The sequence below is a fragment of the Wyeomyia smithii genome, chromosome 3 (genome assembly GCF_029784165.1).
Source record: "Wyeomyia smithii strain HCP4-BCI-WySm-NY-G18 chromosome 3, ASM2978416v1, whole genome shotgun sequence".
NCBI classification, from domain to species: domain Eukaryota; kingdom Metazoa; phylum Arthropoda; class Insecta; order Diptera; family Culicidae; genus Wyeomyia; species Wyeomyia smithii.
This window is the reverse complement of record NC_073696.1, coordinates 12,164,442-12,236,530: the sequence shown is the minus strand read 5'-3', so window position 1 is coordinate 12,236,530 and position 72,089 is coordinate 12,164,442. Positions and strand designations below refer to the sequence as shown.

The following is a 72,089-nucleotide window of genomic DNA, read 5'->3' as shown; positions in this document are numbered from 1 at the left end:
CGATGCAAATTGCCGCAGCTCTGTTTACTGCTGGTTGATCCAATTCCCAATTAATCACCTCTTGCAACAGTGATCGGATGGACAACGAAGATAAAATTTCTGATTTTTAGGTTTTTTTACGTTGCTACTGAGAGTTATACTTCCGGTGGGCATGTCGTTGTGCACTCAAGCGAGCAAAACAGTAACAACAAATCATTTGAACAGTCAAATCGTTTGTATACTTGAGTGTCGACTGTGCTGGGGAACAAAGGTAGTGATCAGTTACTTTTTCGATTCAGACTGACACTGATGTTTTGCTTGATACTGGGCCTTGTTTTCAGATCTGGTTGGTCAAATCATGCGTTTAATAAGTCTCTATAAGACCACCATATTTTTCTCCCGAAAAAATATCCGAAATAGGAATTTCGATTCAAGACTTCGATGCATAATTGAGTACTCGAAATATTGTTTATGGAATGCAAATACAGTTGAAAAAAAAAATATTTTTTACTCAAAACATTAGGTGTCCAGTTGCTATGAGACCATTCGAAAATTCAGTTTAAATTATTGAACAGAAGTAACCAAATCATCTAAATATCGAAATTAGTATCCGTTACCTCACTACCGTGGTTAATAACCTTGAAATGCGATTTGGTAAACCAAATTTCGAAGCGCAGGTTTCTCGAAATTTTCTCGAGCCTTCAGAATGGCTGTTTTTAACCCGTTAACTTGAAAATACTGCTAGTCCTTAGCGTAAATCTTACGAACCATTATCCTCCAGATGTTTTCGACAGGGAATAAATCTGGACTCCTAAGTTAAAATCTGTGCTTCTTGAGCCGGTTTTTGCGTAGAAAACGGTGGCAGGGAGCCTTCTAGAACTTTGATTTAGTTCCTGCTATTTATTTTGTAGGATATAGAAGCAATCTTAAGAATTTCTTTTCATCACTTCTACTAACCTGGATAAACCAATTGAAGAATTTTTGAAACGGCTTCTAACAAAAATAGCTATGTTGAATGAACTTGTTTTTAATTTCAATTGTTCATGTTGATTTTAGCAAAGACCCGAATCGTTTTTCGATGTGAGGAGGTGTAAGATTGGGTGCCTTCATCTTATTCAACCGTTTTATGTGAAGACTGTTGACGAAGACTTGATGAATTGTCTCTTGGGAAACGTTCAAATTAAAAGTTCACAAGCCAACCATTTCAATGAATTGGAAACTGGATTGGAAACCTTTGATTACGGTAAACTCCTTTTTGTTTTTCCGTATTCTTTGGGATTTGCTACGAGGTTCAGTACAATTTGATGAGTGCGACCAATACGACAAGCGATCTCCTTTATTCCGACTTCCCCTGATTGAAACGCTTTTCTGGTCTGTCAGCACTATTCGCTTCGGCATTTTGTGAATGAAGCCTAAAAAAATTCAAAAAGACTAAAAAACCAACCGCTTTTACAATGCAACATTGTATCAAACGCGAATTACACAACTAAAAGTCCACTCTTCATCGCGTTCTAAGTTGTTCACTGGCCATAAAAAGACCTTGGTTTACCCTACCGAAATCAGATATTGGGAAAAGTTCGCGTTAGAATCCGGCCCCCAAAGCCAGCGCCCCCGAATCAATGACTAGTTAACCGTACATTCAACAAACAAATCATCAACAAAAAGGTAACAAATGAACGGTCCACACTGGCACAGCCAGCAGCCAGGCAATGGTCGTGACTGAACTTGGGACTCAATTGACCACAAATATTCAACCTGGTGTTAAACCGGTACTTCTTTTGCTTATTATCGCGCGTTGTCCCGTTTTGCAGCAAGTGGGACACGTATAATTTGCTGAAGGGATACTTTAAATGGAAACAAAGCACGTAAGGGTTAAGCTGAACGTACAAAAAAAAAACTGCCCATGATTAATATTACTTCGCAGCACAAATATTGCCCAACATTCTTCGGCAACTGGGGTCCGAATCACTGAACAACATTGTTGCGCAGTCTAAAAAACGTACCCACGATTAAAAAAAACGCTTTGTCATTATCGATTCTTGTGGTCCGCTTACCAGCGTCTCCAGCACACCGTGAAAATCCTTCATCATCAAACAAGCGACCGAAAAAATCACCTGTTTAAAAAGCGTCCGACAGGCTCCAGCTGATTCGAGCCGTGAGATACGGCCCACAAAACGTCAACGTGATAATGCTAATGTTAATATTAGATTAAAATCAAAATGGGCACACCGCGGACGAAATTTTCCCTTCCGCGGGCCACGGCGGCACTCTTTGCGATCACTTTTCGTCAAGGTGTCCGCTCGATATTAGTCGGATTCGATCTGATTTTAAAACAATAACTCACGCCGACGGCGGCGGCGGGCGATGATTTCCATAAGCGCAAAAATGGCTCGTGCTTTCAAGCGGCACACCACTAATTACTGTGAGGCCATATAGATCACAATTTGCTTTCAAATCAATCAAATTAATCGCACCGGAATGATCGAATCTAGTCCTGGTGCACGCGTCTGACATGCATTCCACGTATGTGTGTATCTTTCGCAGAATTTTTAACCCTAGTCCAGAATAATAAGTCTAGTGTGACTAGCTCCGAAAATATCTAAGGCATATTGTTTGTCACGGCACTACCCTGGTTGGAAGGTTGACCATGGATTTTGCATTGATAACTGCCTCAACATTTTGCAGCGGAATTCATTCTCTGCTGCACTCCTCTACCTTCGAGCTCGAGGGTACAGCAAAAAAAAATTCGTTTATCATTACAATGTTTTACGTAATTCCAGTCCATTTTATGTTGCTCCCAAAAGCCCAACACCACACTTGACACGAAAGTCGTGCTATCCGTCGGCGGGAGGTAATCGAACAAAAGAGGAGCATTACAGAGAAGAAAAAAAGCCGACTCCGGCGCTTTACCTAGATCCCGACACAACCGAAAGCCTGCCTGCCTCGCGTGGAAGCACAAAAGCTTTCATAAAATCTAATAATAACTTGGCACTTGCTCGAACATCGAACACAGCGGGACATCTGCCCTTCACTGTGAAACCCAATCTAATAACATGTCGTAATCGAACAATCGTTCAAAACGTACTCTAACTGCACAACTGAAGCGTGTGCTAGATTGGTACAGTGCGCTAAATCAGGTGAAACAATCTCTTTCTTCGAAAACATGGCGACTTCCTAATGGGAAACGGATTAACAATAAGCACCCGCGTCAGTGCGTCTTGAACTGTCCTACAGATCAGACCTTTTTTCGGTTGCTTGTGGACTGGTCTTTGACTGCCTATAGCTTCAAAGTTTGTGTTTTGTCAGTGTGTCTTTTAAAGACTACCTGAAAGTTATTTCCCATCAGTCTTTCTCAAGACTACCTAATTTTGAATTTAACATTTGTTTTAACTTTTTTCGTATCACCTGAAATGGCTGGACGGAAAAAGAAACCTCGCATCGCTGCGGGGAGGAAAAGAGAGGCATCTCTTTCTGACACTTCGAGTGTCTGTAGTGACAATCCTTTTGATATTTTGCCTGAGCAAGAAGCTGGTGAAATGGAAGTTACCAATAATGAAACTATACAAAATATAAAATCTTTAAAAAAGGAGAAAGTTCCACCTATTGTGGTAACTATTTCTTCTGAATTTAATATATTCAAAAAGGAACTTTCAACGTTTGTTTCTGACGTTAAAGTTACCTATCAAATTGGCCGTAGAGGTGAATGCCGCTTATTAGCCGACTCAGTAAAGGGTCGTGATAGTCTTGTTCAGTATTTAACTGACAAGATGTACAAATTTTTTACATATGACACCAAGAACGCCAAGCCGTTCAAGGTTGTCTTGAAAGGTCTCACCAACGATCAAACCGTTGATGAGATCAAACTTACTTTAACAGAATTACTTGGCATAGCCCCTACCCAAGTAATTCTAATGAAACAAAAATCACGAGGCGAAAACAGTCAGAGAACTGGAATTTCCCTTGTTAATTATTTAATTCATTTTAACCGCAATGAGGTTAACAACTTAAAATTTTTTGAAAAAGCACATGCATTGTATAATGTGCGTGTAAAGTGGGAAATTTATAGGAAGTATGGCGGAGGTGAAAAGCATATCACCCAATGCCGTACTTGCCAACGTTATGGCCATGGTTCCAAATTCTGTAACATGGACCAAAAATGTCTTAATTGTGGAGACTCTTCTCACAAAAAGGACACATGTCCTGTGAAAGAGAGTAAAAATTTTCGCTGTGTGAATTGTAACGGCAGCCATATGTCAAATTTTTATCAATGCCCAGTCCGTTTAGCAATTGTTAAGGCAAGGCAAGGTAAACAAAATTCAATTTCTCAATTAAAACCAACTTCAAAACAAAATTCTCCAAGCGTACCAGTGACGCATAGTTTACCTACTCCTTTGCATACCCGTTTAACTTATGCACAGGTTACAGGTAGTTCGAACATTATACCGCCTAGTGTTGGTAGTTCGAAAATGACCGTTAATATGGGTAAGCAAAACACGCTAGAAAATAATTGTACACCTATCACTCCAGCTAATATTGCTGCCGAAAATATTTTTTCTAATGTCAACTGCCTGGGGCCTATTACGGCAGGTAAACTTTCTTTTTTGCAACAGGCAATGTTCGATCTTATGAACGCCATGTTGCAGGCAAAATCAATGTTTGAAGCCATTCAAATAGGCACAAATTTTACTATTAAAATTGTTTCTAATTTAAAATTTAGCAATGATTTTAAATAAAACAATTAAAATATTAAATTGGAATGCTCGCTCATTGAAGGCCAATGAGAATGAGCTTTTTAACTTTTTAACAGTAAATAATGTGCATATTGCAATTATTACTGAAACATTTTTGAAACCTAACATAAAATTAAAATATGATCCCAATTACGTGGTTCATAGATATGATAGGATTCAGGGTTCCGGCGGTGGAGTTGCAATTGTTATTCATCGCCGAATCAAACATCGTGCTCTTCCCCATCTTGAGACGAAAGTTATTGAAACTTTGGGAATTGAAGTTCAAACTGAACTTGGGATTTTATTTATTGCCGCAGCATATTTACCATTTCAATGCACACGCGAGCACAAAAATTATTTTAAAGGTGATTTACAAAAACTCACCAGAAATCGTTCGAAATTTTTCATAATCGGCGATTTTAACGCTAAACATCGTTCATGGAATAATTCTCAAAGTAATTCCAATGGCAAAATTTTATTCAATGATTGTTCTTCAGGATACTATTCTATTTTGTCTCCGAATAGTCCTACATGCTTTTCTTCTGTAAGAAACCCTTCAACAATTGATTTGGTGCTAACAGATCAAAGTCATGTATGTAGTGATTTGATCACACATGCTGACTTTGATTCTGACCATCTTCCAATAACTTTTTCTTTATCACATAAATCAGTTTTAAACCCTATGAGCTCTGTTTTTAATTATAACAAGGCTAATTGGGAAAGATACAAAACTCATATTGAGAGAAATTTCAATAATGAGCTTGATTTGCAAAACGAAGTGAGTATTGATTCCGCTTTGGAAGCATTGAAATGTGCAATTGTTGATGCCAGGAATTATTCTGTTCCAAAGGCTCAAGTGAAATTTGATTCATTAATAATTGACGAAAATCTTCAACTTCTAATTCGTTTGAAAAATGTCCGGAGACGTCAATATCAACGTTCTCGTGACCCTGTTTTTAAAACTATTTATAAAGATTTACAGAAAGAGATTAAACATAGATTTACTCTTCTGAGAAATCAAAATTTTGAGACTAAAGTTGAAAAATTGAAAACATATTCAAAACCATTTTGGAAGTTGTCGAAGATTCTTAAGAAACCTTCAAAGCCTATTCCAGTTTTAAAAGATGGTGAACGTTTTCTTGTATCCAATGAACAAAAGGCTCAAAGACTTGCTCAGCAGTTTGAGAGTGTTCATAACTCAAATTTGAATTTTGTGAGTCCAATTGAAAATGAAGTCACACGTCAATTTGATTTAATTTCTTCCCAGAATTTTTTACCTGCAGAAATAATTGAAACTAACTTGAATGAGATTAAATCAATTATTAAAAATTTCAAAAATATGAAAGCACCTGGTGACGATGAAATCTTTATTATACTAATCAAACATCTCCCTGAGAGCACAATGGAATTTTTAGTGAAAATTTTCAATTGCTGCTTCAAAATTGCATATTTTCCCAAATTATGGAAAAATGCAAAAATTACTCCCATTTTAAAACCGGATAAGAACCCAGCTGAAGTTTCAAGTTATCGACCAATCAGTTTGCTTTCTTCAATAAGTAAACTGTTTGAGAGAATTATTCTTAACAGAATGATGTCACACATCAACGAAAATTCAATTTTTGCAAATGAACAGTTTGGATTTCGCCATGGGCATTCCACAACTCATCAATTGCTCAGAGTTACTAATATGATACGAGCTAACAAATCTGAAGGTTATTCCACTAGAGCTGCTCTTTTAGACATAGAAAAAGCATTCGACAGTGTTTGACATAAAGGTTTGATTGCGAAATTGCAAACTTTTAATTTTCCAATTTTCCTAATCAAAATTTTAAAAAATTATCTTACTGATCGAACTCTGCAGGTTGTCTATCAGAATTCAAAATCTGATAGATTTCCTGTCAGAGCAGGTGTACCTCAAGGTTCAGTCTTGGGTCCAGTCCTGTACAACATATTCACTTCAGATCTTCCTGATTTGCCTCCAGGATGCACAAAGTCATTGTTCTGCGATGACACAAGCATTTCCGTAAAAGGAAAAAGTCTTCGTGTCATATGCAGTCGATTGCAGAAAAGTTTAGGTATTTTTTCTTCCTACTTGCAAAAGTGGAAAATCTCTCCCAATGCTTCTAAAACTCAAATGATAATTTTTCCGCATAAGCCTAGGGCTTCTTTCCTCAAGCCAAACAATAGTCACGTTGTCAAGATGAATGGGGTTATTTTAAGTTGGTCCGACAAGGTTAAGTACTTGGGACTAATTTATGATAAAAAAACTTATTTTCAAAGAGCACATTGAGAGTATACAAGCCAAGTGCATCAAATATACGAGATGTTTATATCCTCTCATTAACAGGAATTCTAAACTTTGTTTAAAGAACAAACTTTTGATTTACAAACAAATTTTTAGACCAGCAATGCTTTATGCTGTACCGATCTGGTCAAGTTGCTGTTCAACAAGGAAGAAAACGCTCCAAAGGATTCAGAATAAAATTCTGAAAATGATTTTGAAGCGTCCTCCTTGGTTTGGTACACTCGAATTACATAGACTTACTGGTGTTGAACCATTAGAAGTTATGTCAAATGAAATTATTAACAATTTTCGACAAAAATCGTTGCAATCCTCAATTGCTACGATAAGCTCTCTTTATAGCCAATAAGTTAGCAATTAAGTTTACTTCCCCTTTTCTGACAAGTAGGTTCAAATCCCTACGAATGATAAGTCCTAATTGCGAAAGCAAACAAATCCTAACAATTAAAATTACAAATTTCTAACAGTGTTGAGAAGTCACCATTTGTGACATTTGTGATTGGACACACATACTCATTATTTACTAATATTTATCATAAATACTTAAGCTACTAACAAATCCCCCCTTAAAAAAAAAAAAAAAAAAAAGCACCCGCGTTATTTCCGAAGCAATGAGAGAAAATGGATCATGTTAATTATGCGTTTGAGATGAATTAATTCGGTTTTTCCTTGAGTGATTATAGTACTAACAAATTTTAAAGAAAAATAGTTGTTCATATATGTTGGGGGAGCGGGGGGTTTAATATTAAAACAAAAAGAATCTTAAATGGTCAAGAACTAATTGGAAAGATTGAAACAGAGAAATTTTTAATTCAAATAATTAAAATTTCAAGAATAAGAAACAATACGAAAACAATACATGTGATAATCGAAGGTAACGATAGCTACGTATTTAACATTGTTACAATTTAAACAAACGTAAGAAAGCAGAAATAAAAAAATGCTAAAACTTTGAGTAAGCAGAATGGATTTTCCTGAATATTGGCATGCTTATTCTACTCCAAGAAGGAAACAAAATAACGGTTACTAAAAGTAGCTGTTGAGGTTACGTTGTTTCGCATATATCTTTAAAACATTGGTATATTTTAGAGCTCTTACCGACAGATCGAGGTTAAAAAATACGAATCAATACGTTTCGTTAAACAACTCAAGAGCTTGTAAAAAAAAATACACGTTGTAAAAAAAATACGTCGTGATGGAAATGAGCGAAAAAGTTTTATTTTTCTATTCCATATTTTGGACCATTATTTTGAACTTTTTGCACAGTATAAAAAAATTTAACGAAATTTCCTATTCATTTTTAATACAATTCACGCAGATTTTTTTATTTATTTATAATACCACATTTTAGAACGATGCCGGATTCACACCATACGAATTAGTGTTAGGACGAAAAGCGAAATTAAAACAACTAACGAATTGAATCAAGCTATAAACCAAAAAACGTGTGCAATAGGGGTTAACTAATGAAACAGAAAAAATAGAACCTTAATATTCAGAAACATTTAGAATAACGAGGATGAAAACACAAGTCGTATAATCGTAAATATGACAAAGAGAAAATAAAAAAATCATAATAAACGTATAATTAAAATGTAAGCCGAATTACAAGCGAGGATAATCAAAATCGTATCAGAGAATTCTAGTAAGAAAATCTTATTGGGTTTTAATCACGCGTAATACGCGATGTTTTGTATCGTATTTCGAGAAAAAATGTGATGCGACAAATGAATGGGCAATTTCATACGCTATTTTGATTTTCTCATCTGCTTCAATTGCTTCAATTCAATATCGTCTACCGATTCGATTCAGCCGCGAAAATCTTTGGATTGAATCACCTTGTAAGTGAGAGTGTCCCGATAATCATAAAATTGTATTACAAACCGAAAACTCAGAGAAAAAAACTGCAAGCGTTAGAACCACTAAAAGGCAATTTTCAATTTTCGAATATTTGTTGTAACTTTGTGTGCAAATTTTGAGTTTAAACACAATTTTCGACATCGGCCAACATACATCGGTGAACAAAACTTTGATGCTAATAAAACCGCCGAGCAAAGGTACATTGAGTTATTTATGACGAGGGCAAGCAACATTGCTCTCCTCCGATAGTTATCTTTTCGTGATTTTTCTCTTTTGTATTCACACTTCGCTTCTGTCAGAACAACTTATCTCTGCGAATCTTCGAATTCGTTAACCCGGATTGGCATCGTACAATAATTGTCATAATCGACTGAGAGACTAGGTTGACTCACATGCTGATCGAATGTTGATCGTCGATCACTATCATTGGTTGCAAGACATTCTTGGAGTATCACAAAAAGTGGTTACACCATTCTTCCAAAAGGGGGCAAAGGTGTGGTACACTTATCAAAAAACGCGCCTATACGAATAACCCGATTGATCGGTGCGTCGATAGAACCTTTAAAATTACGCGCCCAACATAAAGTTTACGTTCATGCGTGCTGGGCGTAGCGTGGTGTAGCGCCAGAAAGTTACTTCAGGGGTCTTGATAGAATTTAATATTGCATACCAAGGAAATTCCTAAGCAAATCTATAATCCATAAATACCTAAACAAATAAATCAACAAACAATTACAAACGAACGACTTCTTCCCATTGACCGTCATAACCCAAATTTCGAACCAGTGAATGAATTTAGAGACAAATTTAGATTTAGGGATGGATAGCAATATTCTATAAAAAAAATCTGCAAAGGTGTTACTTATAAACGCTTTTGTGATTTTTGTGGTTGAAAAGTTTAGGGTGACCAAAATTTTCGATGAAATCAATAATCTAGTTGTCTTTGTTGATAAAAATAAAAATTTGTAGATAAAAATAAAAATAAACATCTACAAAGTGGTAAATTATGTTCATCTATGCAATAATTTTTTAGTTTACAAAATATGAAGTTTTTAGTAAACAGGGTAGTGGGGGTACAAAGTGTGGTTCCCGTGGCTCTGTGGTTAGCGATGTCGGTCGGCTAGCTCTCCCACACGGTTGTGATATCGGGTTCGATTCCCGATCGAGTCGAGGATCTTTTCGAGCTGGAAATTTTCTCGACTCAGCACTGAGGCCCGGTGTGTCGTTGTACTTATCCTACACATACAAAATGTGCCAAAAACAATGTCGATAACGAATTCTCTCAACTAATCTAGTTGATCGAGACCGCTTTTAGCCCCAAGGCTAAGCGTGCGATATTGTTTGTTTTTGTTTTTTTTTGGGGTGCAAAGGCTCTTCAAATCTAGTGCTCAAAAAAGGCTAAATCCATAAAACTACTATAGCATTGAGTAGAGTACATCGATGCTGAAATTGGACATAATTTATACCATTTAAAAGTTTTAAAAGTTGGCTAACTATCACTTTTTACCCAATATAAAAATACCAACGGCATTCGTGGTGTTTCTGCTTCTGCTTCGCATCAAACACACATTTGATCAAACTGGAGCGAATACAGTATCGTTGTTTGTGTATCGCCTTAGTTTGCTTGCAATCGACCCATACGATGAGTTTGTAGGTCCTCGTTGGAGTTCTACCATTAAAAAACTGCTTCTGGAGCCTGTCTTCTCGTATTCTCATCAAATGTGAGATTTTTCGGATAAAGCTTTCAAATGTGAGATTTTTTGGATAAAGGATTTTAAGGTTAATCGAACTTAATTCTCAAATCTGACTTTGTATTTCAATCATATGTCACTAAATATTGACCCTTTTTTGAATATTTCGAATCGTGCCAGCTTATCTAATACTTCTGATTCTACTGTGTTTTTCGACACTTCCATGATAGAAGAAGCTCGTGAAACCCCGGATCATTTATGCGTGCAGCAGATCCCCAAAATATTTTTTTAACAAATATAAAAACATCAACTGCGACAATGCGGATCACTTCTTAACGTGTCCACTGGATTCGGTATCTTCAACAATAATTTTATAGTCTCCCATAAGCTCGATAATTCTGCGTCTGTTTACGTCGCAGAATTAGCTGCAATCCCGTATACCCTAGAGATTATTGAAAAAAAAAACACAAAAGGGTTGTGTGCAAAGCCACGACCGCAAGGTCGAAGTAGAATATTTTTACAAGAAAGATAACCCGGCTGCTCAAGTGTCAGTCATTTTGAAATCAGTAAATCGTAATAAACATCACACTGCTGTGAATTTGCAGCAGCATCGAACCTCAGTTGCAGTTTATTGATAACCATCCATTATGCTTTTCCAAAAACATTTAGTAGCCTTGAAAAAGGACGGATGGCTGCAATTGCAATTTTTATTCAATTATTGCTTAAATGCTTCATGGTCAGATATACCCGCTGCAACTGCTACGCTATCCGTAGCCATGCCACAGTTGTGGCCGCTATACGCTGCCTTTGGTAATTTAGAGTAAATCTACAATTACAATTGCAAAATTGTTGAGCAAATGATAATATGGCAGGTAAAATAATTAATTTTGAGAATTGTCAGAATTGAGAATTGGTTGAGAGAATGCAACATAAATCAATGACTGTCATCACTCGCAATACTGAATGCGTTGTAGTAGCGGTATGAGAATATTATTTGTGAGACCAACGTAAAATATTAAGTGTTTTCCTGCTATCAATCGCTTACCGTGCAACGCACGCGATGTTCCAATAAATCGTTACGTAGTTTAGTAAATACGAGTATGTTCAAAATTGAAAATGTTTGTATTCCTGAAAAAAACACCCCTTGCAAAATGTCCGCCTAATCGTGCAGCGAACTTTTTTCCAGAATTCGAAATAGTCACAAATTTCCATTCTCACGCACCGATATGAAATTATATATTTTCCCGGCATCGCTGAAATGAAATTATGATACTAGACACCTTGCTTCCCATGGGAAACGATGACAGCCGCAGGGCAGTGAAATAAGTAGGCAATACAAAAAAGGGTAAATAGAGTTTAAAATACTTTATGTTTTGTGATTGAAAATAAATTCGATTGCTAAAACGTTTGAGGTGCGTAGGGTGTCGAACGTCTTCGGCAGTGGTTTTTTTCGGCCGCAGTCTTATGCAAAAGCCCGCTGAAGACATTCAATATACTATTCAAAATAAAAATAAAAATAAACAACTTGCTTCTAATGAAATAAATTCAGATCAATTGGACTTAATAGAAAAAAAAAGCAAAGCCTTGGTGCTACATTCCGATTCGAAACTTGACCTTCTGTTTACTATACACAGACTTCGCAGCCAACTGTTGAGTGTACAGGACAATTGCGGGGCTAGCGCTACGATCCTACTGACACTAACAGTCTCTCCCGAGCCGAGACTCGAACCTACGACAACTGGCTTGTTAGGCTACCATCGTACCTCGAGACCAGCTGGGGAGACTTAATATAAAATATAGTTACATAGTTGGACTTAATATAAAAACAAAAAATGCTATGTTCTGTAAATCCAGTATATTTTTTTCCACTATTGAAAATATATTATATGTAGTATTTTTTCGAGGGATTTTTTTTATAAATCAAGATATCACCTGACTTGGTGTCTGGTTCGACTCTAAGGGCACCTGGGGTTACCATGTTAGGTATCTGTTGAAGAAAAGTCAGCAGAGAGTAAATTTTCTTCGTACAATAACCGGATCATGGTGGGGAGCCCACCCAGGAGACCTTATAAGGCTTTACCAAACAACGATATTGTCTGTAATTGAGTACGGGTGTTTCTGCTTCCGCTCCGCAGCAAACACACATTTGATCAAACTGGAGCGAATACAATATCGTTGTTTGCGTATCGCCTTAGGTTGCATGCAATCGACCCATACGATGAGTTTGGAGGTCTTAGCCGGAGTTCTACCGTTGAAAAACCGCTTCTGGAGCCTGTCTTCTCGTATTCTTATCAAATGTGAGGTCTTGAACCGTCCTGTGATTGAAAATTTTGAAAGGTTAATCGAACTCAATTCTCAAACCCGTTTTATGACATTGTATTTCAATCACATGTCCCAAAATATTCACCCTTCTTTGAATATTCCAAATCGTGTCGACTTATCAAATACTTCTGATTCTACTGTGTTTTTCGATACATCCATGATAGAAGAAACTCGTGGAATCCCGGATCATTTACGCGTGCAGCAGATCCCCAAAATTTTTTCCAATAAATATCGAAACATCAACTGCGACAATATGTACTACACTGACGGATCACTTCTTGATGGGTCCACTGGCTTCGGTATTTTCAATAACAATTTAACCGTCTCCCATAAGCTCGATAATCCTGCTTCTGTTTACGTCGCAGAATTAGCTGCTATTCAGTACACCCTAGGGATTATCGAAAAAATGCCCACGGATCATTATTTTATCTTTACGGACAGTCTCAGTTCCATTGAGGCTCTCCGATCGATGAAAGATGTTAAGCACTCTCCGTATTTCCTGGGGAAAATACGGGAACATCTGAGTGCTTTATCCGAAAAATCTACTCAGATTACCTTAGCGTGGGTCCCTTCTCACTGCTCGATACCGGGTAATGAGAAAGCGGACTCTTTGGCTAAGGTGGGCGCAACAAACGGTGATATTTATGTAAGACCAATTGCCTTTAATGAATTTTTCGCATTTGTACGTCAGAATACGATCATCAGTTGGCAAAATTCTTGGACCAAGGGGGAACTGGGAAGGTGGTTACATTCCATAATCCCCAAGGTATCGACGAACCCGTGGTTCAAGGGGTTGGATGTAGGTCGGGATTTCATTTGCGTGATGTCCCGGCTTATGTCCAATCACTATAGATTTGATGCGCATCTCCGTCGTATTGGGCTCGGGGAAAGTGGTATCTGTGCCTGTGGTGAAGGTTATCACGACATAGAGCACGTTGTTTGGTCATGCCCTGTACACCGTGACGCCAGGTCTAAATTAATAGCTTCTCCCGGGCCGAGGGTAGAGAACCAGCTGTCCCTGTTCGTGATGTCTTGGCGAGTCGCGACCTACCCTACATGTCCCTTATATACATTTTCCTGAAATCCATCCATGCCCAAGTCTAGTCCCATTCCTTTCCACCCACATTCAACAAAACGGCAAGAACACGTCGTAGACCTCGATTTTGGAACCAGCAATCGAACCCCACACAAACTCGCCAGGAAAACCCGAGGCCTTTCTTTGTATCTTGGCTCAGCGGCACACACCATATGGCAACTTGAACACCAGCGAACAACAACAACGAACCAAAACCAGCAACTAGACCCCGCACAATACCCTCAGAACCCGAGGATTACAAGCCCCTGTCCCAGCTAATGACATCGTGGCTTAGCAGAACAAATCCATACATGCTGCATATTCATTCGATGATCATCAGACGACCATTCAACTACAAAACACTGATGGAATAATACATGCTAGTTTTAAGATAGACTTAATTTCAGCTCGTAGTCGGCAGCGAGGATAAAAAATTTGCTTATAGATTTTAAGTCATCCGATATAATTGGCTTCGTTAAACATTGAATTGTATTTGTGCCGTGTCAAATAAATGATTTGTGAAGAAAAAAAAAAAGATATTACCCGAATATTTTCCGTGGGCTGAAAATTTTTTGTGACTCAAGAGTAATTTTTTATACGGACATATGTATTTTGGCACTGGTTCTATTCAAAGCATCTCAGACACCTTTGCACAGTGGTCCAATAAGGCAAAAAGTGGAACTTAATTCCATAGCGGCTTTTACCTTCATCGTAGCTTAAAAAAGTCTTCAGATCAATTGTTTGTATGAATGACCCGCATAATTGCAAATTGTCAAAAAGTATGAAAAGTTTACTATATTAAAAATAAAAAAAATAACTTTTTTGTGTTAAGAGATAGAAGAATAGTTTGTTCAGCAAAGTTGTAGAAGATTCCAAAACATGAAACTATGTTGAACAAATAAAAATCCTATCTTCTTGCAGTACGAAGTTATAAAGTATATTACATGGAACTTACTTAAAAGTTAGTTTTTTGTACTTAACTTTTGTTAGTTGCATTTTACGTGAAAAATTTGTTCGGAGGAATTGTTAGGGCACACAAAACACACATTTTTGCCAAAGGTCATATATCTCCAGGACTTTTACTTACAAAGTTATATCATATTTTAGCTTATTTTTTTCATAACTTCAAGAAAGTATAGGTTAAAAAGGGGCAAGTGGAATCATGATGTCAATACTTTTCCTTGAAGTTGAGCTTAAGTACTATAAACTCTCGTAGGTTTCATTTGTCCCAATCCATCCATATTAGAGTATGGCGAGCATATGTTACAGTAGGTTTTCATATATCGAAAATACTAACTTTTTTGTGTTAGGAGATAGAATAATAGTTGATTCGGCAAAGTTTTAGAACGTGCAAAAATATGAATATTTGCTGAACAAACTAAATTCCTATCTTCATTGGGTACAGAGTTAAAGAGTATTTTCTGCAAAAGTTACTTAGAAGTTAATTTTTTGCACTTAACTTTTGTTAGCTACATTTTACAAGAAAACGTTCAATCAAAGAAATAGTTATCGGTTTCCGTTATACTCTACTAAATTTTTTGGAAATAAATATTGAAATTTAGACCAGTCCACATAAGCACTGAGGAAGACTGTACGTCACAGTCGAAATATATATTTGCGGACTGAATTTCAATATTTATTTCCAAAAAATTTAGTAGAGTATAACGGAAACCGATAACTATTTCTTTGATTGATCTCAATCACTCTGCTAAGACGCTCGTTATAGATTTTCTAGATTTGAAGAAAACGTTGTTCTAAAGAAGCATTTGGGCATACAAAACACACGTTTTTGTCGAAGACCACATAACTCCAGGACTTTTCCTTACAAAGTTATAGCATGTTTTGGCTTATGTTTTCGATAACTTTAAGACCGTATAAAGTAAAAAGGGGCAAGTAGAATCATGATGTTAATACTTTTTCTCAAAGTTCAGCTCAAGTGCTCAGAATAGTTATAAGTTCCATCTGTCCCAATCCACCTAATCTTTATTTTATACGTTGTTAAAGTTAGCGAAAAAAATGCTGAAATGTGCTATAACTTTGTAAGAAAAAGTCCTGGAGAAGTGTGGTCTTCAACAAAAACGTGTGTTTTGTATGTCCAAATGTTTCTTTAGAACAACATTTTCTTGCAAAATGTAGCAAACGAAAGTTAAGTGCAAACAATTAACTTTTAAGTAACTTTTACAGAAAATACTCTGTAACTTTGTACCCAATGAAGATAGGAACTTTGTTTGTTCAGCAAAGATTCATATTTTTGTACGTTCTAAAACTTTGCCGAATCAACCATTCATCTATCTCTTAACACAAAAAAGTTAGTATTTTCGATATATGAAAACCTACTGTAACATATGCTCGCCGTACTCTAATATGGGTGGATTGGGACAAATGGAACCTAAAGGAGTTTATAGTACTTCAACTTAACTTCAAGGAAAAATATTGACATCATGATTCCACTTGCCCCTTTTTAACCAATACGTTCTTGAAGTTATCGAAAAAATAAGCTAAAATATAATATAACTTTGTAACGAAAAGTCCTAGATATATATAACCTTTGGCAAAAATGTGTGTTTTGTATGCCCTTACAATTCCTTTAAACAATCTTTTCGTGTAAAATGCAATTAACAAAAGTTAAGTACAAAAAACTAACTTTTAAGTAAGTTCCATGTAATATACTTTATAACTTTGTACCGAAAGAAGATAGGATTTTCATTTGTTCAACAAAGTTTCATATTTAGAATCTTCTACAACTTTGCTGAACAAACTATTCTTCTATCTTTTCACAAAAAAAGTTAATTTTTTTATTTTTAGTATAGTAAACTTTTCATACTTTGTGACAATTTGCAATTATGCGGGTCATTCATACAAACAATTGTTACGAAGACACTTTTAAGCTAGGATGGAGGTGAAAGGCGCTGTGGAATAGAGTTCCACTTTTTGCCTTATTGGACCACTGTGCAGTGGTTGTACAGAAAACTGTCTGAAATGAATTGTAGGGAATAAATGCTGCCTTGTAGAAAAATATACAACATAAAAACGAATTAGGTGTTCGGATTACCAATTATCCACAGGTTTAAACGAGAATTTGTTTATTGTTTCCGGCGTTTTGATTTTTTTATAAAAAAAAAAATACATTTAAAAATGACGTACAGAAAAATAATTTTCGTACTAATTAGCGGGTGACCGGAAAACCGAAATCCCAATTTTGCCTTCTGCATTGAGTAACACTAGCACGCAATATTTTGTTAAAACTGCGTGCTTGATTCGATAAAATGTTGACCCTTGTGTTTTCCCTTCTCCCGTACATAACCGCACGCTTTCATCATCTCTGGTTTCATCAGAAAATCTCCCCGCCTGCATCAGCCGGTTAGCTAGCCACAGCGGCGGTGGTCACTTGGTAGACCGATGCTTTTGTACTTCAAGGTGGCTTCACACTGTTCAATTGTAGTCCAAATGTGTCGAACTTCGACGCGTGGTCGAGTTATTGTTTACGCGTGTTAGATCTAATCGTTGGCTGCACGATCATTGCGCCCTCGCTGCTCCAATTCAATCACAGTCCAACCGGTTGAAACCTACGAATTGCACCCGTGTTCCCTGGCGCACTATGAAGAGTTATACAATGCACCCCTTCTTGATGCCAGATAATCATCATGGCCGTCAACTGGAAACACGTGGGGTGTTCTTCAATCTCGCAGTACACCGAAAGTAACAACGAGACAACAACAGCGCACCAGTAACCATCATCAACGCAACACATTGTTACGATTTGTGCCCACAGAGCCACTTACTGCAGGCGGACCGGTGCTGGTGTGGTGATAAATAATTCTCTATGAATCTGGAACAGATTGTATACCGAGCAAGAAGTCTCGGAAATTAACGACTATCATCGAGCTCAGACGATTCCATCCCCCTTAGCTCCCTCCCTATCCAGACCACCATCCTTGTGCGAAACAATTGATTCCGAAACTGTGCCGGCTTGTGCGACTTCTGATATTGCATAATTCACCGAGATTGGCCTCCTGGCGAAGGTGTGAGGTCTTTGCCTCCGGTACGTACCACCGCGACGGTGGCGACGAGTTTGAACTGGCTGAGCGACGCGCCAAACACCGTTAGGAGTGAAAATAAATCTCCGACATGTATAACTTTTCACTTCTGTACCGGCAGCGCGGCCCCGGCACTTTTCTGCGGCATAGGTGGCAACTGAAATCAACCGGGGAAGATCGGCCGCGAAATGGTTGCCATCGTAAATTTTAGAAGGGAAAATAGTCTGTTGCAGCTAGCTAGTCGCCGGTTCTAGGTGGCAGGCAACACTTACAAACTAGCAGAGGAAGTATGCACTCCATTCTCGAGCGCCCGGATCACCCACGACGAGAGGAGATGGATGGAGGAGGCGGACAGGCAGGTCGCCGGCAGATGTGTACATGGAAATCGTGACTTCTCCGGTAGTAGAATTGATTTTGCTGCTGTTTGTTATTTTGCTATTCACCGTCGTCATCATCACGAGAAACAGCAGCAGCCAGCAGAACGCTCGACTGCAACCCCGGGAAGGTGTCGAGAGGTAGCATTTTCCGCACTTCATCGTGCCGGGGCGCGAGCGCGATATGCATCCGAATCCGTCTCGACGAGGAAAAAGAATTAGGCTCGGTGATTTACTATTGACAGCTGCGGGAAATTGGAAAACCCAGCCGGCAGTAGAAAGATCCCCTCTTATCGCTTGGCAGGGTTAATGGAGTTTGGAGATATTTGGAATAATGATGGCAGTATTGATCCTACGCTTGAACCCGACCGTAAGTGAGGTTAGCCTCGAACGGAAGGATTGTCTCGATTCGGTGGAGTAATTTATGTGTGAATTGTTTTCTCGTTTCGAAGCTGATTTCGTACGCTTCGAAGTATTTATTCTTATTACAAATACTTACACATGAAATTGTTGTTTTTTTACCAAAAATACAAGAAAAAATGCTTTTAATATAATTAATTTCATTTCTATTTCAAGCAGTAAATGTGGAGCTGACGATTGAAAAATGTACTAACTAAGGAAATAGTTAATTAGAAATTTACGAAAAATATAGTCCAGCAGGTGGGGCTAGAACCCACAACTTCTAAGCTCTGGTCAGCGAGGCCGACTTATACGGTGGTGTAATCGGAAACGCATCTAACCGGAGATTTGAAGTTGTGGGTTCGAGTCCCACCTGCTGGACTATATTTTTCGTAAATTTCTTATTAACTATTTCCCCAGTTAGTACATTTTTCAATCGTCAGCTCCACATTTACCGCTTGAAATAGAAATAAAAATAGCTTGACTTGCATTATAGTCATTAAAAATGAGAAGGATAATTAATTTCAGAATATAAACCGAAGATTGAAGTCACAAAATTAATAGAATAATAGTGAACCAATCTTAAACCATCAAAAACGAAAATCAAAATAAAATTGAGAGGAGAAAAGCATATCACATTTGATTGTAATTTATTCTTTCTTTCTTTTTTTTTTCTCCAAAACTTATTTTCTAATGATCAGCCAATACACTATATTTGTGTTCCTGAATCGCATCCGGCGAATAAAATTTCCATTTGGAACGAATCGTCACGCTCCCAGCAGCAATCTTACAAATCGCCTCGCTTCATGTCGACAGTAATGTGGCACATAAGTGTTCAAATGAGTCGCTACAAATTCCTGCGTCAAGTTCAACAGGTTGTTTTTCCAGAGTGTGGCTGCAATGGCAAGCCTCGTCGGCCACCAGCCGCCGCATGTCTGATCAGAACGGAACGAAACGAAACGCCACCGCGCCACTACTGTGTGTGCCCTAGCGCAGGCGGATCGGCATTCGGCATTTCGGTGACTCATGCGCTTTGGAATGCCAATCGACGATGTTTGCCTCGCAACCCGTTAGGCTGACACAGGCCGGTTCAGTCGACTGGAACCTAGAGCTATCGAAAAACAATACGTAAATGGTAACAATTAGATCACCACAGCTGAGCTGCTCCCGGATGGAGAAACTCGGCCTCGGAGTGTAACGCCAGATAACGAGGACGCACTTTGACTGACAGGTCAATCGGCTGCGCAACTCTTGATGACATGGTCGTGAAAAGCGCAATCACTGTAATTACTGCGTGGTCAAATTATTCGGAAACCGTTTTCTCTTATTTCACCACAATGCCAGGAAAACATGCGTGGATGGATTCGAGTTTTTTGTACTCTTCAAGTGGAAGGTTGGAATTCATTTCAATGGACCCCTGGTGGTAACAGGCTTGTGACGATTTGATTGTACGCTTTGTTGCCATTGAAGGGAATTTAATTCACGTAGTTTGTTATGGAGTGTAGGATGTAAGGATGTTTGTAAGTATGAGTGTAAACTACGGAAATAGTGATTTTAATTGGATGTAACGAAATGAAAAAGTAAAAAAAAATGTGTAGCTGAGCGAACGTTCAAAGTAACAAAAATTAGCCCATACCATGACCGTCCAAAGCCTGGCTGCAACTGTTTGTTGACTTTACAGATTATCATCTCGCCAAGGGGCACCCAATCCGGTCAGCTTTCAATCATCTGCGACCATATTTTGATAACTTTCCATAAACTCACCCGTACGGCAAAGTGGTCCCATTCGTCCCCTTGTCCGAATTCGCTTTCATTCAGGCCTAGTTTTTGTGGATAGACGCGTTCAATCAAAACATTTTGTTTCCCTAAGAGGGTCATGCACCTTGTACAACGGACCCGTGAGTTAGTGGCGTACAGTGTACACCTAGAAACGCCTGGCAGCTTATGTGGTGAGACCCCCGTTCTCTCTCTTTCACCCTCACAGGGGCGCGCGCACGTTTGCTATCGCTGCCAATTCAAAAAATCGTGCACTTGAACCAGAAAGCAAACCAACATCCAAAGATCATGCTCACGTATGAGCACTCGAGTCCGTTGTCGACGTACGCGGATTAAAAGTCTTCCATCTGCCTTATAAACATTATCTTCACTTCACAGCGTACTTTTAGCTCCCTTCTACCTCCCCCAAGTAAGCCAAGAAATTCGAAGCTGACCGCTCGCTTGCTGTCAAAAATATGAATATCTCAGAGGAGAGAGTGGTAAGATGGTCATTGTTAATAACAATTAACAATACTCGTCTACTTTTTTATTTTTTAGGTTCTTAGCAATTTTATTAAAAGCAACATCAAACGTTTTACCCTGCCTTCCTCAAAATACACTTTGCCGTACACACGCAACGAGCTAACGTCGAGAGGGTAAATATTTTCCAACCACCAGCACCGTCAACATCGTCACTGACTCGCGTGCGTTATTCGGGACCTAAAAGGCAGCTTAAATCGGAATCAAAACACATCACGGACGGCACTGCCGGTACCCGCATAACTGTCCCATACTGATTTTGGTCACTTTTGAGTTATCATCGGGAATCGACTTGATTGATATCATATTTTCTGGAAAAATATTAAATAATAAAATTAAATACTTTTGTATGGAAAAACATGGAAAAAATACCAAGCTGCTTTTGTCCCATACTGAAAGTACTCGCATTACAGTCCCACTGCATAGTGGTACAAACTGCAAACATATAATTTTGCTCCAGATTAGTGTATATCGGATTATTTTAGGCATGTAGAAGTATGTCATTTAATTAACTAGACTAATGTTGTTTTTCTGTAGTACAATCTACGTTGCCAATGATACTGCCGGTTGCTGGTTGAATTTATATGTGAAAAGACAAAATATGCGAGTGCTTTTCAAATGTACCCGCATATTTTGTCCCATTTTGTCTTTTTTTTTCAAGTTATATAACGTAAAATCAATTCCATCCATGTTTTATTGTTCTCAACGATATTAAATCGCCGTTTACACACACAGCCGTCCGGCAGAGAAAATGTTCGAAAAATGTAGTTGAAATGCTCAAAATCTTTGTTGTCAATAGAAGACTTAGGGCTGCATTTCAACCTATATTTTTTGCGAACTTTTGAACATCATTTATAACAAATTAAAATTTCACTTATAAAAAACCTAAATTAATCCACCTAGCGGTCAGACCCAGTCTATCTCATTCAAACTTTTATTTGTAAAAATAGATCTACATGAACGCTTCAATCCAATAAATGTATATTCACTCTTTAGGTTCTAAAATATTGATGTTGCAATCTATACATATAAAAATGCAGTCCGGTCTGTCTGTCTGTCTGATCCATATAGGCTCGAAAACTACCGAACCGATCGACGTCAAAATTTGTATGTAGGGGTTTTTGGTGCCGATAAAGGTTCTGGAAGGGAGGAGTCCCATACAAATGAAACATAAATTTCTGCACAACTCAAGAACAAACCAAGCAAATAACACCGAATTTGGCATGTGGATGTTTTAAGGGGTAACAAATATGTCCATAATCCATAGTTGGACGCCCTTCTTTTTTCTGGAAGCTAGGGGTTCCATACAAATGAAACACAAATTTCTGCACATCTCGAGAGCTAACCAACTAAATGGAACCAAATTTGGCAGGTGAATGTTTTTAGAGGTAACAAATATGTTCCATAATCGAACTCAGGCAACATTTTGGATAGTAAGATGGGAACTTCCGGTTCCTGGAAAACAGCCAAAAATAGCCGATTTTCACCCAATATAACAATATCCAGATCTAAAATGATACATAAGAGCTAAAATCGACCACAGATACCATTTTGAATTCTAAGATGGCGACTTCCGTTATTGGGTGTTATTCGATAATTATCGGCTGTTTCCAGGAACTTGTTCTTCCAAAAGAGGGAAGGGAGTCGAACCATTATGGACAAATTTGTTACCTCTAATAACATTCAAGCAGAATGACGCTCAGAGGCCAGAAATTATCAAAAATACTATTGTAAAATCAAAGATGGCGACTTCCGGTTGGTGAAAAATAGCCTAAAATAACTAAATACTATCCAATATGAGTATCTCTGGAACCAGAATGATGCAATGAACCAACAATTGACCTCAGGCACCATTTTGAATTGCTAAATGCCAGGAAACAGTCGAAAATGACCGAATAATACTCAATATGGATATTTCCGTAATCGAGATGATGCATAGAAACCAAATATTGACCCTGGACACCAAAATAACTAAATACCTCCCAATATGGGTATTTCCGGGGTCAGATTGATGCCAGAAAATCTGCTGAAAATGACCGAATACCACCCAATATGAATATAATCAGAATTAAGGTGATGTACAGAAGCCAAAAGTCTAGGAAGTTGTTATTTCGATAAAACCAATCATTTCAAACGATTTGTTATTTGACTTTGATCATATCCTATGGCCGATTCGTCGTGCATTTGCAGACTTTGAACACATCGCAAGGAATCAATGAATTTGGAACGTTCAAATAGTACGATACCACATTTAAATTATGTTGTGGCCAAATATAACGATCAAAGCAGGTATAGTTTTAAATAGTCTTTGAATTTCTTCTCTTTCCATAACTTTTGAGCCACATATCAAATTGTTATGAAGTTTGTTATTTGTAAGTTCGAGAGATGACTCGTTCGTATGACACTAGTTATGTTCAAATAAGTCATGTAATCTTTGAGATAATAGACTTTCGTTGTTTTATTAACAATTTAATACATAACGGTGGCTTAATTTCGATTATAATCAAATGAAATGGGAACGTTTAGGGCAACCAAACTTTAAAACCAAGTGTTCAATCAGATTTCATCAGTTAACCCTTAACTAGCCCGCTTATCTGATAATAATGTTGATCAAATCGGTTGTGTAGTTTCTGAGATAATGAAGTTTCGTGATTTTCACATTTCGATACATTACAGACGAAGTTACAGTTCGATTACAGTAAAATTCAGTAGGGTGTTATGAGGCAGCTAGACTTATTAAGTGAACTAATTTTGTGAAAATCGGGTCAGCCATCTCTGAGAAAAGTGAGTGAGTCCAAGTAGTCTTCGGAATATGTTCCTTTTTATAGCTGGATTTCACATTTTTGAACATAACAGGCAAAGTAATAGTCCGATTGCAAAAAAAATCAATAGGGTCTTATGGGGCAACTAGACCATCCATTTGAAGCTGATTTTAAAAAAAATCGGTCCAGCCATCTCTGAGAAACATGAGTGAGATTAAATAGTCTTCAGAACGCGTTTCTTCTCATAACTTTTGAACCGCAACTTCAATCTTTATAAAATTCAAAAGTTAGTGGTTTTTTGGGTATCCTGTTCATTTGAAATCAATTTTGTCCAAATCAATTGTGTAGTTTCTGAGATAGTGATGTTTCATGATTTTTACATTTTGATATATAACCTCTAAACTATAAATCCTATTACAATAAAATTGAATAGGGTCTTATGGGACAACAAGACCTTTCATTTGCAATTAATTTCATGAAAATCGGTCCAGCCATCTCTGAGAAAAGTGAGTGAGAATAAAAATCTGCACATACACACACACACACACACACACACACACACATACAGAAAATGCTCAGCTCGTCGAGCTGAGCCGAGTGATATATGCCATTCGGCCCTTTGGAGCACTTTTATACTTTCGGTTTTGCAAGTGATTGCTATTCCTTTCTAGGAGAAAGGCAAAAAGAGTCACCTCTTATTTCTTTTCAGCGTTTCATATCATCAGAATATAATAAAACATAAGGATTACCCACTTACAATTGACTGAAAAATACCACTAATATATAAAATTTTAAGAAGTGATTTCAAGAGCTAGCCTAGATAGTGGCCGGTTAACCACAACTTAACCCAGTTCCGGAGATTTATTTCAATTCCCTTCTTATCACTCCGCAAAATCAATGTTTGAATGTCAAATTCATCGAATAATTGCTGAAGTCATTCTAGGGAGCTTGTACATTGTAAAATGGTGGTTCTAATTTTTTCGAATTGCAATTAGCTTCGGAGGGCGCGGAAATAGAGAAAATACGTGATTATCATACCAAATTATTCATGGAAACTGGAAAAAATTCATCTATGCTCGTCTGCAAACAGGTAGAATCTACTATAAACAGGTTCGAATATCTTTTCAAATTAAATTTTATCTGGTTGGTTTGTTTTTGTGGTTTTAGCGCGGATTCCGCGGATTGCCCAGTTTTTTTTTCACGCGGCATGTTTTTTATTGATTTTTTATTACTGAAAATCGTTTATTGACAGTGTCAGTTTAGTTACTTCACCAAATTACCGAATTCCTACGAACACTAGTGTTGGTATTCAGGAGCCATCATAAAATTACCTGATCGAATTATTATTCGAATCAATTGAACGATTTTCATCAAACAAGTTCAGATGGGGCGATATGCGCCATGAGAAGCACGAATTCACAAAACATAACGCTTGCAGTGCAAACAATATAATTCCAATTTCTGTTATTGTATACTATACAACATTTTCGAGTTTTAGATTTTTCATAGATCATTCTAAAAAAACAGATGACCAAAAGGGATTTTCAACGACAAAACTACCGAAAAAATAATATAATAACAAGGTATGTCAGACATATTGGGAAGGTGTAATGGAATTCTGGCAAGCTGAAAAAGGGTGTCAAACAGAAGACACATTTTATAGTCAATCAAGTGTGAATGTAATTGATAGAAAAATGGCGTTGAACAAGGCTAACTGATAATACGTGCCCCGAAGGCTATCCGTTAAAGTCATTGATTTATAAGTGATTTTAGGGGCCAAACTTGTTAAAAAGTGTAAAGTTGTGATCTGTGATGCTTCGTCTAAGTGAGAAAAGTGAAGGTTTTGTGAAAAACACAGTGTTTCTTGAGTGGAAGTTATAATTTATCCACGAAATCAAATTGAAAATTGTAAGGCAAGTTAGGTTGCGTGAGTGTGAGTGCCAACTTCGTGCGTCGCGCTAACTAGCGGTTCATTATTAACGTGCGAAAATGGAGTGCATGGTGGTGTGATCGAAGAGAATTGCACTACCTGAAGAGCGGAGAGAGTAGCGTTGCGCTGTGCTAGTCGGCGTTTGTTTCGCTGGCATAGGCATAACCAAAATAAAACAGATGAGTATATGTTTTTTTTTGTATCAAGAATGCATAGGCTCTGTGTGTAGTGGTTTTTAGCGGGCTTTGGACTTTGGCAGAAGTGTGAATGTGTGATCTGTTGGGTGCACGAGGTGTGGTAGCTTTTCGGCTGCGAGTAGTTTTTTTTTTTTTTGTTTGCAAACCAGATTGTGCGATGATGTTTTACTGTTTTACTTTTTTCTCCCACAAGGAAAAGCACTAAGAATTGTCAGGTGAGTTAACTTATCAATGGGCTCGATACGACAAACATGATTTGCGTTTGGTATTATATTTATTTTCCTAAATGGTCCGCGTTCGAATATGGTCCACATCATGTGATGATCCACCGATTACCACGTAGTTGCCAGTTTGCGGAACGACGTAGCACGCCGTTTTGATTGTGCTCGTCATGAATGTTTAACTGTTACAGTTTTGAATGTCCAAATTGAAAACAGAGTGCAATTAAGGTGTTTTTCTGGAGCCTTTTTCTCGTGTAGTTTTGTGTAATAGTATTGTTTATTAGAATTTATGGTGGAATAGATTAATTGATATGTATTCACTGATATTTCGTGTGCAATGAATTTTTGAACGCACTGACTCTCGCATGACAGGTAATAGAAAACTCAATAAAGTTGAGTTTGACATCTGATGACTATTTAGTCAGCCTGAAATAATCATGATTGGTTTGGTCTTATCAATAATTTTAAGACTTTGGATTAGTATGTACATCTACACCTGATGTTTGCACTTAATGTTTTAGATACACCAAGCTTTGCCATTTTTCTATCTTTCCAACAGGATCACACCCAAGGTAATGAGTAGCTCAACTTAGTAATGAGCCAACATGACGCATAGTATGCCTCGAATCCGTCATCTACCACGTTTTTGCACGGTCAGGCTTCAAGTAGGGTTCTATCAGCCAAACATGTGTTCACCTCGAAAGCAATGGTTGTGGATTATACATGAAATCTTATGCTTCACTTTTTCGATTTTTCTAGCTTTTGGGCTGCTTATGTTTTGTATACTATGTTCCAATAATGACAAGGTCGGCATTTTGTTAACAAACTTAAGACTATATTAGCTCGATGGATGGTCAATATGGAAATTTTCATTTTTAAATTATTAAGGCTTTGTATGCATGAAACTTTGCCAATTTTTCTATTTAATAGGCAACATTCGCATCGACAACTAAGAGAGAATCGGCGTGAAATGTCGTAGTGTTTCGATGTAAACCGCGTTTCCGGCTCGGGAGAATTTTACTTATATTAACGTTTTCGGAATATAATGATTTCGAGGGGTATACCCAGATACTTGTTCATGTCTCACTGTGACTGTTCAACCGAAGATTTCGTCCGGTCGATAAATATCGCGATTAACGAAAACGCGATGTATACCTTCCCAAGAATCGCGACGGCCGACGTGTGTTCGTTTCTTCTCGGGATTGGGATTGACTCGGGATCGACAAATAGCTGATTGCTACGAGTAGCATGGGCTACATCGCGTGCGTCGTACGCAGAGGATCGCGACGTTTGGCTAGAAATATACTCATGGTTATTTTCGTAATAAGCGTTTTTCGCGGTATCTTATCGTTTTCTTAGAGCAGACAAAGTATATACGAGAAACGTCGTTGGTCGATCTGTTAGGTAGAAAATGTCCGGTTGACCGAACCCCTAGAGACTCCTCGTCGGTACCTCCATGAGGTCGAATTATCTACATATAGATCAACAACGCGCAACTGGTTTCGGTGTAAAGAGGATCACCTTACGAGGAGATATCATGTTATTTGAAGTTGTCCCAATTTGATCAAAGGTCCAGTATCCTTGCGTACGATTTATTGTTGCGGTGTTACATTGTCAAACTGAATGACTTCGAATCGCATTATGAATATCGTGACGGATATAATGAACTTGTTCGCGCGATACTTGTTCTAAAGAACCCGACACTCGAAATCAGCGCATCGTTTACCAAAACGAACCCTGCTGTGTACCTTGCCCTTTCTCCAACATCCCAGTGATTTCTCGTGGAAGTGCAGAGGTGTTCTCGGCTTCCAATAAGCGAGTATCACGTCAACATTTTCCTATACAAATTCCTTCTTTGACCTGCATTCGGATGCGGCCGGCGCTGGTATTGCCTAATATAAAGATTAAGGTCACCGGTTTTTACACATTGAGGATGCATGTTGGTCCCAAGCATCATCTGTTGGTTCTCTGTGTAATTACAGCTGATCTGGCAATAACGGAGTAGCAACCGCGGGCGGTCAATCGTGCTCATGCTCACTATACAACATTTTCGAGTTTTGTTAGCATTTATGTGTAGACAGAGTTGAAACTATGCGAAAACAATTTGAATTTTCAAAAGAATAAAACAGTTCATTTTGAAAGGTTGAGGATTGTTTATTATCATCGATTTAATGATAAATCAAATTGGCACTAATAAAAAATATTGTCAATCTAGTTGCACTGCGCATAGCAGCACATTCGCGCATGCGCTGGTCAACAATTGTCAAAACTTTTGTGAAACGTAGTGTTGTTTTGATTTTGCATCGCTCCGGAAAAACCTTCTAAGATGCTCTAGATCCGAGAAAAACCGAATTAAAGACTTTCCAGGTGATTCCGGATCATTATGCTTGTATGGTTATCTAAAAAAGGGCAGCGTATTTTACCTCTTCATTGTGGCGCTGCTGACCCTTTGTTGAGGGGCGTTTTGTACACGCATTGGCGCATTTTGCCCAATGGAACTGAAAACAAAATTCCGATGACCTTTTTTAAATTCACGATCACGACGTATTTCAATGATTTTTAAGACTGAATAAACGTATTTGTTAGAAAACGGGCTTATCTTCAATCTCGTGTATTTTGCGAATTACAATCTGCATTGACGAGTTCCTAATGCAGCAATCTTTTTACCGTGGTCATATTGCCCCCAGTTCCCCTACAATTTGAAAATTAGTTGGAAACAGGCTTGTAAATGGTTACGGTAGACATTAGTTCACAACGATAATTGGCTTCTTTTGATTCTGACATTGGCAAGGCTCGCTGTCTAAATAGATTCTGAACATACATATCAAATGAGTGCTTGCCACCATAACGTTATTCCTTCAGCTTATTTCAACATTGTGTTTTTAGGAATAGGTATAAGTACTTTATTGATCTTGTAAAAATATTTCTCAACCAAAATAAAATACCATGCCGGAGGCAGGGAGATTGCGGGTTCAAGTCCCGTCGGGATGCGGTATTTTTTTCCAAATTTGTATCATATTTCCAGCTCGCTTATTTTTCGCTTTCCCTACTGCACACATTATCTGCTTAATGAACTTGAATGTTAACGGGTGTAAACCGTTGTTCAAAAAATAGAAATTTAATTCGCAAAATAGAATCTATAAAAATAAAAACAAGTTGCTGTCTGTATTTCACGATTAAAACTCAATAACGGATCAGCGGACTTTTAGGACCAGGGAAGGTTATTATGATGACCCAGGACATACAAATGAAACACAAATTTCTGCATAACTCAAGAAATAATTAAGCAAATGAAATCATATTTGACATGTGAAGGTTTTAGGACGTTTTTTCCTTCATCGTTTTTTTTTTATAATTCTACTAGAAATGAACATTACGTACGTTGTGTGCGGAGATTTTGGAAAGTACTTAAATCGCTTTTAGGCAGGCTTTGGTAAAATCAGTATAAATGTATATATCTATAAATGCGAATGTCTGTATGTCTGTCTGTCTGTCTGTTTGTCTGTTCCCTATAGGCTCAAAAACTACTGAACCGGTTACCGTGAAAATTTGTACATTGGGGTTTTCGAGCATGGAGAGTAACACTAAAATATTAGTTTTGCTCTATCTCATAAGCGTAGGCAAGGGGACGTAGATTGGTGGTTTATGCCCCTAAAAACATCCTCCCCAATAACCGTGCAAACTTACACTCTATGTATGTTTTTAGTCTGAGATGTACTTTTGCAAAGTTACTGTATGATGTTAGACCTCCTTCATCGCAGAACGTTGTAAAGATAAGGCGGGAAGGGGGTGTTAGCGTTGTTAACCTTTGATGATTTTAAATCTGCTGAATCGATCAGCAATAATTCCGGTATTAGAGTCTGTAGCTGTTGTATTTCAACGACTTTGAATTTCATACATTCCATTAGCGTGGCAAGGGGGGGGGGAGAAGAAATTAACTATTTGTAAGCTCCTTAACACCTAACTTGCTCACCGTGGCAATTCCGATTGGTGGGTGTGTTTCTTTAACATTGATTATTTCTATATCCCAGTGACGTAGTAAGGGGGGGTATACTAACTTTATTATTTGTAAATTATTGAAATGAACATCGTGAAAATTTATATACAGATGGTTTCGAATATGAGACGTGGTTCTGAGACACTCTGTCATCTGAGACTTTGTAATATTTCAGTGGCGTGCTTAGGGGAAAGAGAGGGGGGTAGATGAATGTCGTCAATCTTTATTAATTTTTAAACCGCTCATCCGATTGTTATTTAATTTGGTAATCACAGGCCGTAAAGTAGCGTATATGTTCCAAAAACTTAAAATTATGTTTATCTGATACAGGAAGGGATAAAGTGGATATGAGGGGGTAGCAACTACAAATTTGTTCATTGTAAACTTTTAAACGCCAAACATGAACACTTCTAAACACCAAGGATGATCATTGTGTTGTTCTCTACAAATACGAATCCCCTGATATTGACTTTTCTGTATCTCGGTGGCGTGGTTGAAGGAATTTGGTTGGATGTGGTTATTGCAACCACCTTCATTATCGTCTAATAGTTCATCAATTTGAATTTTTCGTATTGCAAAGCAGAGATCGTTAATGTTCATCATCATTTAATTTGCAGGGTGTTTCAAGTTTCAAGGGTGTTTTCATGATGTTGGGTTCCATCAAATTATCTTCGGTTTCGCAACAGTGGATTGGGAAACTACTTACGCCTCCATCGATATGCAGCAAAGTTGTAATGTCATGGCGGGAACTATTGAGCTATTAAAAATGTCGAGACATGTTTTGAACTCAGATTTCGACCAATTAGAACTGAAAAAAGGCCAATGAGAGTATTTTCGAAACCGAGGTAATATCTAGAGGCCGGAAATCGACCCAAGATGTCAAGATGCCATTCTCCGGTTTCTGGAAAACGTTTCATGATGGCCCAATACCACCCAATATAAATATTTCTTAAGCCAGAACAGTGGTGACATCCGGTTTCAGAAAATTATCAAAAACTGACTATTATGGTTTGTCATGAAACCAAAATAATACCCAGAGATCGAAACGGTTACAGACACCATTTTGAAATTCATAGAGTCGATTTCCAGTTTACAACAAAAACGGCCGGGAACGACCGAATACCACCCAAAATGGGTATTTTTGGGATCGAGATAATGTCCAGAGACCTGAAATCAACTCTAGATACTATTTTTAAATCCAAGATGGTGACTTCCCGTTTTTAAAAATGTTCAAATACCACCCAAAATTGGCATTTCTGTAATCGAGATGATAGACCATGAATCGTCCCAGACGCCATTTTTAAGTTTTGAGTGGCAACTTCCGGTTGTTGAAAAACGGTTAAAAATGTGATTCCATAACCGAGATGATGCCAGAGACCGGAAATCATATGTATACGCAATTTAGATATACAAGCCGGCGTGGCTTCCGGTTATCGAAAAGACCAATTACCACACAGTATGGTTATTTTTGTAGTTAAATAATAGCCAGTTGCCGAACATCGACTCCATAGACCATTCTGAAATCCACGATGACTACTTCCGGTTTCCTCAAAATAAGCTATATTGACCGAGCACAACCCAATATGGGTATTTACGGAATCGAAATGATGCCAAGGGACCAGGAATCAACTCAAGACGTTCTTTTGAAAACCAAGATGGTGACTTCCGGTTGCCAGAAATCGAAAAGATCGTCATAAGCAAAAAATCGACCCCTGACGACATTTTTCAATCCGCAGTGACAACTTAAAATCTGGAATCGGAAATCAAATCAAGGCACCTTTTTCAAATCCATCGGTATTTATTGGTTGTTTTTGACGCCAAATCCAAGGTGGCAATTTCCGGTTACTAGATAACAGCCAACAATAATTAGCGGCAGTTATTGACATAACGTGTTGATACAAGATAATCCATCATAATCTTATCGACTATCATTCAAAGAATAATTGAAAAGGAGCAGTTTACTTCGAATTTATCCCTTGCGATCGTTCTAACATGCAATAATGCAAGCTATGTAACAAACAGTCATAATAAGTTATACGGCAGATTTGCGGTCGTGACTTTGCAAACAAAATTACGAGATAATACCTCATTTAAATTAAAATTAATGACTTTTACGGATACTATTGATTTAGCTGAATCTGAAATAAAGGTTTCATCATTAATTTTACTAGGCCTTTCAAAGTTTATTTTTCAATGTTAAATATAGTTATTTACCACCCAACATAAACAGGTAAAGGTAGTTATTAAAATGACTTTTTTTTTATTAATTTAAGACACTTTACATTATAAATGCATTCGTGTCTAAATTAAAATGATTAAAATTAAATTATTTGTAAAACAAAAATATTTTTTAAATTATCTTGAATCGAAAGAATCGATTTCTATCTGTTTATATTTGGCACCTAATTCCTTTTGCACGTGCTGCTTGATTAAAGACTAAGACAATGCTGAATCCATCCCTGGCCAAACAAATATGCCAGAATTTCCGAAAAATTCTATTACAAAAGAAAACACATAATGGTTTCTACCACATAACGGTTTGGTTTTCAATGTTCTCTTTATGTGCATGTAAAGAAGTATAAATTTAAACGCGTTTTTGTACTGCATAGTAATGTTTTTGTATGTTCGAAATTTTGACACTTCTGAGAGACCACATAAATGTGATCATAGGCTAAGAGGCGAAGCAACGCGGGCCGGGTGTCAGCTAGTCTTTAACAAATATTTAAAAAATGTTTCGAAAAGTGTAACCGGAGCCCGTTTAAAGGCGGGCTTCGTCACTAGAGGGTCAAATGGTATCCGATAGAGCTGAAATTTTGCATAGGCCTTTTTTGTGTGCCAATACACTAAATGTACATAAACGGGATTCTTTAAATTCGATGATGATCTTTATTCTAATACATCCCATTGACACCCTAATGTATATGATATGCACTTTAAATTGTAAGATCTGTGCTAACGTAAAAACTAATTGTTCTGTACCAATCTGGTCAAGTTGCTGTTCAACAAGGAAGGAAACGCTCCAAAGAATTCGGAATAAAATTCTGAAAATGATTTTGGAGTTGGTTCGGTACACTCGAATTATATAGATACTTACTGGTGTTGAACCATTAGAAGCTATGTCGAATAAAATTAATAACAATAATAATAATAATGCATTAATAACAATAATAATAATAACAATAATAAAATTAATAACAATTAACAATTGCAATTACAAATTTCTAACAGTGTTGAGAAGTCACCATTTATTATTATTATTATTAATATTTGTTTATTAGGGAGTGATTTTAACCCTTTGGTCATTCATCACTCCTAAAAAGAGATCTTACAATTTTAAGAATCTACTATATACTAGAACTGATATATACTAGAGCTGATTCTAATCTTATATCTCAATAATATTGTTCGTAACTGACTAATTTTGTTTCGGTGAGAATCGTTGATCGGAGCCAGCAGATGATTCCGTACTGTTTTCTGTGGTTTTTCTTGACTTGTTTAAACCTGGAAGTATGAGTAAAAAGACCCCTACCACACTGGTGGGGAAAGCGATTAGTTCTAAATTTGGTCTAGCGTCTTTGAGGAAGCAAAATATTTGCCCCTCCCTTGTTCTATCATTTGATAGAATATCCCGGATAGAGGATCCTTGTAGATAAGTTTCTCTTACCATTTGGTATTTAGGACAGTCTGTCAACACGTGCTCGACCGTTAGAATAACAGAGCAGATTTCGCAGATAGGCCTGCCTTTTCCTTCGAACAGCGAACCGTGCGTGAGCAAAGTGTGCCTTGTTCGCAAGCGCGATAGAATAATTTGTTCCCTTCTACTTGATCTATCCTCCCATCTCACAAAGTCGCCCTTCACTTTACCAAGGAATAAGCTGCGATTGTGTCTCCACTCCGTCGTTACGCTTATAGCAATGTCGTTTTTTACCCCTTTAATAATGTCAGCACCTGGCACTTCACGGGTGAGAAGCCTACCTCGTCGGCCTAGGCAAGCTAATTGGTCGGCTTCTTCGTTTCCTGTAATCCCTACATGGCCAGGGACCCAACAGAGCACAGTATCGCCAAGGCAATCTTCAATTGCTTGTACCCATGGATGTGTAGATTTACCACTTTCAACTGCAGACAACACACTTGCTGAGTCAGTGAAAACAACACGTGGGTTTTCATTGCATTCGTCAGTAATGGCAATTGCCGTGTGAATTGCTGCTGCTTCGGCTGAGAACACTGAATACGTTTTGGGTAGACGATAAAAGTAATCGCAGCTGTTTGTGGTTATCCCAATTCCAACCCTGTCTTCGTTCTTAGACCCATCGGTGAAAATAACCTTATAATGTTGGTATTTAATCTGGAGAAGATGATTGAAGATTGCTTTGGCTTTCTCGGGGGGCTCACCAACGTTGTATGCTTTTTTGACGGACCAATCGGCGGTTGGGACCTGGGAATGCCACTCTCTGTCCCAAACACGGTATACTCGTAATGTAGTTGGGGTAGAAGTATTGGGGTATCTTTGGATTACTGGTTGGACACTGACTGCTGTGGGATCAGAATGGCCGGTGGTTTTGCCCAAAAATCCCACTGCCGATCGAACAATAGCGACTGCTATCGTGGCGTGGAATGGTAGAGCTGCTGCTTCGATACAGGCACTCGCAGCAGGCGTAGAAGGGAGGAGACCTGAGCAGAGCCTGATCATTCCATGATATGAGGGCCCTAGCATATTATTCAATGAATCAAAGTTTCTACTGGTAAGTTCTATTCCGTATAGTAACTTCGAGGTGATTATGCTATTGCCTACTTGGAGTAACGTTCGACGGTTGCCATGCTGGTGTCTCCTACTAATAACTTCAATTAGTTTAGATCTAGTTTCAACCTCTTTTTTAAGTATTTTAAAGTACGGTTCGAAGTTGAACTTTCTGTCCAAAGTGATTCCCAAGATTTTAATATTTTTGCGGTAGGTAAGTTCGGTATCTCTAATGGTGATAGTTCGCCTCCACGGATGGTGGCTTTTCAGGCAAATATGACTAAAGCAGCATTTTTCAAGGCTTAATTGGAATCCGACGCTTGAGGCCCATTTGTCGATAGCTTTAATGCTGGTCTGAAGTTTTTTCCGAATTCTGTAGGTACTTTTTCCTGTTACCACAAGGACAATGTCATCGGCATAAACCAACGGGTAAATTCCAGCAGGGAGAATGTCGAATACATCGTTGTGGCAACAAGAAAGAGTGTGACAGCTAGTACAACACCCTGAGGCACTCCATTTTTTTTTTGATTTTGGTAGGAGACAGTGACCCTCCCACAGCAACTTCGAAAGTTCTATCTCCTAGAAACCCCTGGATAAACTTTCCCATGTTTCCCCTCAGCCCATGGTTATAGAGTTTTTCGAGAACCCGATGTTTCCAAACCCTGTTATATGCTTTGTTCAAGTCTAGAGCAGCAATGTCGACGTGATCTCCGTCTTGTAGTGCTTGATCAATAATACTGCCAAGAGCTGTGAAATATGTACCAGTACCCTTTCTCCGACGGAAAGCAAACTGGCGGTGATCAAGAAGCTCGTTACTTTCCAAGAATGATACAAGTCGCCTGTTGATCATTTTTCCTGCTATTTTAGCCATGCAACTGGTCAGGCTGATAGGACGATAGTCGGAGGCGATGTGGGAAGATTTCCCCGGTTTAGGTAAGGGGACAATTATGCTACGGCGCCATTCAGCGGGGTACACCCCATTGGACCATATTTCGTTAATAGTTTGTAGCAAAGCAACTTTGCCTTTCAGTGATAGATTGCGTAACATCGGGTAACCAATGTTATCTGGCCCAGCGGATTTCCCTTTCACGCTGCTTAGCGCGTATAGAAGTTCCATCATTGAGAATTGTTTGTTGTAATCTCTATCATTGTTATCATTCTCATTGAAATCAATAATATGAGCTTCTGTGGAAGCTTTTTTCCTTAAAAAGTTAAAGGAATAATTATCGTCAGAGGATAAATCTTCGAAATAATTCGCTAAGATATCGGCAACTTCAACTGGCGAACTAGTGAAAGTTCCATCTTCTCTAGTAAGGGACATCCCTTGCTGTCGCCTTTTACCAGCTAGCGAGTTAATACGACGCCAAGTGTCAGAAATTGAAACACTTGTGTCGATGCCATCGAGAAAATTTTCCCAGCTTGTGATTTTGGCATTTTTAATTACAGATCTACACTCATTACGAGCATTTTTGAATGCTGTTACTCTCTCAGTCAAAAGTGGATGATTGGAGGGGGTTTTCTTGAATTTGCGTAACTTTTTCCTCCTGTTTCGAATAGCTTTTTCTACTTGAGGGTTCCACCAATGAACAGCTTTTTTACCTGGTATTTTCGAGGTACGGGGTATGTGTTCGTTGGCAGCTTGCAATATTATTGCCGTTAACTTTTCAAGAGATAAGACTTCGCCTGGTGTGATGACATTGTCAATGCTGATTGCAAAAATTATCCCAATCAGCATTTTCATACCTCCATCGTTGACGGCGCGTTGTTGTGGGAGGGGGACTTTTGAGTTTCAAGATTATGAGAAAATGGTCACTACCGTAAGTGTCATTGTTAGATTCCCAGGTGATTTTTGATATAATTTCAGCGGATGAAATCGATAGGTCAATGGCGGACCTTTTCGACCCCCTGAGAAAAGTATTGGATCCATCATTAAGAATGACGCAACCGTTGTCCTCAACGAACTCTTTAATTATGATTCCTCTCCCATTGTCCCTGTTAGAACCCCAAATACTATGGTGTGCGTTAAAGTCACCGAGAATCACATAAGGTTTGGGAAGCTGTTTAATCAGATCGGTTAGTTGCCTTTGAAGATTTTTGATACCTCTATTGGGTAGGTAGATACTTACAACGGTAACAGTAAAAGAGCCTTTAAGTCGAGCTGCAACAGCCAACAGTGTGCTGTCTATCGTGATAACGTCATGTGGTTCGTCATTATGAATGGCCAATGCCACTGATTGGTAGCAGTTTTGACCAAATTTGTGCAACCATTTATATCGGCTGCCAGCCCAAGTTGTTGGGTCCTGATTTCTTTTAAGATGTGTTTCCTGAATAGCAAGTACAGTAGGGTTGTTTGCTGTTAGGAACTGCAAATCGTTCCATTGGTTGGTCAAACCGTTTATATTCCATTGCAAAGCAAAAATTTTATCGTCAATAAATATGTTGCTAAGGGAGTCATCGGAAAGAGTCTTCGAGTGGTTTGTCGAAATTAAGTGTCTATTGCCTGCAATGTCGTGTCTATTTGGAGATAAGAATAAGGTTGATGGGTCTTCAGAGTTCATAATCGATGATTGGCTTGTTGCAGAGCCCACCAGAGCTCCACCCGTGGACAGGCTTGGTGAAGACCTCACAGCGGACAGAGAGGGTAATGGACCTGCGTAACAGTGTTGGTTGTTCTCTGTTATTTCGACGGGGTGGGAACAAGTGGAAGCTTCTGCGTTTGAAGAACAGGGGGGTTTGAAAGGTGTTATATCCATTGAAGATAAGATGGGGAGGGATTTTGATGTTGTGACTCAGAAATGTAATAAAAATCTTCCACGTGAGGATGAATCGACCAAAGATTAATCAGATATATCTTCCATGGGCTCATTTTCGTTGTTTTGGCTACCTGTTTTTGAATTGTCTTCTGATGTATCGGAGAAGATGTCGGGTGAAAAAGATCCACTCAACGGGCGGGATATTTTCATTTTGTTTGGCTTGGTGTCGGTGTCAGCGATTCTTTTATTTTTGTATTGTTCAGGATTTGAGGAATTCTGCGGAACATCGTTCTTTGATGTTCTGTCAGACTTTTGGCTTCGAGTATTGGGGGTATTGTGGATTGGAGCTTCGGATTTTTTTGACTTTCTTTGCTGTTCTGGAGCCGTTGAGTTACTTTTGGAAAGACTAAGGGGTTGATCTTGGGTGTTTGTTTGTTTGGAAGTTTCAGTATTGTTCGAGAGAATTTTTCGCAGGATTGCAATTTCCTTATTCTTGACTGCAGAGGCGTCTTTTAGCGATCTGACTTCCGCTACAAGGTCTTCAATGGTACCGTGCTTTTGGACGGTACCCAGCCTTGTTCGGATAGAGGCAGATTCGAGTTGTCTGATTCGAAGGTCTTTGTCAGCCAACTCATTTCGCATTTTTTCCAGTTCAGAGATAAGGCCGCGGATTTCTTCATCTTTACCAAAGTTTGTGACACTAGCGAAAGAACGAGAGGAGTAACGGCTTTCGTAGAGCTTTCTTGCTGCCGGGTAAGAGAAGCCAGAATCTATTCTGAGGTGTTGTATTTCATTTTCTTTGACATAGCAAGGACATTTCATACTCGACAACGAATGGGACGCCGATTTGCATCGAGAACAGAAGGCTGGGGCGATGCACGTATTTTCAGGACTTATAGTATGTTTTTCAGAGCAATTTCCACATATGGAGTCAGCCTGTTGGCAGCGAAGACGGGTGTGGCCGAACGACTAACATTTGTAACAAACCATTGGCGAGGGATAATAGGGCCTGGTTTTACACCGAACCCAACCAAATTCAATATATTCCGGAACGACTGTCCCTTTAATCGTTAAAATCATTGTGTTAGTAGGTTCGATTCCGTTGCTTCTTTTTCGAGTTATCTTTCTAACTTCTTGGACACCATAGGGTTCAAGATATTCCGCAAGTTCGTTTTCTGTAAGATCAGAGACTTCGCGACAGTTAACAACGCATCTTACTCGGTTAAGATTAGGATGGCGGCTGATTTTGATTTTCGTTCCATCTAAGAGAGACCTAAGTTCGAGGAGACGTTCGATTTGGCATGTGTTTCGAACCTTGAGAGCGTAAGATGCCCCACGATTCTCTATAAATGCACCAACAATTTTGCCACTGATAGCTTGTTCAACCGAAGCTCTTATCAAAAATGGATTCTGTGGCAGTGAGCCGCTCTCGGGTTCAAGACGAAGAACTGTGAGAGCTCCGTTCATGTTTTTTGGGTCCATCCAGCTAGGAATGGTTCGACCCGTAAACGAGTTGTCGATCATAGTTTCAATTCCCCCACCGGGGTCGTGGAAGTTTTGCGACCCGGAAGCCATGATCGACGAAGGCCGGCCACGTAATGAGGGAAAAGGTTGAGTAGCTTGTAGGTTGGTAGTTTAGTGATAATTAATGAGGAGAATGCTACTCACCTTATCGGCTGAGAGAATATGAATACGCGATGAGTCACTCACCAGCGAATCGATAGTACTCACTACGAATTGGGCTTATAAAGCTGAGCTTTTATAGACAAAAGCTTTGTTCAAAGATGGTGGACGTTGCTTGATGCTTCCGAAGCAATTTGTGCGGATTGCATGAATTAAAGCATGTGGTACCAAACTTTGTTTCCACTATTCACCAACAGCTGTTTCGTGAAAACCTCACTTTTTGCTGTCAGTTAAGATCCAATTCCAATCAAGTTCAGCGACTACCCAAACTATTCACTAAAGGTCCGGAGCAAGCTCAACGGACCGCTGACTGTAAACCCCCCACGCACTAAAAACAATTTTAATTGTAATAGCACAGTTCACTTTGAAAAACACTGCTGGATTAGGATCATTGGATCCTTGCTATTTTGCTAGAAACCACTTAAAAAGTAGAAACCACGAACGCTGAGCTTACTTAGGTGCAATGACCTGATATTAGAGAACAATAGGGCACTGGGCCTTTTGTATTGATCTAATCAAATCGAAGAGAATGTTCGCTCGTAGAGACAAGATAAAATCGAACCGCACTCAACGAACGATGAGATCGAACTGGAGTCACCATTTGTGATTGGACACACATACTCATTATTTACTAATATTTATCATAAATACTTAAGCTACTAACAAATCCCCTCTTACATACAGTTGAAATTTGGGAATTATAGAAATTCATTTCATATATTTCTGCTAATTCATTTCCTGTTTTCAATTATGTTTTCATGTTGTATGAGATGAATATATCGTCAGTTGAATTCAATACTGGCACAACTCAAAACTCATAGTTTCGACGCGTTTTAAAATTTGCGTCAAAAGTTTCTTTCTTCATTTTCGTGAAAATAACAGGAGGGTTGTTACAAAGCCACGACCGCAAGGTTGAAGTAGAATACTTTTACAAGAAAGATAATTCGGCTGCTTGCGTGTCAGTCATTTTTTCTAGTAAATAAACATTGACTAATCAGATCAATCGAATTTTGCGCTTCAACAAGGATTGACCATTTCCAATAATATAGTAAGTTGCTTGTCATGGTTAGGGCTTGACAATTTTTAAATTTTGAGATGAATTTTTTTCGGATGTCGTGCTCATGACTGAAGGAAAAGATAATTCAGTACGTTCTGAGACACGGAAATAAGGTAAAATTTATAACTTTTACAAATTTAAAAATGTAAATAACCTCAAGAGAAAACATTACCCAAGTAACAATTGAAATGCCTGCGGGATTTGTTACTTTCTTATAGTTATTTTATGTTGTCAGTCATAAAATGAAGTGTACAGTTATTCTATAAAACCGATAAATGCCTTAAGAACAAAACTAGATTTCTTTAGCATTAACGTCAGATTTCGGAGGGTACTGTAGACTTCCTTAAAACTAGTAACAAAAACTACAACATAATTTCCATCTGAGATTTATGTTGGATTTCGCGAAGCCCGTCGTGAGCCTTCAAGTAGATTAAAAGTAAATATTTTTAAATCTTTTTGAAAACTGTTATTCCTGCGAAAAACTGAGATTTTAAGATGATGGTTATGTTAACAGAAGTAATAGCTACTGAAATTTGTGATCAATTGACAGGAACGGTAAAATGATTGCTTCGAGAAGAACATAAGCGGATTAAAAGATGTTTAAACTAACGGTACCAATCATTGTTTCATCTATTCCAAATATGAAATATACTCGAGTCAGAAATTTCACGTTAAAGCAAATTTGTTGGGAATATTTTCGGGGATTGAAGTGTAGACTTTTAGAGACAGTACAAAACGTTATAACGTTTAAAGGTTAATTTTATTTTCTCTGTATATCAAATGAAAAATCAGAACATAAAAAATATCTTTTCCTAAAATACAAAGTCAAAGAACACAAAATCAAATTTTGAAATCAGAGCAAATACATGTATTAACTGGTATGGTTTTCATTTTTCCTCATGACGAACTTTGTATTTTAAGTTTCTTGGGCGGTTCTTGTGTTTAGATACTGTTTTGGACAACAGTCGTTGCTTGCTGTTTTTGAGCACACGTTTAAAAAACTCGTCGCATTTAATTGCCGTAAAGCTATTATCAGCTTGCAAAATAAGCTTCAAAAACAGGCAGCGAATATTCTTGTACATCACGAGTGGAACTTTCAACTGTCGATCAGACTCTCCATGCAGCATTTCTGCTTCGTTATTATCTCGTGATATACCTGTCCAAGTACAAGTTGTCAGAAACTGTCGAGTTATAAAGTTGTCGATGAGACGATAGCAACAGTCTATACCATTCTCTCTACCACTTATACCACAAATGTGGCTCAGAGTTGTTATGTATTTAGCCACTACTGCCTGATCCTTCAAATTTTGCTCAAGTTCATCTAATATATTCAATGAGTCAATTGGCAATAGCAAATCTTCGGGTTGTACTTCAGTTGCCTTTTCACGAGTGAACATATCAATTTGTGAAACTCTCTCGTTGAGATAATCCATGCTTGTCTTTATGTGAGCAAGACAAGAAATAATTTTTGTCAAATTTTCCATAATATGAGCTTGATTGGTTGCAACTGTTTCCACTGATAGCGACTTGAGATGATTATCTTGAATGGACTCCACTAAGAGTGTATCGCCTCCAGATAACTGGTCTAACTGTGGAATAAACACAACATTTTGGATGTGTTCATCTGTCAGTTGCAGTTCTGTAGCCTAAAATGAAACTGGCGTTTATGTCTGTTACGACCCCTCGGTCGGCGCATCTCACAGCGACGACTTAATGCTAACAATAACAGCAGTAGCGGATGCAGTTGGTGACAGCTTATGACTGATAAAAGTTTTGATCAGAGTCGACGTCGTGATTGATAGAAAAATTGTTCTTTTTACTTAAATTATATTATATTAAAATATCTGCGATTAATTCATAAATATATATATCGGTTACAACGGTGAGTTAGGCAATAGAGATACATCAAATGTACTGAGTTTAATGTACATATAAATAATCATTTCTGCAGTTACACTCCAAAGTAACCTCAAACTAGGTTAACCGATCTGATCAATAGCATACGTGAATTAGTGCCAGCGTACACCCGAGACACGTGTACCACGGTTACCTGGAAAAATACCGTAAGCGATAAAATAAAACAGGTTGAAAAGTATTAATATAAAGTATTAAATACAGGTGAATTATTGAAGAAAAGATAGAGCAAATTCAAGACAAAATAGGGTTAACTGCGAAATTCTGAAGTAAGGTTAACCGGATCATATAAAAATCTAAGGAACGAGGAGATAAATTAAACGTAAGTAAAGAAAGGGGTGAATGGAAAAAAGGATAGGTTTAGTCATTTATTTGTTTGCAGGAATATTTTAACAAAGTCATAATAAATTGTTAAAACTTCGGAAGTGGTTCTTCTCATTCGTTGACTACAGCGTCAACATATTAAAATATTCGTTTAGTAGAACATTCTGCGAACGTACAAATATGCCACGAAGTGAAGTCGTTATCCGGGTCAACGATCATGACAGCGACAAAGCCGAAAACAACTGTCACTCATGCGACGGGCCGGATGACTCAAGAATGGTTCTGTTAACGAAAATGTTCAAATGGACTGTATTATCACGAGTAGTATAAAAACCCATCCGAGCGCGTTCAATACTCATCTACTTCTGATTTATTCTTCCTCTCTCTCTCTGTCGCATTAATGATCTTACACTCTAAGTTGAATAACTCTAAAAACTCTAAATTAAATTAATGAAAACGCTCCAACATCTTCCCGGCCATTGGAATGAGAACATTTCAATTAAACCCTTTCTTCTCCATCTATAGGTAACAAACATATATTCTTTACAGCTCGTTTAATCGTCGAATCTTTTGTACGCAAACTAACAACTCGAACGTGACCATCCCTGCCAGGATGTAGTTCAGTAATTCGCGCCAAATTCCACTGCAATGGTGGCAGATTGTCGTCTACAAGTAATACCAAAGAACCCACTTGAAATTTGTGAATCTTGAAGTCCTTCTGTCGCTGTTGCATTTCCTGAAGATAATCATTTGACCAAGTTTTCCAAAATGACTGTTTGATGTTCTGCAGCATTTGCCATCGCGAAAGTCTACCAATGTTGAGATGTGCGTAAGATGGCTCAGCAATGGCTTGGAATTCCCGTCCAATAATAAAGTGCCCAGGTGTTAAAGCGGTAATGTCATTAGGATCATCTGAAGAAGGCGTCAATGGTCTCGAGTTGAGAATCGCCTCTATCTGCACTAAGACCGTGCTGAACTCCTCGTATGTTAAATTATGTGCAGCTAAAATTGGTCGTAGATGAAACTTTACCGACTTTACCCCAGCTTCCCATATCCCTCCAAAATGAGGGCTTCGGGGAGGGATAAAAGACCATTCAATGTTTCGTAATACGCAAAACTCGTTTAATTTTCTCTTATGCACTTCTGTACCGAACAAATTTGCCAAATGATTCAACTCATTATTGGCACCGGTGAAATTGGTTGCATTGTCCGAAAGTATTTTTCGTGGCAAACCTCTTCTTCCTACAAATCTTTGCAGTGCTCCCAAAAACGCCTCCGTAGAAAGACTCGAAACGGCTTCAAGGTGAATAGCTCTTACGGCCATACACACAAATAAACACACATATCCCTTCGTCAACACCGGCTTTCTAATAGAGGCCAACGATTTTAAATTAAAAGGTCCAGCGAAATCAATTTCAACAACTTCAAAAACATGACTTGGCTGCACTCTATACTCCGGTAAATCACCCATCAGCTGCGTGGCTCGTTTTGGACATAATTTATAACATGGTGTACACTGGTGTATAATCTTCCGAATCGCAGCCTTTGCCCGTAACGGCCAAAATTGCTGTCGAATTACTGCAAGTAATGAACGTTGTCCAATGTGTAAATTACTTCTATGCAGGTAACGAATTAAAGCCAGCGTGACAGGATGTTTCTGTGGAAGCAACATTTGATGCTTGCTATCGTAGCTAATAGCAGCATTTTTAATGCGTCCACCTACACGGAGAATCTTATCATTTTCGTCGAAAAAAGGATTTAGGCATTTCAGTGGATGTTCAAAATATTTCTCTTCCTTCAAAGCCCTTATTTCAGCAGCGAAGCATTCATTTTGAACCAGTCGTACAATAAGTAACATCGCTCGGTTCATTTCGTCAGCTGTAAGTAACCCCTTTGTAAGGACTTCTCTTCCGCTCCTGATATAATCGGTATAACGAACAACGTAGGCCATGCTGCGCTGCATAATCGAAAATCTGCTGATTGTGTCAAACATTTTCATTCTCTTTGGCTGTCTCGAACATACAAGAACTGTTTTTCGAAGCTCTGGTAAATCTACATCGGAAACTAAGGGAGGCAACGATAGCTCACAATCAGCCTGATTCAAGATCGATGGACCGCTCCACCACATCTCAAGATTCGGTAACAATTGCGGTTGAACACCACGCGAAATCAAGTCTGCGGGATTCGATTTGGAAGGAATGTAACGCCAAATGTACTCATCAGTCAGAGATTGAATCAACTTCACGCGGTTAGCAACAAAGACCCGTAATGCTTCCGGAGATTTTTGTATCCAGCACAGGACGATTTGTGAATCACTCCAGAGAATAATGGAGGAAAACTTCACTTCCAGCGCTTCAACTATTTTTGCAACTAAGCGGGACAACATTAATGCTGCCTGCAACTCCGCTCTCGGTGTTGTAAATTCTTTTCCACTCTTCTGTTTTTTCGGTAAGATACGTGACTTACTACAAATTAGTTTCATTTTAGCTTGGCCGTCATTCATAATTGAACGTGCGTAGAGGCAAGCACCGTATGCCAGATCAGACGCGTCTGCGAAACCGTGCAGCTCTAAATTCAAAGGTTTTCCACTCAGTACACAACGTGGTATCTTGATGCCTTCAACATGTTCCAGTTGATCACGAAACTCTAACCAGAAGCTCGCAAGTGCGTGTGGAAGCACTTCATCCCATTTTAAATGAAGCATCCAAACTTCCCGCATCACTAGTTTCGCCGTCGTCAAAACTGGACCTAAAAAGCCGAGTGGATCAAAAATCCTCGAAATTTCGCTAAGCAAAATTCTTTTAGTTAACTGCGATGGCTGCGACACCTGCATCTTGGGCAAAGAAATCGTAAAGTTGTCGGTCGTTGGCTCCCAAGCGATTCCCAACGTCTTCATTAACATATTGATTTCTGGATCGTTGATTTTATTAATTGTTTCTCGTTTGTCCTCAGGTACCACTTGGAGTACAGCAGAAGAATTCGAGCACACCTTATGAACATCGAATCCACCACTATGCAGCATATCCCTAACCTGCTGCAATAGTTCGATTGCTTCTTCTTCCGAATCAGCCCCTGAAAGCATATCGTCGATGTAGAAAGAATTTTTTACTGCCTTTGCCGCCAGCGGATATAGTTGTTCCTCGTCATCAGCAAGCTGTCGTAATGCCATTGTTGCCAGAAACGGCGATGAAGCTAGTCCGTATGTGACCGTTCGCAGATTATAAATCTTCAATTGGTGGTCTCTAGATTCCCTCCAGAAAATCCTTTGGAAACAAGTATCATTAGGATGGACCTCTACCTGTCGATACATTTTTGGTATATCAGCACTCAACGCATATCGAAACGAACGAAATTTCAGAAGGATAGATATTAAATCATTCTGTATGGTAGGACCAACAATTTGCGCTTGATTAATTGAAACACCACTCGATGATTCAGCTGAGCCGTCAAAAACTACCCGTAACTTTGTGGTAGTACTCGTTGGCTTTAGCACACAGTGGTGTGGGAGGTAAAATGCATCTGAAGGCATTTCGTCAACCGAAGGTGTAATTTCTGCCATATGATTCATCTGTTTGTACTCTCTCATAAAGGCAATGTACTGCGTCTTGAGAGATAAATCTCTGTCCAATCGTCGTTCCACAGCCAAAAACCTTCTCTTGGCCATCTCTCGAGAATCGCCTAACTGTTCTTTAGCCGAGTTGAAAGGCAGTCGAACAACGAATCTGCCATGATCATCACGTCGATGTGTATCCAAAAAATGTGCAACACAAGCATCTTCCGAGGAATATTCATTTACCGGCCTCTCATCGTAAGAGTCGAAATGCCAAAATTGTTCAAGCAACTTACCCACATCGTTTTCTGTTAAAGTTCCACATAAAGCTTGCCCAACACCAACGTGATTGGTTGGAATAACGCCGCTAACAATCCAACCGAGCTGAGTTTCCTGCACTGCCGGCATATGATCTTCCAGATTCAACTGTCCACCTTTGATCAACTTGAAGAACAAACCAGATCCAATCAGGATTTCGACCTGACCGGGCACATTAAATGATGGATCCGCTAACTCGATGTTATCAGGAATCTTCAGTCGCGTTGGATCGATGCATTGTACTGGAAGTTTTCCTGTTATTTTATTCACCACCAAAAATTCCAAGCATGGTGAAACATATTCATTTATTCTGGATTTGATTCGAGCGTGTACCTTGAACTGAATCGTCATTCGATTACCACCAATTCCGATAATGGTGTAATTGCTTCGCTTCTGTTTTAATCCAAGTTTCAACACAAGTGCCTCGGTGATGAAATGCTTATGTGAAGCTGAATCTAGCACAGCCCTGCATGTTGATGATTTAGTACCAGGGCCAATGATAGTCGCTACCGCCGTGGCCAGTAATGTATCCTGTTCATCTTCAACGTTCGAACATAAAACAGAACCGGTAGTGTTTGATGATGCTGATGACGTATTGGCTTCAGAATTAGCTTTGGGAGCTTCTTTTTTCGTTGTAGGATTTGTCTTAGTTTCAGTTTCAGTAGATTGTGCGTCTTCGGGATGTAGTATCGTGTGATGACGTTTAGCACATTTTTTACAGTTATGCTCTGATTTACATTTACCGGTTATATGGCCCTTCTCAAGGCAATTGAAGCAGGAACCACTCTTGCGAAGGGATGCATATTTATCGCTTAGGTTTGCGCCTTTGAATAATTCACACCTCCACAACTCATGATCTTCTCTACAATGCGAACACTTCCCAGTGGCAGCCACAAGACTATGTATCTTAGGCTCAGCCTTCCCTATAGGACGAATTTGTTTCACAGTTTCGGTTGGTTTACTGCATCGGCTAATCTTCTCATAAACACGGCACCGCTCTTTTAAGAAATCCATTGTAGAACTGTACTTCGCCAAATCTCCCTTAGCCTGACTAAGTTCCCAAGCCTTTCGCGTCTCGATGTCGAGTTTTTTCGATAAAATGTTTAGCAGCATTACCTCACCAAGACCCTGAACAGGAAGCTCTAAGTTTTTCAGGGCGTCAACATGTTTACAACACGTATCAATAATTTTGCGCAATGCGTTCGCATTTTCTTTGATCATTGCTGGCATGTTAAAAATCGCGTCGATATGCTTGTCGACTATGACCTGTTTATCCTCATATCTCTCTTTCAGCGTTTCCCAGGCAGCATTATAATCGTTATTGTTTATGATGTCCTGGTCGATAATGCCAGCTGCAGCTCCCACCAATGCGTTCCGTAAATGGTACAGCTTGATGGCTGGTGTTTCGGTGTGATAGCGATCCATTACGTTCTCAAACATATTTTTGAAAGCAAACCAGTTTTCGTATTTACCGTCGAAAGTTGGTAACGGAGCCTTCAATGGTGGAATATACGGCTGAACATTAGCTGGTAACATAGCGGCTTTGTCGATTTCACTCTTCACCGCCGCTACTTCAATTTTTTCTGTTAACTGCACAACAACATCGCAATAAAGTTTTTCAAATTCAATGAATCTCATTTCTTCTGAAGCTCGGGTATCTGCAGTAACATTAAGACTATATATCTGATCCTGTAATGCGTTATATTCGATATATGCACTTTCCACCATTTTCAAATGTAATTGCAGTAAATGCCTGTTTTTCGGTTCGTCCATTTCTGCGAGCGCCACTAATACACGCTGGACTTTCCTTTCAACTGTTTCTTTTTTAATAACAAGCACTTTTAAGCCGTCTTCCATTTTTCTTCGATTGTCCTTTTCTTTTTGTTGGTTTAACTGGTCACTAACTGATAACGTTACCGATGCTCCAGCTCCGTTTTCACCGTTGTTTTCAACTTTATCTTTCTTCGGTGTCTTGTTTTTATTTTTCTGGTTTGGTGTTCGTGCGGTCGCCATTTTTTTTCTGTTCTAGAAAGTTCCAACAATGTCGTCGTTTCCGCTGCTGCGAAATCAAAAGGATTCGTGGCTTGACGCCATTTTGTTGAATTTAGTTCACACTTCTTTCTGACGAAATAACACCTTTTTATAACGAATTCACGCTTTCCACGCTAGGAGAGGTGATCAACATCACTTTTCTCGATTCTGACCCTTATCCGGCGGAGTAGGACCAAAATGTTAACGAAAATGTTCAAATGGACTGTATTATCACGAGTAGTATAAAAACCCATCCGAGCGCGTTCAATACTCATCTACTTCTGATTTATTCTTCCTCTCTCTCTCTGTCGCATTAATGATCTTACACTCTAAGTTGAATAACTCTAAAAACTCTAAATTAAATTAATGAAAACGCTCCAACAGGTTCAATGTGATAAATGTGACAGCTGGTACCATTACAATTGCGCAGAAGTCGGAGAAGATATCATAGACAAGGATTTTATTTGCGGTAACTGCCCTACCAGAAAAAATCGCCTACCTAAAGCTACTGCTATCCCATCGGTGGTCACTCCAGTATGTGCTGCAAGCCACAGCCAGACATCAAAGGGCATCGTTTCACAGTCACTAGGAAATGTCATATTATCTACTTCTATTTCAAATACACCGTTTAAAGACATCTTTCCACCGTATACTGTGAACTCATTGATAACTCGTGATGCCACTGTACCATTCGTACGCGTGACTAATCCAAGTCAAGGAACGGTACCACCCAGTGCTCTTATGCAGCCGATATCCACAGTAACCTTACCAGCAACTTCCAGTTTTATGAATCCTACGGATGCACGTCCCACTCAGTTGGCAACAAGTCTACAGGTAAATACACAGCAGAATCCTGTGGAAAACGCGAAACACTGTTTAAAGGGTGCAAGCTCGAAGGCATCAACTAAACAATGGCAGTTGAAACTAGAATTACAATTGTTGGAACAAGAAAGAGCACTGGAAGAAGAAGAAGAACGGAAGAAACGTGAATACTTACGCAAACGTTACGATCTACTGCGAGAGCTGATCGATGAAGATAATTCAGTAACGAGCGTAGAGGAGGATGATACCAATATCAGAGTTTCAGAATGGCTCCGCAGTGTCACACACAGAAATGAAACCCGAATTCAGTCAGAAGAGACACGACGTTCGAAGGTAAATGACTCTGAAAACTGCCGTGCGACACCCGCATCACACCCAAGGCTGCTAAACACGACGTGGCCAGCTAGAACGACGGTGCCTTTCCGTATGACAGAAAATTCTCAGTTACCAAGGAGAGGTACACAATTTGTAAATACAGACGCATTCGATCCTGTACGACGCTCTACACCGAGACGAACCGAGTTATATGACGACGATGAAGGCAACAACCTAACGCGTAGCCAAGTTGCAGCTCGGCAAGCTGTATCACGAGAGCTCCCGAACTTTAGCGGAATTCCCGAGGAGTGGCCGCTCTTTTTTTCTACATACACAACTACAACTAGTATGTGCGGGTACACTCCAGAAGAGAATCTGATACGTCTGCAAAAATGCTTGAAAGGCATGGCATATGAGGCAGTGAAGTGTAGACTTATGCACCCATCTAATGTACCCGGTATCATTGCTACTTTGAGACTACTTTATGGAAACCCAGAAATTATTATACATAATTTAATATCCAAGATAAACTCAGCTCCGTCACCGAAAGCTGACAGATTAGATAGTATAGTTGAATTTTCTATAGCTGTACAGAATCTTTGTGCCACTATTGAAGCTTGTCAACTTGAAGAGTATGCATACAATGTCGTTTTGCTACGTGAACTTGTCGATAAGCTTCCTACATCACTTAAATTGGATTGGGCCAGATTCAGACGAACTATTCAGGGTGCTAATCTCACCACATTCGCAGCGTGGCTGTATGATCTTGCCGAAACAGTTTGCCCGTTAGCAGCGTTACCCAGTTGCGAATTGAAACCATCGCGAATAATGAGAAAGAACTCAGTGTACCTGAATACACATGATGAACAGGTGGATGACAACGGCGCAAGTGGAATTGAGCCTAGCTCTGAAGCTGCTGTGTGTGTGGCTTGCAAACGCAACTGTGTCAATTTAGAGAAATGTCATCATTTCAGAGAGCTCGAGTACAACTTAAAATGGGCAATAGTGAAGAATTTCGGCCTATGCAGAAAATGCCTTCGTAAACACAAGGGAACATGCAAGTCTCAGCAAATTTGCGGAAAAGGTGGATGCACTTATAAACATAATCAACTTTTACATAACGATCGTCTGACGTATACTAGGGCGAATCTCCCAGATTCTGTAACAGCTCAAACAACGGAACATGAATGTAACATGCATCTTAAAAACATTCATAAGAGCTTATTTCGTGTAGTCCCAGTGATCTTATATGGCTCGAAGAAATCCCTCCAGACGTACGCCTTTCTTGATGATGGTTCATCACTAACACTCATTGACGCTAGTCTCGCAAAAGAGCTGAACATTGAAGGAAAACCGGAGCCACTGTGTTTAAGGTGGACAGGGAATAAACGTCGTCAAGAAAATGACTCGATCAGATTTGACATAGACATTTCTGGAACAGGCGATAATTGTAAAAAGTACAACCTACGTGGTGCTCACACAGTATCAGGTCTTGACCTATTTCGTCAGTCTGTTGATATGCAGCAACTAAGTCAACATTATAAACACCTTAGTGGCATTCCGGTCGAATCATATTGCGACATACAACCAAAAATTCTCATTGGAATTGACAATGCAAATCTTTGCTACCCACTAAAAGGTAGAGAAGGCAAGCTTAACGAACCCATTGCGACAAAAACACGACTGGGATGGGTAATTCATGGAGGATGGAATGAGAGCACTGCCTTCGTTGGTCACCATAGCCGCCACCTGTGCCCGTGTACGGAACATATCGACGATTTGCTTCATCAATCCATACGCGAGTACTTTTCTTTAGAAAAGGTAGGAACTATTAAGCCAGAGAGTATTGTATCATTTATCGAGGATAAACGAGCTATTCAAATTTTGCAATCATTCGTACGAACAGAGAACGGGCACTATGAGGCACGCTTGCTCTGGAAATATGACCAATTTAGGCTCCCGAATAGTAAACCCGTTGCCCTACAGCGCTGGCGTTGCCTGGAATCTCGTTTAAAAAAAGATGCAGACTTATCTACAGTAATGCGACTAAAGCTCGATGAATATTTGAAAAAAGGGTACATCCGCAAACTTTCGGACATTGAGATGGAAAAACCACCAAAACGAATCTGGTATCTCCCTATATTTCCCGTGTTTAACCCAAATAAACCGTCGAAAGTACGGATCGTGTGGGACGCAGCTGCAAAAACTAAGGGGATATCATTAAACTCACTACTCTTGAAAGGGCCAGATCAGTTGACTTTCCTCATTTCGGTACTGCTGCGGTTTCGCGAGAATAAGGTGGCCATTTGCGGCGACATTAAGGAAATGTTCCACCAAGTGCTTATGTCAAAGGATGATCAGGATTGCCAAAGATTTTTATGGAAAGAAAATTCATCAGACGAGAAACCCAGCACATACGTCATGCGGGTTATGACGTTCGGAGCCAGCTGCTCACCTAGTTGTGCTCAGTACGTAAAAAACTTAAACGCAGAAAACCATAGAGGGCAGTACCCAGCAGCAGTCAATGCGATCATCAAAAACCATTATGTCGATGACATGCTGGTAAGTACTGAAACAGAAGAAGAAGCTATTCTCCTCGCCCGACAAGTTCGGCACGTCCACGCCCAAGCTGGGTTTGAGTTGAGGAACTGGATTTCAAACTCCGCAGCGGTTCTTTCAGCACTTCAGAACGAGGGAGCATGCGAAAAAAACTTAAATCTAGGATCAGAACTAGCAACCGAAAAGGTTTTAGGGATGTGGTGGTGTACTGCTACGGACACTCTCACATATAAGCTATCGCCAAAACACGACACAGAACTTCTATCCGGAAAGCGACGTCCAACCAAAAGGGAAGTTCTTAGTACATTAATGGCAATATTCGACCCACTCGGACTAGTTTCAAATCTGCTGATATATTTGAGAGTCCCACTGCAAGAGATCTGGCGTGCTGGGATCGAGTGGGACGATGAAATTCCGGGTCATTTGTTCGAAAAATGGGAGCATTGGTTAGAAGTACTTCCAACAGTACACAAGGTCCGTATACCAAGATGTTACCGCTCCGCTATAACGATCATGCCAGGTACCGTCACTCAACTACACACGTTTGTCGACGCGAGCGAGGTCGGTTATGCTGCTGTGGTTTATTTAAAGTTCCAGCAAGAAAACAACATAGAGTGTGCAATAGTAGCTGCAAAGTCGAAAGTGGCTCCGCTGAAGTTCGTCTCCATTCCAAGACTTGAACTCGAGGCGGCAGTTATTGGAACAAGATTGGCGAATACAATTACAAACAGCTTATCGTTCGAAGTGGATGAGCGATATTTCTGGACTGATTCACGCAATGTGTTATGCTGGATTCGATCTGATCAACGTCGGTATTCTCAACATGTCGCCTTTCGTGTCAGCGAGATTCTCGAGACAAGTAACATAGCTGATTGGAAGTACGTCAGCACGAAAGAAAACGTAGCTGATGAGGCGACAAAGTGGTCACGCCGGCCAGAACTAGGAAGCAACAGTCGGCGGGTAAGAGGACCTTCGTGGTTAAGGCAATCTAAAAAAAATTGGCCTGAAGAGCCGTTCACTTCAGGCCATACTCAAGAAGAGCTGCGTTCAACCATATACTACCATCATTTTGTTCCTATACCGCCGGTGAACGTTACAAAATTTTCTAAATGGAGGCAATTAGTTCGTGTGGTTGCTACGGTACTTAGGTCCGTTGCGAACTTTCGATGCGCCAAGAGCAGGATGAAACACAAGCACGGCCCCCTTACCAGTCAAGAGCTAAACGAAGCTTCGAATCTTCTTATTAGGTTTGCTCAAAGCGAATCATTTTCAGAGGAATTCGCCAGTTTATCTACCGTACCTCCTACTCTTTCGAAATCAAGCGCACTGTATAAGCTAAATCCGTTTCTCGATGATCACAATATGATAAGAATGCAAGGCAGGATTGGTGCATGTGAATACGCAACTATGGATGCACGAAATCCAGTCATACTCCCGAAAAATAACTATATCAGTAACCTTATTGTGAAAGACTACCACGAGCGTTATCATCATTGTAATCACGAGACAGTGGTCAATGAACTGCGGCAAACTTTCTGGATCCCTAAGTTACGTGTGCTATTTAGGAAGGTGAGATCAGACTGTCAGACCTGTAAAAATTTAAGAGCAACACCTAATCCTCCTTTAATGGGCGAGCTGCCAAAGGATAGACTCGCGGCGTTCACGAGACCCTTTTCCTTTACCGGCGTGGATTATTTCGGATCATTGACGGTAACGGTAGGTCGTCGAACGGAGAAACGATGGGGAGTGCTATTGACGTGCTTAACTACTCGGGCAATTCACCTAGAGGTAGCCCACACGTTAAACGCCAGCTCTTGTGTGATGGCCGTCAGGAATTTCATGGCGAGGAGAGGCGTGCCATTGAAAATCATTAGCGACCGTGGCACTAACTTTACCGCAACCAACAAGGAGCTCAAAGCGGCATTAGACGCCATGGTTCAAGACAAGCTGATCCAAGAAATAGTCAGTCCCAAAACAGAATGGCAGTTCTTGCCCCCATTATCCCCCCACATGGGAGGCTCCTGGGAGCGGTTAGTTCAAACAGTTAAGGCAAACTTGCTTAAAATCAAACCGCAACGTACCCTCACCGACGAAATTCTTCAGAACCTTCTAACAGAAATAGAAAATCTCATCAACTCGCGTCCCCTAACGCACGTACCAGCAGATGACCCCGACGCACCCGTTCTAACGCCGAACCATTTTCTGTTGGGATCGTCAAGCGGGCTCAAACCAGCTTCCAACATTGATGATAGCGGCATCCTGCTGCGGCGCTCCTGGCGTACCTCTCAAGTTGAAGCAAACATATTTTGGCGTCGATGGATGCGCGATTACTTACCGGACCTGGTTAAACGTACGAAATGGCATGCCGCAGTTGAACCAATAAAAGAAGATGACATCGTTGTTGTGGTTGATCCGAAGCTTCCACGCAATTGTTGGCCTAAGGGTCGAGTTATTGGAGTCAGGAAAGGAAAGGATGGTCAGGTAAGAGCAGCTACTGTTCAAACACAATATGGGCATTACGAGCGCCCGGCTACTAAGCTAGCAGTCCTGGATGTTCGACGCGATACGTTGGTAAGCCAAGAAACTGGCGTACCGGGGGGGACTGTTACGACCCCTCGGTCGGCGCATCTCACAGCGACGACTTAATGCTAACAATAACAGCAGTAGCGGATGCAGTTGGTGACAGCTTATGACTGATAAAAGTTTTGATCAGAGTCGACGTCGTGATTGATAGAAAAATTGTTCTTTTTACTTAAATAATATTATATTAAAATATCTGCGATTAATTCATAAATATATATATCGGTTACAACGGTGAGTTAGGCAATAGAGATACATCAAATGTACTGAGTTTAATGTACATATAAATAATCATTTCTGCAGTTACACTCCAAAGTAACCTCAAACTAGGTTAACCGATCTGATCAATAGCATACGTGAATTAGTGCCAGCGTACACCCGAGACACGTGTACCACGGTTACCTGGAAAAATACCGTAAGCGATAAAATAAAACAAGTTGAAAAGTATTAATATAAAGTATTAAATACAGGTGAATTATTGAAGAAAAGATAGAGCAAATTCAAGACAAAATAGGGTTAACTGCGAAATTCGGAAGTAAGGTTAACCGGATCATATAAAAATCTAAGGAACGAGGAGATAAATTAAACGTAAGTAAAGAAAGGGGTGAATGGAAAAAAGGATAGGTTTAGTCATTTATTTGTTTGCAGGAATATTTTAACAAAGTCATAATAAATTGTTAAAACTTCGGAAGTGGTTCTTCTCATTCGTTGACTACAGCGTCAACAATGTCCTGTAATGTATTTTTGTTTGACTTACCACGGTATTTTCGACAATATCCTCTACGGACTCGATTCTTCCCGGTAGTGTTACAAACTCGTTGAAATTTATTGGTTCTCGCTTCGTTATGTTCAGGTTCGATGCAATGTTCTTGGGTATTTTCTTAGCAGCAGGAACTGTAATCGTCATTTCCGTCTCAGTGTCCGAAAGTGCCTCCATTTTGTTGAGTTCAGATTCAGCCTCTGCCCTTGAACGGCAAACCCGTTTTTTGATGCATTGCATCGTTTGCCACTTCGAAGTAGGATGTGAATTTTCGTCTCGCAGCAATTTTGCAACACCTGTTGTTTTCGGCCACCATAAGACACCATCTTTTTCCCAGGCGGAAGGTACAATGCTGAGGCATAGGTTTCCTTCTTCGCATGTTTGAATAATTTTGAAAGGCATTCTAAAATGTAAATGCTGTCAATACAAAATTAATTATATCGAACAACATACTTACTTGTGCAAAATCCTCCCGCATTCGTCAACGTGTTGTCAAGAAAAATAACTGTTCATTCAGCAGAGTTGCCAGGTTTCTTCAGGGAACTAGGCTGTTACCAGATATAGAAATTATAAATGTCTGTTTCTGCTTTCGCCGGAGTTTCACAGATAATAACGAAAAAAAATATATATATTGATTACAGACGTTCTAAGATAGTATTGGTTTTTTGAAATGGATTCATTTTACGCACCACATTTGTACCGGCATTACAGCTTTAGTGAAATACCGATAAACTTGACTAACCGGCAACTCCAGTTTACATTGAGATGCTTGTACACAGCAGTCGGCGCTTGATAAAGTTTCGGGGTTTTAAAACGAACTAGCAACTTCCTTTATAAAATTTCCAAGTTTGAATGTGAAATAATAAATTCCTTGAAACAGCTGCTGGTTTTGATATGACATAAAGTAACATAAAACAGGAAATAAAATTATATCAAGACATTTTGAGAATGTGACAGGTTGCAACTAATTAACATATGCCTGGAAGAATAAACCTCTGGAAATTTTAAAATTGTTTCTTTAGTACCCTAAGCACAGACGCTTATGATCAGTTTTGAATTGAGTAATGACTTTTGTTATTGATTAAACCTATTTAACATCTTTTCTTCAGCAAATTATAAATTATTTCAAATGGTAAACTATTAATTGCATTTATAGGGGCCGTAAGTTTATGTTTCTATTACATCTATATGCACATGTATATAGATAGCGTTGCATAGGATGTTCGTCTTTTACTATATTGCCGATTCCGAAACTCTAATAAAGGCGTACATTTTACAAAATACAACAGATCGTGGATGAGTTCAGTACTGAATAAACATTGATTTTCTACAGAATTTCAGCGGCGAGTAGCATCCACGATAAAATTCGTGGACGGTTTCACCAAAAATTTTTCACGGCATGTGTTTTACCTGCACGAAAACGATTTTAAGGACAATAACATATTCAATAGTCAGTTAATATGGAAACACAACGATTTACACAATTCTTTTTTCGCGACGTCGGAAAATTTTCATCGAAAAATATAACCAAGATAAAATTCAATGCATTACACTTAATTAGGAAAATATATCGCAGTTAAAATTCCGAAGCCATTCTACGACAAGTATATCATGTTGTAAAAAACATCTGGTTCTATGACGGAGCGCATATCAAGTTTTGATAACTTCAATAAAGCTGGGCCAACTAGTCATGACACGTGTTTATAGCTGTTGTTAGTGGGTTATTATAACTGCGTGGTCGGCATTAAAGGTTTTATGTTTTGGTTGTATCAAGCGCTAAAAAACTCTGATATAACCTATTTTGTTACTTGGGTAACGCTTTAATCATAAAGTTTTCATTTCATCCTGAAAAGGATTTGTTTGTATTGTATTTGTTGTTCAATTTAGTATCGGATGAGATGCCGAATACATCTTTGCGATATCACTGACAGAGCGAACAAAGTATTCGTTGTGATAAAATAAACAGTGAAAAGCTGATTTAACACTCAAAACTAGACGGCTCACGTGTTGTCAAAATGAGTCAACTTTTCATTGAATGCATTTACTAGTGCCCACTATCGCACAGAGACTGCATTTCACTAAAATGCCTCACTGCATCAGTCGCTATCGATGCTGAGATCCACTATAAGGCAGCTATCCATAGCCACGTCACAGTTGTAGCCGCTATACGCTGCCATTGGTATTCACTGTCCCTGCATCAGCTGACCCAGCTGCTATCGTTGGAATCCGCTGCAACTAGTGCGCTATCCTACGCCACAGCGGTGGCCGCTTTCCGCCATCGCTGGTATCCACTGCACTGCTAGAGCTGCTGCTAAGTGAGGACGACTGCTGTTGTCGCTGTCTAGAACTATTATGAGCGGCTTCGGCTGAAACAGGCCCTTATATAGGCCTAATAGCATGTTTTAAATTGCAAGGTATATGATTCTGTCGACCGTGCTTGGGAAGCAATCATATAACGACCAATCAGAGGTCGAATTTTTCGTTTTGATAAGGCTAGATTTTCATTTCACATCCCTATGTAGCCCAACTTCCTGAGAGAAGTATTCTACTTCAAAAAACCAATTTGAGGACTTCCAATTTTTTTTGAACTTGTTTGGGTCTATTTTTATTATTATTATTATTATTATTTATTGAATTTCGTCATCCGACTACACGTCTTAATGATATTTGATATTTGGACTGGGAAAAGCCACCTTGAGCAAACTTGTGTCTTCACTCAAAGCGGCATAAAAACCCAGAATCTTTTAGTACAACACAATCACAAGATAAAACTATTAGATTATAACAATACAGAATACTTAACAAGTAAACAAATACAGTTAAAAGACTAAACTAATATCACGTCGGTTATATTCTAAAGCCATCTGCCGAATAGGCTCATGCAGTCCGTAGTTGGTGCGATGTGACCTAACCCGTAGTAGCTGATTGTTCCGTTGCGGTCGGAGTGGGCAATGTAACTGAAGAAGCGACAGAACGGTAGGGCCGTCATAAACGTCCAATAGTATTCTATGGGCGGTGTTTGCTAAAATATCCTTGCGACGTTGTTCGAGCGGCGCTAAGCCAATCAGTAGACACAGTTGTTCATAGGGCGGTCGAGCGTCAGGGTTTCTCCATGGTAGCATACAGCAAATTTTCCGAATAAAACATTTTTGTATTCGCTCCAAACGGTTAGTCCAGAACTCATAGTGTGGATTCCAAACTACACAGCTAGCTTCGAGGATAGAGCGTACTAAAGAGCAATAGAGAGCACGCAGAGTTCCGGGATCAATGAATTCTCGTCCAATTCTGAAAATAAGTCCCAGCTGTCGATTCGCCTTGTTTATAATCGTCATATAGTGTTGTCTAAACGTCAAATGAGAATCCAACACCACGCCAAGGTCAGTTACAATATCGCTGCGTCTTAAATACGTATCTCCAATGCAGTAATCATAAACCAAAGGCTGTTTTTTGCGACTGAAGCTGATAACAGAGCATTTTGAGATGCTGATTGTCATACGGTTAGATTCACACCATTGTGCAAACAAATCTACGTAGCTTTGAAGTCTTGCGCAGTCGTCGATAGATTCTATCAGCAAATAGATTTTAACATCATCAGCATAACATAATCTGGTTCCACGTGGCAGCAAAAATATTTTCATAAATCATGTGCATGTAATAAGCAAGTTATAAGAATTGTAACCTCATTTTTCTGTCTTTTTAGGGATAATTTAGATTTGTGCAATAAAGGCACGTCTGCTTATATTTATGAAAATACTGTGACAATTGCGAGGCTAGCGTTACGATCCTACTGACACTAACAGTCTCTCCCGAGCCGAGACTCGAAACCTACGACGACTGGCTTGTTAGGCCAGCATCGCACCTGGAGACCATCTGGGAGACAGCAGATTAATATCAACTATATTTATATTTCGGCAGGGGCCTAGCGTGATTGGTAACGTTTCCGCCAACCACGCACGACGCCTGGGTTCGAATCCCAACGCCGACATAGGTGTCGATGGTTGTGGGGTGGCGTTATCCACTCACAACCAACTCAACTAGATTCAATCCTAGCCGACACCGGGAGATTTTCTGAGGCGAAAAATCTCTGGGATCACGCCTTCCATAGCATAAGGAAGTAAAGCCGTTGGCACCGGTCCGTTAATTAACGGGTCGTGAGTTAGGGTCCTGGGTGGAGTCGCCTCCCCGGGCGTCGGTGATTGGCACAACAACAGTGGCGGAACTAGACCGACGGAAAATAGGCGAGAATAAAAAAAATATATATATTTATGTTTCGATTATGTAATAATATTCGATTAATAAATAATTTTCAAATATTTATGTTACCATATTTGCCGAGTACAACAATTATTTTAAAACAAACTAATTTGTTCGGTTATTTTAGAAATTTGGTTATTTTTAAGTATTCCTGATAAATAAGACAGATCTCGCCAATTGAACAAATGTTTAGTTTTATTAATTTATAAAACAACTCCTACGGCGTTGCCATGCATCTTTAAAAATCGAAAAAATATGAACGATATGTTCCCTGCCGTTAATAATAATAAATTCAACTAAATTTCGTATGAAAAAGACAACTTTCATGCATTGCATAAAAGGAGAAGCGAAAATGATTTCATAACTTAGTGATCTTCTTGATGTTTCAGATATGGGACTTGCATTGCGACCAAATAATTAACAAAATGAACTTCAAAATATTCCAATCCAATCGCCCCGTCCAGTATCCATGTTGATCAATGATGCGACTTTAGCTCGCTTGTACTCTTCTCAAAGCAAACTATTTCCTCCTATTGCTCGTTCTTTGCATCTTTCAATCCATCTGAAAGATTTATTGACTAGGTTGAAAAGTGACCCCCAAGACCACCCAAGCAGCTTCCATCGACGACAACGACGACGATGGTGGCGATGGCGACGATGCGACGACTGGCGTCCAGATCACCAATTTTTATCAACCATGTCGTACAACCGAACGAATTAAAAACCACAAATGTTTTCTTTTTTTTTCGAGCATACCATGAATGTTTTCGGTATCGATACGAACGCCGCGCCGGCCGGGGGAGGAGGGACGGTAAGGTGCTATCAGCGAAAATGAATGTACCTATCCTAACCTACCTGTGCGCTGTCTTCTATCTGTAGCCGCCACAAATCTTCCACTCTGTCTAAGCTTGAATCTGCAATGGATTGGACAGTGCAAGGAAGACGGAAGGGCGGTGTTATCGCGTTCGAGCGCTCCGAACACGTTGTTTTCCTAATTAAAATGACGAAGTGGATGAATTAATAATGCTCCTTCTGATGGTGAAACTTGCTCGACTCAGGGTATTATCGCGGGACTGCACCTAGCGGCTGAACTGCAAGTTCCATGTTTACCGATTGAAGCGAATTGATTTGGTTGGGTAATGTCCGATGGCCAATGGAGAGCAGAATGTGAAGAAAAAAAAAGAAACCTCGTTTATGCCACAACACCGTGACAAGGACACGGGTAAGGTACCGCCTAGCTCTATCACCGTGGGATGGACAGAGCGTTCTGCCCGTTTGTGGTAAAGCAGGTCGCCTAATTAAATAAATAAGACGTTACCTGCAGACTGCGACGATCGACCTTCGAGCAGCAAAATATCGAGCGGGTGGTGTCTGCACAAAATCAATGCACAACATTTCCACCAAATTGCAACGTCAAGTGCTCCGAAGAGGAAGCTGGCCGTCGCGTCGGTTGGTGTGAGGGCTGAAATAAGATGAGGGGCGCAAGATTTAAAACGACAACTTGGCTCGATTAGCCACGGTTCGGTACCGTACACTTCTTGCATGGCGATCGCCACTCGAACTGGTGAGATGGGTTTTAATGAACTTGATATTCGTTCCATGTTTCCCATGCAGCGAGAATTAATGACATGCACGAAAGAGCTAGAGCGTGGACAATAATTGTTTTGAATTTCCTCCAGGCCACTCTGCCCGGTAACAGGTACATTTCGCAGACAAAATTGACGTTGATTTCGATCTCGAGCATCATTATAATAAAGTTAGGTCTACCTCTTTCAGCAGTAACTGATCGCCGGGTTTTCACGGCCTGTTATAACAATCAAATATGAGTTAACAAGATTTAATTATAGTAAGACTAAATCAGCCTTGCTCTGAATTTTGCAAACCCTATCGGACAATCGTGATCGGCAGCTACCAGTCGGGGCCACGGTTTCAACAACCGATAATGCACCGTTTCGCTGCAGACCAAGGGTGCGAAAAACCACACACAAAGGATCAACTTGAGTGCTGACCTCATCACCCTTAGCTGCGCGGAACAGTTGCGGCGAAGTCGAAGTTGTTGCGGTCGCCGGATTCGTTGTTTGCCAGAAGTTGCATTAGGGAAAGGAATTTTTAATATAATTTTTGGTTAGCGAACCGAGAGCCCCTGGTGTTTACTTAACTCGATGAATGATTTCACCTCACGGGTCTGAGGTTGCGCGCCGCATTTCGTCCAGTCCCGCGCGATAGGGTATGCGAAGCAGTTGGGCTCGATCGGGTTCAATTTTCTGCACGACTGAAAATAATAACAGCAGTAGTACATATGACCCAATCGCTACTGCCGATGTGGCCTTTGCCTATGGCAAAACTACGACAATATAGGGGTCGCGTCGATTGGAGTGCCTGAAAATCACTATTCTGATGCAGTTCATCAAACAGAAGAAGTCAGTAACCGAAGGGTTTAATGGGAGGAAAATACAACACCTCATTGTTTGATGACTCTCATGATAAATTCACTCGCCATCTTTTATTGATTTTGATCTACCCTTCGTAAATGTGATAATTCAAAAATTGATTCACCCTCCTACCGAGCATTGTTGATGCTAAGGTCAAGCTACGTGACCTAACCTGCGGGAAAATTTGAAAAATGAAAACAAATCGATGCCCTCACCTTTGTGACCCGACCTGTACTCGGCGATCATTAGCAGTGATCCCCAAGCCACCCCGTCAAAGCACAGACAGAAACCTGATCTGGGCTCTGGCTGCATTGGGCAATCCGGTCTGTTGGCCATTTGTCACTTCGGAACCCACGCCGTCGAACTACGGCCTAGGGCGAGGCAGAGGGTGGTAGTAACATTTTGGCGTTTCATTGGTTATTCGAACTTAATTTGTCATCCTGGTGGCACCTGAAGCGGGGGATACGCAGCCAGACAGCGTAGTGCCGAATTAAATTGTTACGGTTTGGCGCCACGGGAGCGTTCGAACTTTGTTTTGTGAATATATTTCTTTTTGTTCGATTGGTCTTTAACATAAGGCTGGAATGTTTTAGTGAATGATATGTTTCACCAGTCGACCATGAAATTGTTGGTTAAACACCGTGATTGATGGAATAAGTTGGAGTTTAAAATTTTGTTCACGGGGTCATACATTTAGTTCTCGTGGCAACAAAGTGGGTGCTTGTTTCTTAATATTGTTCATTTGATTATGCAATTAACATTCTTATTATTACATTATTATTATTATTATTATTATTATTATTATTATTATTATTATTATTATTATTATTATTATTATTATTATTATTATTATTATTATTATTATTTTTATTATTATTATTATTTATTGCAAAGTATACTTGTAGAGTAAGGCATTCTCCTTCTTTAATTCTACAATTGGATTGAATGTAACCACATCTTAAATATTAATTAATTATTTTGAACTCATTAACTTAAGATGCAATGATATTTACTTTAACATTTTTAATTCCTTTCTTCTAGCCAGTCTATACACCTGCGCCTGAACCTCCCTTGTAAATTAATATTTTTAATGTCGGCTGGGAGCTGGTTCCATAAAGTAATTGCTCGCACGAAAAACGAATCACGTTAGTGAGAAGTAATGAATTGTGGCAACACAAAGCTTCTGGTACGTGTGCCTCTGAAAAACCTAAGTTTTTCTGAAAGATAACGGGGACCATGATAGGTTATTCTAGAAGTGGTCGAAGTGTTTTGAACAATCTAATATTAACCGGAACAGACAGCATGCTTGCAGTTAGCCTTAAGTGACGTAAACCTGCGTAGATTATTGAGCACTGGGTATTAATATGAGCATCCCATTCAAGATTGTGCTGAAAGGTGATCTCCAAATTAGAGATCTTATCAACATAATCCAAAGTTTCACGGTTGAAAATTATACTCGGTAATGTAGACGGAATTTCTCAACGACTAATAAACATAACTTTTGTTTTGGAAGCATTTACAGAGAGAAGATTTCGTTCGGACCATCGGCTAACATTTTCAAGATCCGAATTAACGAGTAAACCCATTTCATCAACTGAAAGATTGTCAGAGCAGAAATAAAGCAGAACATCGTCAGCAAATATATGTAGGGTAACGGGGGTATTTTGGCCCACATGCATATTTTGGCCCACCCGGTAACATTTTACGCATTTTATCTGATAAATTCAATTAATATTAGAAAACTGTGCATGCAACATTGAATAACACACCTAAGAATCATACTACACTATAATTTTCGGCGAAAGACTGGCTCTAGGTAGTGTTGTTTTGAAATTAGTTTATACATATTCAAAGTCATGGCTTAGTCAACCCAAAGTCAAGAGGAAGTGGTAATATACAAGTCATCGTCCGGAAGCTATTGTAACAAATATGTATGCTTATGAAACAATTCGTTGTTGTAGTTACATCAATAAAATGTCATAGAAACAGTTTGTATACTCTTACATGTTGGAAAAAAGTTGAAAAAGTGGTTAAACGCATGGCCGAAATATGTTTGCCTCTTTCTGAAGCAAACATATTTTGGCCATGCCAAGTTTTGACATCTCTTTGATTACCGTTCGGCCGTTGCACGGGAACAAAGAAGCAGCTTGTGACAATTTACAGGTAATTACTTCTTAATTTATCTCATTTAAAGATTTGAAATTAGATGAAAATGCCTGTCAAACCGCTATAAGCCAAAACATTTCATTTTTAGATGCATAAAATTTACGAAAATTCACCGCAGTAGGATGTTCTTCTCAAACCCACTATTTTTGCTCTAAAAATACCGATGATGATCTTAAATATAATTAGTCCGAACTATTTCCATACACTTCTCAAGATATAAAGGTGGGCCAAAGTAAAAATTTGGTGGACCAAAATATGTTTTTAGTACTTCGTAGAAATTTCGATATTTCTAGGATATTTTTCAATATATTGCATTGTTGAACGGTGTATATTAAAATAGACACTTAGCTTTTAACGATGGTATAATAAAGTCGGTATATGTTGAAAAATTGTGTTTGTTTTCAATGAACCGTGCGAACACTTCCCAAAGCTGGCCAAAATACCCCCGTTACCCTATCATGCAGTGCCTGAGAACTGTTGGCAAATCATTTATAAATAATGAAAAAATCAAAGGCCCGAGTACTGACCCTTGAGAAACCCCTGATATTATGTTGACCGAATTCGATAGAGTTCCTTGCATTTCTACTAATTGAGATCGATCACAGAGGTAAGACCGAATAAGGTAAACTGCCTCTCGTGAAAAGCTGAACTGGTTTGATAGTTTTTGCAGTAATTTGGCGTGGGAAACCCTATCAAAAGCATCTGAAAAGTCTATTAAAAGCAAAAAAAGCTACTTCTTTCTTGTCCACTATCTTGTGAATGTCGTCTTACACCTTTAACAAAGCTGTGGTGGTGCTATGACCAGTTCTAAATCCTGATTGATATGGTGTAAGCAGGTGAAAAGTGTTGATGAACTCTTGTATTTGTTTTTTGGCAATCTTTTCAAAAGCCTTGGATAAAACACAAAGTATGCTATTGGGACGTAAATTATTTAAGGAGTTAATTCTAGGTTTTTTTGGTATTGGAATAACTTTTGACGCTTTCCAGGAACGAGGAAACTTAGAAGTTGGTAAGATAAGGTTAAAAACGAATGTAATAGGTGTAATAATGAAGGGTAAAATCAATTTTATAAATCTAGAGGAATTCCATCTAAGCCCACCGCGTTCGAAGTGAAAGAATCGATAACTTTTCCGACTTCGAACTCATTACATGGAACAAATTAGAAACTATTTGGAGTTTCGGGAGGGGTTTGGGGTATTTCATGATCACGAGTAAAGTTTTCGCTGAAAAAGTTATCAATTTTATCATTTGAATGAGATAACTGTGCTTGATTATTTACGGATTGAGTAATATTTAGTTGCTTAAGTTTAGCCCACAGTTGCTTGCTAGAGTTATTAGAATGCAAAGCTGAGGAAATGAAATCAGCTTTAGCTATTAAATTATTCACGCGGTTGCGCAATCGTCTGTACTGAGCATGATCGAAATCGCTTTTACTGCTGGTCCATTGACTATACGCAGCATTCCTCGAAATCATGGCATTACGAATTTCTTCTGTAAAATGGAAGTTGATCGCTGAAGGACGGTAAGCACGAACTGGGACAAACGTATCAAAGTGTTCTAAAAGTTGAGTATTCAAGAAATAAATTGCGGGATTAGAGTCGTGCATACTGTAAAGCAAAGACCAGTCGATTTGATCCAAACTATGATATAATTCTCCGTAGTTAATACGTCCATAGTCTCTGAAGAATTTTGGCTGATCAGCGGAAACGCGAGATATATTGAGGGATAGAAAAAAATTTGTCATGCTTAGAAAAACCAGGTGCAGATACTTGATTGAAATTAACGATGATCTCGTCATTATTTGTTAATAACAGATCAATTAGAGAGCAACCCCCTGAATAAAAATGAGTGGGCTGATTATTCACACAGCTAAATCCAAAATTGTCGGTTACATTGCTTAACTGCAAACTTTTACTATTTCTTTTGTTTAAGTTCGTGTTAAAATCACCTATCAATATGATATTGGTATAACGAAGCGAAAAATCAAATAGCTTACTGTTTCAAACGGCAGCACAGTCTTCTCTAGGCGGACAGTAAAAAAATGTGTTTACGTGTTAATCAATGATAGCACAAAGATACTTCGTAGTGTTTTCTAGAATACTAAGAATACTAAGTCCGCAGCCAGAAACCCACAACCCAAAATTAAATTTAAAAAGTCCTAACCCTTAACTCTAAATCTTAATTACTAAACTCGAAATTTTATATTTCTTCAACTTACGTTTCGAATTTTAAATCCTAAATTTGAAATTGTAGATCCTGTAAAAATCCTAACTCCTTGTTTGAAATCGTTGATCCTGTAAAAATCCTTAGAAAGAATTTCGAAATTTTTTTGAAAAAATTAGCAATCAACAAGTTGGTTAAAAATACTTTAGAGATCTGCGTTAACAAGAGTAAAAAGGATTTTTTTTTCTTATTAAAAAGCGTTTCAAAGCTTTTTAAAAAGAAAAAAAAATCTGGGTACTATCAGGTTGATTCTGAATCCTAAATCTCAACTCCTTAATCCAAAATCCTAAATTCTTAGGGCATCTTCAGCGGTGGTCTATTTTTGAAACAACTTTATACTAGATTTACACCAGCGAAACCTGAATAGAACCAGCTAATGTAGACCAACTCTTCGTTCTCCGCACCGGTGTTGTATATCTTGTTGTTTTGAACCGCTGACATCTGTCGCAATGTCAACAGTTCAATACCCCATGCTATGAGACTTGTTATAATAAAAAGCACTCAATATGTAACAAACGGAAATTCGATAATTTCACGCGCATTAAACGATTACTTTGGCAAGACACTTTAATTCCACAAGACTTTATGGATTTGACGGTTTGACCCGAGCGACAGTGACATTTCTCAAGATGGATTGGTATGATCGAATAATTTCTGCTACAAGTAGGGCTTCGGAGTAAAGCGAAAAATATTTGATCGCGTAGATGTTTATCTTCCGTTTTCGTCTCATCAATCTTTCATAATCTTGCAGTTCTTCAAATCTGGGTTCGGTTTTTAGGATATTGAAACAAGTCTGCATTTTGAACGTTTTCTGTTCAGTGTCTTCGAGGAACATTTTTCTGGCTTCTTGAGGTCTCCTCTAATCGGGATAGCTCCAAACGGCCGAAACATAAACGGCCGAATTATATCAATACTAACGAAAGGCCGAAATTTCGATCGGCCGAATCACGAAAGGCCGAATTTTATTTTTATTTCACTTTTTTTTGTTACATCTATTTTATGTTGCATACTTTTTAAGCAACATCAAAAAGTGGATAAAAAATTGAAAACTTGCCTTAAATGTGTAAAATAACTAGTTTTTTTGTTGAACATTCTGTTTGGAAACAATATCAATGCGACTCTGCCGCATAATCGAGGGCAAGGAACCAAGGCGGTCCTAAGCCGCTGCGGTGTCCGATGGCCGAGTCGGCCGCCGACCCGCCGTCGGATGCGGCGGCCTCTCGCATGCAAACAACTGATCTACTGGATTGCCCGGATTACTGAAGCATAGGGGCAATCTCCTAGTTTACGTCCGAACGAGCGGTAGCGAGTAAGGACAGCATGCGCCCCGGACAATCGAGTTGGCCGAAGGCCACGAGTGTGTTGCATTAAATTTTTAACAAAATCAATTTTCAATTAGGAAACGGAAATAAATAACAAGACAACAAAATAAATATTTTCGAAACCCTCTTTGTATAAATTCTCAGAGTTTTTCGCAAGGGTGGTAACACTTTATCGAATCAAATAGCCTAAATTCTCCTCAAGCTTTACCTATTTTATGGACGTTTTCTTACAAAATTTCAGCTCATATTTAAAATAAAGAAAAAATTTCCTGCTATAAATAATCGAACCTAAAATGATGTATAATCGAGTCCATATCGTCGGCTTCGTGCAACACTGGCACAACTAAAAATTTAGCATTTTTGAGTTTTTGATGGCAAACGATGCCAAATACTGTTAAGTTTCATCACACGCAATCCCATTTCGAAAATCACAAAAATTCCAGAGTTATGAGTAGAAGTGCCTTTGCTGCACAAATCGAAATTTCTCCATAAAGTTAGTAAAAATAAGGTTTTAACTTGGACAGCGTGCTCAAAATATGTGCATAATAGACCTAAAGGTGTTACATAAGGATGGGTAATCCTAAACTTCAAAGTTTTTTTCTTGAAAATCGAAAAATAAGTTTTCGACGCAAATTTTCAAACGCGTTTTTCTCGAAACTATGTTTTTTGAGTTGTGCCAGTGTTGCACGAAACCGACGATATATCATCTCCCAGATGGTCTCGAGGTTCGATGCTGGCCTAACAAGCCAGTCGTCGTAGGTTCGAGTCTCGTCGGAGAGATTGTTAGTGTTAGCCCCGCAATTGTCCTGTACACTAAATAGATTTCCATCAGAAGTAATCTCTGAAACTCGTTTTAGATTCTTTTTACGCCTAGAATATTGACCTAAATTTGTTTGCTTGATCCAGCTGAGTGTAAAAGCTCGTAACGACAGGTTAGGATCTGATGGGAATCCTACTGACGCTGATACATTGGTAATGTTGGCAGAAAATAAGATTTTCTGCATTAAAATCGACATACTCCACTTTGAACAGCTATAGCTCTTCTTAGGGACATTCTAGCTCTTCAGTGTCCTCTGCAAAGTTGTTAGGCATCTAAAATACTATATTTCAACATAATGTAGTGCTCTCTAGAACGGTAAATGCAAAAAAGTAGGTTTTCCCATCCAATCGACTTCAGGTAAGTTTAGGGTTTTTGGGGCCCCAAAAAGAACCAAAAAACTTGGTTCTGGAAATTCGTTCACTTTTCCCACCCTAATATATAATCGATTCTGACCTATAAAAAGGTACAGTGACGTTTCGATTATACCAAGATAAATTTCTTATTTATTTCATGTTATTTTTGTGTGTATGTGTTAATATATGTTCATATGTGTGTGAATGTAAAGTTTTCAATGTTTAGTATAGTTGTGCTGTTGGTAACCTGAAATTTGTTACTTAGAGTGTAAAACGAAATACACCAGCAATTATAGAAATCGTGTAAATCTATTTTAACAAATAATGATTTCGAATGAAAGAGGCTGGGTTTCACCGCTAGGTGGATAATTTCGGGTTTCATTTAAATCATCATTAATTATCAATGATTTTTCGGCCTTTCGAATGATTCGGCCTTTTGTGGTTCGGCCGTTTGTTATTTCGACCATTTGAAATTCGGCCGTTTGTGATTCGGCCGTTCGTGTTTCGGCCGTTTGTAGGTAAACCGTAGTTAAACCTACGGTTATGGTCTTCCAGAACTCGGTCGGTCGGTTCCCTTGAAGCCAAAAACGACAAACTTATTCATTTTCTTCTTCAGAAAACCCACAAAAACGAATTGTGAATTGTCATGAAAAATCTTTGTTTTGTTTATTCCCCAACACTCGCAAAACGCTTATATGGAAATAGCTAAAAATGAGGTATTCAATTGAAATATGACATTTTGCCCACCTATTGGAAGCGTACAAAGGGTTTTAGAACGATCTTTTTTTTTGTTCCAAAAAGTGACAAAAATAGACCAAAACGTATAGCAGTTTCAAATTTTTTCAATATAGATCTGGTATAGAACAAAATTTACACCACCACAATTTACCACAATTTACACCAATTTGTGTTTATTCCAAAAAAATATAACAAAACAACGATTTGGACCACCGCTGAAGATACCTTTAGTCGTCCTTAGTGCGATATACCAAAATTCAATTCAAGTCTTTAGTTTAAAATGCTAAATCTTGAATATAAAAGAATTATAATCCTGCCTCGGGAATCGGAATTTCAAATCCTGCACCCTACGATCATTATCTCAAGTCGTTAATTTCTAGTCATGAATCCCAAGTAATGAATTCTATATACTAAATTCCAAATCCCAAATTCTAAATTATGTATTCTAAATCCAAAAATTACAATGCCAAATCCATAATTATCAATCCCAAAACCCGACATTCTTTATACAATGACTTGAATTTTGAATCCTAATCCTCAAGTCTCAAATTTAAAAATCTGAATATTAAATCCTGACTCCTTAATACCAAATCGTATATTTTTAAATCTTTTAAACCCCATATCAAGATTTTTAAAATTCTGAATCCTAAATCCTTAATCCTAAGTCTTGAATTTGAAATTCTGATTCGATGCACCAAATCTTGAATTTGGTATCCTGTAACATAAATACTAAGCTTCGAATCTTCAGAATCAGAATCATTAAACCGATGTACCAAATCTGTAATCCAAAATTTTAATTTAATAATCGTGTATCCGTAATCATAAATTATATAGGACAAATCTTACAACCCGTTCCTAAATTCAATTTCCAGTTGGCCTCGTGGTACGATGCTGGCCTAACAAGCTAGTTGTCTCATGTGCGAATCACGGCTATGAGAGATCATCAGAGTCAGTAGGATTGTGGCGCTAACCCCGCAATTGTCCTGTACACTAAAGGTTGGCTGCGAAGTCTGCGTCGAATTAACAGAAGGTCAAATTCCAAAAGGAATATAGCACCTGGGTCCTGTTTTTTTAGCCATTTAAATTCCTAATACTAAACTTCATATCCCAAGTCCTGAATTTTTAATCATAAATTCAAATCCCAAATTCTCTATTATTTAATCCAAAACCATGAATCTTAAATCCAGAATCTTAACTCTAAAACCCTATGTCTTGAATCTTACAACAACGACTGATCTGTACCTCTGTAGATGAGACTGTGTCTGTTTTTTATGACACGCTTTATGGCATCTTCGAAAGACTCGTTCCGCGTCGCAAAATCGGTACATCCACTTTTGCACGCGAACCTTGGTGGACTCCTGGGCCACGTTGCCTGCGCAACAAGCTCCGTTAAGCCCGTAATCGATTATTCAGGACCAGGTCTGAAGAAAACTGCCAATTTCTTCGGCACACTGAATTCGATTATTCCAGTCTCCTGAAGACGACCTATTCAGCGTACGTGAAGAGACTGCAATCAGATGAAGCTGAACCCGTCATCATTTTGGGCTTTTATTAGGACTCATAAATCATGGAAACGCAATCCATCGAACGTAGAGTTGAGCGGATGTTATGCAAGCACAGCCAAGGAAGCTACTAACCTATTTGCCGGCTTTTTCAAAAGCGTTTTTCGAACCATCTCTCCCGCTTCCAACACACGAGGTGCAACTTCCTGAATTCCGCTTTCCTGACAGGGACGTTTTCGAAGCACTGAACAACCTCGATGCATCAAAAGGTCCTGGTGTTGATGGATTGACGCCACACATAATAAAGATTTGTGCAGCCGGACTAGTCATACCGTTAACGATAATTTTTAATCGTCCCCTCGCTGAGCGTACGTTCTCGTCAATGTGGAAAACTGCCAAGATGATTCCAGTCCACAAATCAGGTAGCATAAATCCAGTTGAAAACTATCGTGGAATATCGTTACTTTGCTGTCTGGGCAAAGTCTTTGAAACAATCGTCCACCGTTTCCTGAACAACGCTGCTAAGCCGATAATCAGCGAGTTTCAGCATGGTTTTGTAGCGCGTCGTTCAACTACGACTAATCTGATGGATTATACTGTTCCCGTCGACAAGTAGATTCAATTTATGTAGATTTTTCGAAGGCCTTCGATGTGGTTCCACACACACTAATAATCGATAAACTGTTACATATGGGCTTCCCACG

The 72,089-nt window shown here is 39.0% G+C and overlaps 2 protein-coding genes across 2 annotated transcripts; one reads left to right on the top strand and one right to left on the bottom strand.

The window, feature by feature from the left end:
* Positions 1–43,183: 43,183 nt before the first annotated feature.
* Positions 43,184–48,521, bottom strand: LOC129726744 (uncharacterized). Its single transcript, XM_055683790.1, has 2 exons — positions 44,664–48,521; positions 43,184–43,306 (listed from the first exon to the last, which is right to left on the bottom strand). The coding sequence occupies exons 1-2, from the start codon at positions 48,519–48,521 to the stop codon at positions 43,184–43,186; spliced, it is 3,981 nt and encodes a 1,326-aa protein (XP_055539765.1).
* Positions 48,522–50,870: 2,349 nt separating this feature from the next.
* On the top strand, positions 50,871–54,881 carry LOC129726738 (uncharacterized). The gene has a single exon (XM_055683782.1). It carries the CDS (start codon positions 50,871–50,873, stop codon positions 54,879–54,881), a length of 4,011 nt encoding a protein of 1,336 aa, XP_055539757.1.
* Positions 54,882–72,089: the final 17,208 nt, after the last annotated feature.

What these genes read in the sequence shown, in the direction of transcription:
- LOC129726744 (XM_055683790.1), bottom strand. Translation starts at nt 48,521, where the DNA reads ATGGCGACCGCACGAACACCAAACCAGAAAAATAAAAACAAGACACCG. An exon ending in AGCTTCGAAAAACAGTTCTT is followed by an intron (nt 43,307 to 44,663) that starts GTATGTTCGAGA and finishes TATTACTTGTAG; the next exon opens with ACGACAATCTGCCACCATTG.
- LOC129726738 (XM_055683782.1), top strand. Translation starts at nt 50,871, where the DNA reads ATGCATCTTAAAAACATTCATAAGAGCTTATTTCGTGTAGTCCCAGTG.